General features: G+C 45.4%; 2 protein-coding genes and 1 non-coding gene across 8 annotated transcripts; all 3 read right to left on the minus strand.

Annotated features, from left to right (window-relative positions):
* Positions 1–12,541: 12,541 nt before the first annotated feature.
* Positions 12,542–19,454, minus strand: SLC25A3 (solute carrier family 25 member 3). Of its 3 annotated transcripts, none has more exons than XM_075274504.1 (8): positions 19,344–19,454; positions 17,610–17,768; positions 16,072–16,193; positions 14,688–14,867; positions 14,274–14,455; positions 13,689–13,861; positions 13,010–13,120; positions 12,542–12,897 (listed from the first exon to the last, which is right to left on the minus strand). In XM_075274504.1, the coding sequence occupies exons 2-8, from the start codon at positions 17,758–17,760 to the stop codon at positions 12,737–12,739; spliced, it is 1,080 nt and encodes a 359-aa protein (XP_075130605.1). In that variant the 5' UTR covers positions 17,761–17,768; positions 19,344–19,454; the 3' UTR covers positions 12,542–12,736. The 3 variants fall into 3 exon arrangements, with proteins under 3 accessions (XP_075130605.1, XP_075130604.1, XP_075130606.1); XM_075274503.1 differs by having other exon boundaries at positions 16,072–16,196; XM_075274505.1 differs by lacking the exon at positions 16,072–16,193 and adding an exon at positions 16,336–16,460 and having other exon boundaries at positions 19,344–19,439.
* Positions 13,960–14,203, minus strand: LOC142205432 (small nucleolar RNA SNORA53). Its single transcript, XR_012716425.1, has one exon. It is a non-coding gene; the product is annotated as a small nucleolar RNA SNORA53 (small nucleolar RNA).
* A 12,476-nt stretch (positions 19,455–31,930) lies between the features above and the next one.
* On the minus strand, positions 31,931–41,791 carry TMPO (thymopoietin). Of its 4 annotated transcripts, XM_075274509.1 has the most exons (10): positions 41,221–41,791; positions 39,243–39,369; positions 38,999–39,148; positions 37,907–38,004; positions 36,610–36,720; positions 36,287–36,406; positions 36,082–36,171; positions 35,831–35,941; positions 34,266–34,360; positions 31,931–33,584 (listed from the first exon to the last, which is right to left on the minus strand). In XM_075274509.1, exons 1-10 carry the CDS (start codon positions 41,443–41,445, stop codon positions 33,281–33,283), a joined length of 1,431 nt encoding a protein of 476 aa, XP_075130610.1. In that variant the 5' UTR covers positions 41,446–41,791; the 3' UTR covers positions 31,931–33,280. The 4 variants fall into 4 exon arrangements, with proteins under 4 accessions (XP_075130610.1, XP_075130608.1, XP_075130607.1 ...); XM_075274507.1 differs by lacking the exon at positions 36,610–36,720; XM_075274506.1 differs by lacking the exon at positions 36,610–36,720 and having other exon boundaries at positions 35,831–35,977.
* Positions 41,792–72,089: the final 30,298 nt, after the last annotated feature.

Genomic DNA, 72,089 nt, shown 5'->3' on the forward strand with positions numbered 1-72,089 from the left:
TTTAGCGGAGATTGCAGATCACTCAGTTGGTAGCACATTTCAGCCGCAGCCCTGAACCATCTTGCCAGTGGGGCTTTTACTTGTCCTTTGCCCCCTTATTTGGGCCATAATGTTGCCAGTAAAATTTTGGCTTTCCTGAAGCTGTAGGATCTCTGCAACCACACAGGAGTTCTCTTTAACATGTAAAGATGCCACTTTAGTTACTCCTCTCCCTAAGGTTTAGGGAAGACCCTGGCAAGGCAACTCCCGGGCTGATCTGCTTGAAAGAGGAACCTTAGGAAGGAACCCTGGGATGGCTCTCAAGAGAAGACAAACTCCTAGGAACTCCGATAGGACTCTTTGTAGTAGAGAGCCTGTAATACACTAATATGTCTGGTAGATATGATGGTGATTAAGAAGAAACTTTGAAGTTTAGCCATTTATTGAGACTTCTTGAAGTGGCTCAAATGGAGATTCAGCACATTAATGACCCTGCAGGGCCCTAAGAATAACTTTTTATTTTTTTTTTTGGTGACAAAAACGGACTTAACATTTGCAATGCTTTGAAGAAAGGTTCTTATGAGGTGGAGATTAACGAGTATATGAGCATATTCAAAATAGCATACAGTCCTATGAAAAAGTTTGGGCGCCCCTATTAATCTTAATCATTTTTAGTTCTAAATATTTTGGTGTTTGCAACAGCCATTTCAGTTTAATATATCTAATAACTGATGGACACAGTAATATTTCTGGATTGAAATGAGGTTTATTGTACTAACAGAAAATGTGCAATATGCATTAAACCAAAATTTGACCGGTGCAAAAATATGGGCACCTCAACAGAAAAGTGACATTAATATTTAGTACATCCTCCTTTTGCAAAGATAACAGCCTCTAGTCGCTTCCTGTAGCTTTTAATCAGTTCCTGGATCCTGGATGAAGGTATTTTGGACCATTCCTCTTTACAAAACAATTCAAGTTCAGTTAAGTTTGATGGTCGCCGAGCATGGACAGCCCACTCTCAAATGATCTGAAAACAAAGATTGTTCAACATCGTTGTTCAGGGGAAGGATACAAAAAGTTGTCTCAGAGATTTAACCTGTCAGTTTCCACTGTGAGGAACATAGTAAGGAAATGGAAGACCACAGGGACAGTTCTTGTTAAGCCCAGAAGTGGCAGGCCAAGAAAAATATCAGAAAGGCAGAGAAGAAGAATGGTGAGAACAGTCAAGGACAATCCACAGACCACCTCCAAAGAGCTGCAGCATCATCTTGCTGCAGATGGTGTCACTGTGCATCGGTCAACAATACAGCGCACTTTGCACAAGGAGAAGCTGTATGGGAGAGTGATGAGAAAGAAGCCGTTTCTGCAAGCACGCCACAAACAGAGTCGCCTGAGGTATGTAAAAGCACATTTGGACAAGCCAGCTTCATTTTGGAAGAAGGTCCTGTGGACTGATGAAACAAAGATTGAGTTGTTTGGTCATACAAAAAGGCATTATGCATGGCGTCCAAAAAATAACAGCATTCCAAGAAAAACACTTGCTAGCCACTGCAAAATTTGGTGGAGGTTCCATCATGCTTTGGGGCTATGTGGCCAATGCCGGCACCAGGAATCTTGTTAAAGTTGAGGGTCGCATGGATTCCACTCAGTATCAGCAGATTCTTGAGAATAATGTCCAAGTATCAGTGACAAAGTTGAAGTTACGCGGGGGATGGAGATTTCAGCATGACAATGATCCAAAACACCGCTCCAATTGACTCAGGCATTCATGCAGAGGAACAATTACAATGTTCTGGAATGGCCATCCCAGTCCCCAGACCTGAATATCATTGAACATCTGTGGGATGATTTGAAGCGGGTTGTCCATGCTTGGTGACCATCAAACTTAACTGAACTTGAATTGTTTTGAAAGAGGAATGGTCCAAAATCCCTTCATCCAGGATCCAGGAACTGATTAAAAGCTACAGGAAGCGACTAGAGGCTGTTATGTTTGCAAAAGGAGGATCTACTAAATATTAATGCCACTTTTCTGTTGAGGTGCCCATACTTTTGCACCGGTCAAATTTTGGTTTAATGCATATTGCACATTTTCTGTTAGTACAATAAACCTCATTTCAATCCTGAAATATTACTGTGTCCATCAGTAATTAGATATATCAAACTGAAATGGCTGCTGCAAACACCAAAATATTTAGAACTAAAAATGATTAAGATTAATAGGAGTGCCCAAACTTTTTCATAGGACTGTATATGAGTATACCAGACAATATGTAAGTATACCCACAATTGGATATATGAGAATATACAATGAAAAATGTCCGAGTATATATAATGGAAGATATGTGCATGTATCCACAATAGAATATATGTAAGTATATACAATGGGCGATATGCGAGTCCACACATCAGACTACATGTGAGTATAATTACCATATAGTATAGGACCATATCCACCAGAGTTCATGAGTATCTTTATAATCAAGTATATGAGAGTGCAACCATAAATAAAGCACATGTGAGTATGTATACAACGGAGTTTATGTGAGTGTAAACATGCTAGAGTGTATCCACAACAAAGTATTTGTGAGTATATACACAGCAGAGTATGTGAGTATACACACTGTAGAGTGTATGTGAGTATATACACAGTAGAGTATGTGAATGTATACACAGTGTATGTGAGTATATACACAACAGATTGTATGTGAGCATACACACAGTAGAGACTATGTGAATATATACACCATGGAGTGTATGTGAGCATACACACAGTAGAGTGTATGTGAGTATATACACAGTAGAGTGTATGTGAATATATACACAATAGAGTGTATGTGAATATATACACAATAAAGAACATGCGAATATATACACGGTAGAGTGTATGTGAGTATGCACACAATGAAGTGTATGTGAGAATATACACAGTAGAGTGTATGTGAATATATACACAATAGAGTGTATGTGAATATATACACGATAAAGAACATGTGAATATATACACGGTAGAGTGTATTGAGTATACACACAACAAAGTGTATGTGAGCATATACACAGTAGAGTATGTAAGTATATACCCAGAGTGTATGTGAGTATAAACACACTGGAGTGTATGTGAGCATATACACAGTGGAGTTTATGCGTATATAAACAATAGAGTGTGTGTGAGTATATAGACAGTGGAGTGTATATACACCACAGAAGATATATTCTAGGATCCTGTGGATACAGATCTTATTTTATACAAATGAGTATCACAGAGAAATCTGAAGGATTCTCCATCTGTGTCAGTGCCCGGAGGATTTTTGCCCTCAGACTCGTCTTCTAAATCTCTGGTGAGATGAGCGAGCCGTATACATAGTGACCTGGCAACTGGAATCACTTACAAAGATGTATTGTAAACTCCTATGGAGGATAGAAAGGTTTCTACAAGACAGAATCTGTTTTGTTGTTTTGCTTGCTTTTTTAGCCAATGGAGTTAGTGATTCCCAGTCAGTCTCCTCCGCTGGCACTTGCCAGGCCCGGAGCGGACAATGGTAGGCACTTCCAGTCCACAATGGTCACTGACATTTCAGTGACAGGAAGATCTAGCTTAGGAACCAATTCCTAATCATGAGTGGAGAAGATATCCCGGCTGTAGGTTGTTTACATCTAGATCCAGATACACAGGTTGTTTTTGTTTGTTTGTTTTTTGTTTTTGTTTTTTTTACTTTCTCGGAGTCTCCTGGTCACATTGTAGCCATTCCTGCAGGACTGGAGGACTCGGGTAAACCTTGCCCTTAGTTACATGACAATAATAGAGCTTCTTTCTCAGGCTCCATCCTACGCTGTTTTAACTCATTAGTGGGCCCAGTGCAAGCTGCTGCAGCACCTCATTAAATATAACATCAGTTTCAGCAGAATCTCCTGATAGACCTGTCCGCTTTATGCAGTGCGGTAGATTTATCCTTAGTCTGACACTTTCCATTTACACTATGGTGCGCAGCTTTACCACATAATCTATGCAACAGAAACGTATGTCGAGGACCCCAGCACAGATTTTCTCGCGCAAAGTATACAGCGCTTACAGTGGTGTAAGGAGGCGTTCACATGTAGGGATTTGTGCCCCTAAACAGCGACGGGCTTTGTCCAGACTCCGCCTCTATTGTTTCCAATGGAAGGTGCAGGAGAGAAAAAAGAACACAATTGGGCCAGCCTACTTCCTTACCTTTATAGGAGGGGTCCTTGTTAATTGTTTAATTGGTTATTCACGATTGCTAACTAACCTGTCTCTCTGCTTGTACCTAGGGGACGAAATCCCTTGTGTAATTGTGCTGCCGTAGGACGTACGGGAAATTGTATTATATTCATGATATTTGATGTACCCTCTTTACGCAGTTGGTTTTGGCCGTATTATACAAGCACCAACAGTGATCTACGCAAAAACTCAAATTGTCCTAATTTTTCCATTTCACAAAAAAATGAATCAACAAAAAAATATGAATATTAAGTATCATTGTGAATGTTGTAGCAGTAAAAATGTGCAAATCAACATTTTTCAGTGTCTTCTCCCTCGACTGGAATATAAAAAAGTTATGGGGTCAGAATATGTTGGTGCAAATAATTTTATTTTATTTTTTTACAAAAAGTTTTTAACTTATTTAAAGGTATTAATACAAAATCAATCTAAATTTCATATGACAATGATTTTTCTGACCTTCATAATTTTTTCCGTCTTCGCAGTACATTTTATGGAATAGTAAATAAACGTTTTTCCGCCTCCCCATTGAAACAAGTATACATTTGTCAGGAAACATAAATGCTTATGTCATATTTGTTCCTTCGGAAACGCTGAACTACTCTCTGTTTCTGTGAACCAGAAAACTCATACTGAAATTCTGTTGTAGTCAGAGCAAGGCTATGCCCTTGTTCCAACAGGAACAGGTCCCCTTAAAAATTTTACAGGGTGCTTCATTAAAGGGATTGTCCAAGATTTTTGTTTAATGGGATACCCTTAGGATAGACCATAAATATCTGCCTGGTGGGGGGGCCACATGGATCAGGTGAGTCTGGTCCCTATACTATACTTTGTACAGAGCCAGAAGTGTATACTAGCTCCATGTCCTGTATAGTGGCCAGGGGCCTTTATTTCAACTCTGCTCCCATTGACATCAATAAGAGCTGATCTGCGTATACGGTATATTAAAAAAAAAATCAATTTTATAAATCTACTAACATTATTACACATCCACCTTATGAGACTACAGTGTGACAGCACAGAAATGTGATGTTAATAATGCTCCATTTGGAGCTGGCACAATAGTGCTTTTTGACTAGTCCAGATGGCCCCTTTAGAGATGGATATTGATTGAGAGAAAATGGGAATTGATTACAGTCATTTAATAATAATTCTCTTTGGTGTCTGAGTACTCAGATCAGTTGTTCAGTTAGATTTAGTTAGATTTTTTGGATGAAGATCACACTGATCTTTTGCCATTGGCAAAGTATTTCTAATTAATTCTTATGATTAATGTTGTTTATCTCATAAATCAATTAAATCTCGTAGAATTACAAGCTTATAATGTGCAGATCAAATGCAAAAACATGCAATAAATAAAACCTTCAAAGAAAATTGTAACCAAATTGGGTATATGGGTACATATCACAAAACAAGGTGTCTAGATTTTACTGTCAGATATTAAATCAGTTAGGCTAAGTTTGCATCAATCTGTTATTGTAATTCATCATAGGATCAGAACAACAAACTAATTAGAATGGTATATGCAGATGAAAGACTTTCTTTCTGCAACCATCATTATCAACTGTAAGGTAAAAAAAAAAACAAAAAAAAACAAGACGCAAGCTCTTTTCTATTCTGCAGGACTTCATCTTCCAATTAAAAGAAAGTTACTTTCTACTGTGTAATGTAATATGCATTTACTGTGCATACTATTGGATCTGTATTATTATAGATTTCTAGTAAGAATAATAAATGAAATCTCATGGTAAAGGCAATGTCTATATCTACTGAGGTACTTTATAGTGTCCTATCCATCAAACATTCAACATCCGCTCACCACCTTATTTTTTTATTTTTTTTCCTTTCAGTATTAGAGATGAGCGAACACTGTTCGGATCAGCCAATCCGTACAGCATGCTCCCATAGAAATGAATGGAAGCACCTGTGACGCTGACTTTGCCGGCGGCCGGCGTCACAGGTGCTTCCATTCATTTCTATGGGAGCGTGCTGTTCGGATCAGCTGATCCGAACAGTGTTCACTCATCTTTAATCAGTATGTGTTTGTAGAATGGGAGGAAATCCATGCAAACATAGGGCGAACATACAAACTCCTTAAAGATGTTGTTCCTGGCGGGATTCGAACCCAGGACTACAGCGCTAACCACTGAACCACCATGCTGCCCCCTGCTCACCACCTTGTTGAATACAGGAAGTGAGGAGGAGACAACAAGCAAACTAGTGAGAGAAGGTGATGGGGAAATCCCTTTTACTCACTGATACTCTCGTGGGCCATCTCCCTATGGGGGTACATATGCGGTTTCCAGGGAGAGATGTGACTAATGCCTTAGGACTCATTATATAGATGTAATGTGGTTGCATTTTAATATTCCTATTATATCTGCAAATACGAAGCAAACTGAGGGTCTAATGACTGTAACCAAAACTATTCTAAATTTCCATGTTGCTATTTTTTGGGTCATTAGTCCGAGCATTGTGACAGCAAAATGAATGCTAAAATGCATCCGTATTACAGCAAACTGAATGGGGCATTAAACTGGCCGTACACTCTAGATTTTCACCAGCAAAGTGAATGAGATTTTAATTTAATACCATCCACAAAGTGCCAAAAAAAAGAAAGAAAAATACTGTAGAAAACACAGCATGTTAATATTTTTATGACTGACTTTATGGGCTGAAGTAAAACAAAGCAAAAAAACTATGTTTTTTAATGCTGTTATTTTAAGCCCCATTGCCCCAACATTCCCACCATAGTAAATGAGATTTAATCATCCACAAATTGTAAAAAAATAAAGACTGTTGTGGAAAACATGTCTTCGAAAACCGTCAATTTTTTTAAAAAAAATGCATAAAAAATGTTGCATTTTCCCTAGACATATATGGGGGAGGCAGAAATCAAACATGCAGTGGTAAAGACTGAAAAACATTGCATTTTATTATTATTTTTTTTTTAATACTTGTGGTCTTAGCCTAAGGCCGAGGGGACCCACGTCACAAATAAGCGATGCTTTGGCCGTGGCTGAAACACTGCAAAAAAAAAAAAAAAAAAAAAAAATCCAATAGCATATTACACTACCTGCATAGTAGATGAGATTAGCCAGAATTATATTACATTACAGAAAAAAATCTGCAGAGTAAATGTTGTGACTTAAAAAAAAAACAAAAAAAACAAGCAATTTTGCAAATCACTGCTTGTCAATTGCACCTACAGAAACGCTGACGTTTTCTGTATATGTACAATAGAGACAGAAAGTCCAGAGGAAAACTGCAGACTTAGGGTAAGTTCACACTGAGTAAACGCTAGCTTATTTTGTAGAGTAAAATTTTACTATCCCATTGACTTCAATGATATTTTTTACACGTGTAAAAATACGCCTGTAAAATGTCATTGAAGTCAATGGGAGCCTTATTTTTACACGTGTATTTTGCAAAAATACACGCACGTTTACTACTGATACGCTGCCTGATTTTGAACGTTAAAACACGTTCAGAATAAGCGGCGTATAAAGCAGTTCCCATTCATTTCTATGGAAGCCGGCAGACGAGCGCTCCCCATTGAAATGAATGGGCTGCTTTTTTCACTACGAGCACTCCCATTGAAGTGAATGGGAAGTGCTCACGTGTACGGCTCGGCATGAGCAGAACTAGCCGTACAAGCCAGCACATCCCATTCACTTCAATGGGAGCGCTCGAAGTGAAAAAAGCAGCCCATTCATTTCAATGGGGAGCGCTCGTATACCGGCTCCCATTGAAATGAATGGGAACTGCTTTATACGCGCTGATTCTGAACAAGTTTTAACGTTAAGAATCAGGCAGCGTATCAGTAGTGTGAATGCACCCTTTCTGTGCAAAGTGGTGCAGAAAAAAATGCAATGCGTTTCCGACGCAGTTTTTTTTCCCACGCTTTTTGGCTGTGGCTCGCTATGTGGAGCCTTAGCCTCAAGGAGTTTTCCAGAATTTGCTGACTCATATGTAAATTCATTTAACATCTGGTCTGTGCTCCAGAATGACCCATGTGGCAAATAAAATTATATATATATATATATATATATATATATATATATATATATATATACACACCGTATTTTTCGGACTATAAGACGCACTGGACTATAAGACGCACCCAGGTTTTAGAGGAGAAAAATAGGGAAAAAAAAATTTCAGGCAAAAAATGGTAAAATATTTAATATATGGGAGTTGTAGTTTTGGAACAGCTGCAAGGCCACATTGACAGGTGACCCTGCAGCTGTACGGGGATGTATAGGGCGGTTTTTTGTGGGGTCAGGTGTAGACCGGGCATTTTCAGACACAGGGATACCTAATGTGTATGTTTCACAGTAATGTTATACGTTTATATGTATTCTAGGGAAAGGAGGTGAACTTTTATTTATTTTATTTTTTATTATATTTTTTTTAAGTGGTTTTTTTTTTTTTTACTATTTTAATATCCCCCGCCTAGGGGGCTTGAACCTGCAATCATTTGATTGCAAGTCCCATAGACGGCAATACAAGTGTATTGCCGTCTATGGGAGATTCTATACATTACTATCGCGGAGGGTCATAGACCAGCCGCGATAGTAATATATATCTATGACAGGCCTGGGAGCCTTCATTAGGCTCCCGGCTGTCATCGGAACAGGCCGGCTCCTGCGGCCTCGCCGTGCAGGAGCCAGCCTGCATCACTAAAGGTATGAGGCCGGGGGGGGGGGGGGGGGCTAACTAACTGTCAGGACCTGCGGAGGAGCAGTGGGTTTGCAGCATGGCCGTGCTACTGCCACCGCTGGTTTTCTTCAGCGGCAGTAGCGCGGCAATCCGCAGGCCCCGGCAGCTAAGACAGTCCCCGGCATCTGCTGTAATAGACCGGCGGATGCCGGGGAGTGTCTTAGCTGCCGGGGCCTGCAGTATTGTCACACTCCTGCCGCTGAAGAAAACCAGCGGTGGCAGTAGCGCGGCAATCCGCAGGCCCCGGCAGCTAAGACACTCCCCGGCACTCCGAAAAATACATTATACAATATACAATATATTTTTGCACTGTACACTGCATGGACTGTTTTCGCAGAATGAAATCAAACGTCATAAGCAATATTAGATGTACCGAATGCTTGGTTATGAGATCAGATTTAACGTCCTGTACTAAATATTATGTTGGCTTGCTATTTATAGCTGTTTGGTGCCCTCTGCTGGGTGGTTAATATTACAACACTTACTGTATTTGCGGCCTGTGTTCATCGCTGCACTCAGAATTTCAGTTAGGTAGGAAAGGATGTGACTGTTAGCAGGGGGACCAATGATATACTGGCTTTAGGGGTATGAGCAGCCTCCAAGCCAAAGGAAGTGTTTCTTGTTCCCTGATACAGGAATTCATTTACTGTTAAAGACAAATATAGGGAAGAGAATATGGAACTATTCATATCCTATTCTGGTTTCTGCCCCTATGAGCACATCAACTCAAGTTTTAGTAATAGTTAGTTCATCACAGAGCCTGATGCTGGAAAAAAAATCTGGTAGAGCTTTAGTCTACTCTAAATTTATACCATGGTTTAATTTCTGACAGTATTTTATGCAACAATTGTAGCCCATTTTGGATGTATCCAAGTCATGCTTTTATTTTACTAAGAAGCCATACCCACATCTAGCAAGTCAGACAAAAAATTTGCTTCAGGTCGATGCCCTATGTTGCAAAAACACTAAGTTTTACAGTACCAGAAAATTAGGTCCACGCCATAGCAGAAACGCTGCATTTCCAAAATCACTGCATGTCAATTGTACGTGCGGAAATGCTGCAGTTCTCCATATACGGTAGGTATAATGGAGGCAGAAAGTTCACAGAGGAAAACTCTGTGAAATTGCAAAGAAAAACACTGCTGGAAAATAATGCAATGTGCTTGTGCCGTTTTTTTTTTTTTTTTTGTCTACAGCCATGTTGGGCCTTAGCCAGAAAAGGGAGTGTGTCAGCAATGAATTCACTATAAAACCTAATCACTTTACCATCTAGAAGATTCCATAGTTTCAAAATGTGTTATTCAGCTCTGGTGCCTCATTTTTATGTAAATTAACTATTTCAGTTCTTCTTTGGGGGTGTGCCTTAGCTTGCCTGGGCTTCAGGTTCAGAAAAGCACTCCGACCCCATTTATCTAATAAGTAACTTGACATGAAAATGGGGCTCCAAAGCTGAACAGAACACATCTGAAATCAGCAGAATCACCTCTCCAAAGTACTGGGGTTAGATTTATAATAAAGACGTCAGACAAAAGCAATATTCAACTCCACACATTGTGGTGTTTTTAACTGAGGTCTATTATTTATTTCCCCTTTTGCATTTCTTGCTTGTTAGGGACCGTTCACATTAGGGTCAGGTGTTAGTCAGGGGTACATGTCATTAGGGCGGTGGCCTCAAGTTAGGATTATAGGGTATGTCAGGTTGTCACATTTAATAGGATCTTGCTTAGGGACATTTTACAAATTTTTGATGTCAGACACCCTTGGAATATGGATTTTCAATTGCCTGCATCAACTATCCAGTGATCTGTTGTGTTTATTCGTCATTGTCACCTGAATCAATGTAAGTCCTGGTTTTGTTTTACTTTGCCAGGTTGCCGTGCGTAGATTGTGATTTATCTTTTTATGTATTAACATAACGGTGCAATACAGGTTGGATTCATGTACGTTTTTCTTGACATTGGGACTTTTACATACATGATTAAAGGTTAAAGTATTAATGTAGATTATATGGTCATATTGGAATTGTAACTAATCCAATCCACAAACTGCAGAGGAAAAAAACCCCAAAAACCCTATGTATTCAAAATGCAGCATATCAATTATACTTGCAGAAACACTGCTGCTTTTTGCATAGGTATAATAGTGGCAGAAAGTTTGCGGAGGAAACCTTCAGAATTTGTGAAAAATGCCACAATGCGTTTCTGCAGCGCTTTAATTTGCTGCACTTTGCAACAAGGGATTTAGCTCAGAAATGCTTAAATTCACTTAAGGCCACATCTGCAAAACTTTGTTCCTAAGCCTTAAAATGTATTGTCAATTATTAAACATAAGAAACTTTGTAATATGTTAAGAAATAAAGTTTTCTTCTGTTTATCAAGTTGAGCCTTTTTTTTTTTTTCTTTTAATATATTAGTCTATGTACTATGTTATTCTATAACCACAATTTCGCTTTCTACTGCCCTTGTAGACATTTAGCCAATTTGTTATCAATCCCGTTTGCCCTGGAGGCCTACAAAGCAAACCAACTCTATTACCAGTTCTCTCCATCTACATGTGAATCCAGAACGTTTCAAGGCCTGTGTGTATCTTGAATTACTGTATCTTAAAGAGGACCAGTAACTAAGTATATATTGTAAAAAAAAAAAAATTATATAAAACAAAAAAATATAAAAAAAAACCCACACCATTTGATAATTTGATTCTTGCTGCTGTTCCTCTGGACAATTTAGGGTTTATTTTTTAAACCCCCCCCCCTCCATTTAAAACATACGGCTCCTACAAGATCATATGTAAACTAGTTCTGATTCTCTATGAAAAAACAGGGACCCACCAACTTTGCGGAATCTGAATTAGTTTGAATGTAATCTTCAAGCAGGCCATACGTTGAAAAATCTATCCACCAATTCAAAAACAACAGCCAATTGATCAGGGGAATGACAAGAATTAATAGATATGTTTAGCTTCTATGTAGGTATGGCTATCTCCCAGTTATTGCAACCAGATCCAAATTATCCCTAGATGGCCATTTAGTTTGCAGTTTGTTTCTTCAGCTATACAGATTGTATGTTTTAGTTTTACACCCTGTATTATCCATAACATACCTGCATCTACTTGACAAACAAGAATATTTACATCATACTGCTAGTTTCTAACTAGCCAAGGTCAAGAACAAAAACTGTACTTGTGGCTCCCAGGTCCTCTGTTTCCAGTAGTGGCAAGTTCCGATTTCTGTTTTTCAGGTCCCTGGCTGATGTCAGTAACATTCTGTTTGTACTAGGTGGCCACTGCAGCTGAACACAGACCTTAGTGGTGACCTTATTCACTTACAAATGAATAAATAATTGTAACATTCCTCTGGACTGTAAGTGTAACTATACCAGTCCATTTCAAGATTTACATGAAGTTCAGATACAGAATGTTCATTAAGAATATTTGATTTGGGTTTTAATTTGCTGGAAATGAGTATTGTGGACTCAGGAATGTATGCCTTTCCTCATCCTAACCGCAAAACCGGTAAGAAGTAGACCAAACAAAACCCATGTCAAGACTTAAGCATATAGGCAACCCTGTAGCCATGTGTTAAACATACTTACTTAAAAATATTCTGGATCTTCTGTTTATTTCAACAGACAAGCACACTGGTAAAACCAATTGACAGTTGTAGGCTACCAAGCAGAGTGAACATACAACCAATAATTACATCAGGGAAATTGTAGATCCTACATGGTTGAGTTTTTTCTTTATAAAAACTTTAAAGTGTCATGTAAGTTTACATTATATTATTAGTCCATGTGTTTATTCGGTCAGGCCAAGCTTCTTCTTCAGAGACTCTGGCATCTCAGGTGGAGGAGGACGAGGAAGCCTGAAGTAGACCTTCACGGAGTCATAGATGAACCATTGCAGAGCAGTCAAGGTACCAATCATAATAATACGGGCAGTAAGCCCCTTCCAGACTCCTATAAAAGCGACAGTGAAAAAAAGTGCGTAAGAACACAATATTTTTAAAAAATTAAATTAAAAAAAAAAAAAAAAAAATCAAAGACTCTACAAATGGATGCAAAGTTATACCTTTTGGTCCAAGCCTCTTAAGAACTTCCACAGCAGTGCTTCCCTTTTCTTTGTTCAATACAGAGACCACAGAATCAGCAGGATGGGACACAATGGCGCAGAACACACCAGCTAAAAGGTAAACACACAAAAAACAAAGTGTGAACCACTGAAATACATACAGATAAAAGAATAAAGAAATAAGTACAGAAATATAGGCACCTCCCCATTTACTGCATGAAATCTCACTGTCCATTAAAACTAAATATTCCAGGAGTTATCATTAGCCAACATTTTATTTTTACAGTGTGAGGATGGGATCACAGTCACAGGATGAGCGCAATGTACATTTAATGACAGATGATGCCCCCTCAGTCTGCATTCACCTCAAAGTAAAGGCGTTCATATTTACATTAGCGTGAAGGGGTACAGACAGAGTGAGCTTCATCTGTTATTCTGATAGAGTTTATGTCCACCCTATGACAGATGATTGGAACGGACATGAACACACACTAGTGTGAACCCATCCTAAAGAGGGCGGGAGGAGAAAGTACTTTCCCTATTGTTATCTACAGTCAAAACATTTCTCAATGCACTTATTGTCAAATCTACAGGACGTATAAGTTTTTAAGACAGCAGACTGTGTAAAACTTTCTGCAGTCCCATACTGACTCGGTGTACAACATAATACTGTACTTACCAATGTAACCAGCAACAAAAGTGACAACCAATTGTTCAGACTTTGAGCATTCACTACGTGGTTTGGGTACAACATGTTTGTAGAGGGCTTCAACTGTACGCTCAAAGCAGGCAAACTTCATCATGGTGTATGGAATCTGTCTCATCCAGAGAGGAGCAACACCTTTGTAAAACCTGCCAAAATTAATAGTTCATTATGAACGTGCATAAAGATGCATTGTCTGAATCCCTTGTAAAAGATGGGCAAACTGCAATATTAGGGTCTATATATTACTGTCCACACATTAGCCATATCCTATTGGTAATAAACGGACACAGTAATACTGTAGCCGCTGCCAATAGAACATAAACGACCAATGTGAAGGTATATTAGTCTTACATGCCAATGACTCAAGCACCTTTGACTGTACAACCAAATAAGTTGCTGGTCGTCACTGAACTGGAACTGCTGGAAGTGAACCAGCAGAACTCAGAACAAGTAAAACAACCACAAAGGTGGATCTAAGGGAGCATGTGTCTGGTCCCTGGTTATTAAATGCAGCTACCTGAAACCAAAATCAAGCCAAGAGGAAAGACTAATACTTACGCCCAGAGTCCTTCTTCAGCATACATCTTGGGGGCGGCTTGCCGAAGAGTGTTTGCATAGCCTGGCTGTGTTTGGATACGCACTTTTGCGGCTTCCATTGGTGCCAAAGCAATATCGGCAAAGAACTCAGCACTGGCAGATGCAGCCAGGTATAGGGATGTGCGCCACAAATAGGCATTTTCCTGCAAAAGTTAAAAAAAAAAATATTATATATATATATAATATATATATATATATATATATATATATATATATATATATATATATATGTCTTAGGACACATTCTGCAACTATTACAAATAATACGCTATTGCTTTTATCAAATTATAATGCATTTTGAGTGAGCAATAAAGCCCAAATGGTCATCAGAAGCATATATTGGAGGCACCAGTATGCCAAAGAGTAAGATCTTACCTCACCAATGAGGTTGGCATACAAGATTTTGAAAACTTCATAGAATCCAAACTTGCACAACCCTTGCATTGAGTAACCAATGAACGTAGGGGCCCATCCCTTAGCGAGTCCTCGGACACCATCTTCCTTAAGCGTTACAGAAAAGCCATTGAAAATGCTCTTGTACTTCTGGGGATCCACCTACAGGAAGGAGAAAGTCAGTTAGTAAGTGACAGAAGGAGCAGAGAATATTACATGACCTAATGACGGAAGGCAGAGGAAAGCGGTCAACAAAAGCCAAAAACTGTATGATCTTTAGAAGAATGAGAGAGTGCAGGAACAATTCTCATGTGTCAATGACTTGTGATTGTAGTGTCAATAATGCTAAAGTTGCTGGGAGACCTGCAGGAGCTAGTCAGCAGATGTCAAAATACCGACAACTGTGAAGACAGACCAAAGGTCAGATGACAGTCAAAGATTTCCGCCCATTCAGCAACAAGCATGTGCAGAACTGCATTCTTTGTGTAAAACATATCCATCTATCCTATAGACTTCTCTATGTGTACCATGATAGAGATTATGTAAGCATTTCATGGTCTAGATTTAAATGATACCCAGCTAATGGACAAGGGGTGACCAGGAGTCTTTCATTCTCCCCCCCCCCCCCCCCAAAAAAAAAAAAAAATTAAAAAAAAAAAAAAAAAAAAAAAAAAATTCATCCATTAGTGCATGCTGGAAACCTAAGACTCCGTTATAGGCAACAGGATTTGCCATAAAATGGATTCAAGGTTTTCCAGATTTTCATTTTACTGCTCCTGACAAGACCAGAGTGGAAACACAAGCAGAGATGCCAGCAGAGTCTAAAATGATCTTTCCATTGCAGAGGCAATAGGGGAACGTTTCTGGCATTCTGTGGGTAAAAGAGGATACAAGGGCTGCACTATAAATGGGTTGCCTTCAAGATACAGATCATTTATTACTAGTAAAGGGAACTTATGAATCCATGCTAGAAAATAAGCTGCAACTAACACTAGTGCAGAGCAGATCAAGGCAAGCATACGAAATAGCCTGGATACATCTCTCTCAATACTATTTAACACTGCAGTAATACAACTTACCACAGATAGACAAGCAAATAGACTAGTAATTCCACCAGATCCACTACAACTCATTTATTCACCTTGTAACTCCCTGAAGTCTCCTCAGATTATAGACAAAGTATAGCATGAACAAATCGTGATGAACAATGAATAGTGGCACAACCCCTCTGATGTAGAGTACTCTCTTGTCTCTGTATAGTCCAACATATGGGCAAATAGGCACACAGGACATGCAAATGCATGAAGTAGGAAGAAGAAGAAAAAAAAAAGATTAGCAAGTGTTAATTTGGTAGTGAGATACCCACCTGAATGCGGCATTTCACCAGATCCAAAGGTACAACTGCAGTGTGAGTTATACCACAACTGAGGATGCCACCAAAGCCACACATTGCATAAAACTGTGTAGAGCCATATTCACAACTGTATTCTCCTGCGTGAATAAACCAGAACACACCATGCTTTTATATCAAACATGCATCACTCACAATGTTTAGGAACAAAACAAGTTAATTGAGGCAAAACAAGTTAGTTTACACTACAGCTTCACTCCATGATTCATGCAGACAAACCTGGATTCTGCATTTAACCAGATCTAACGGGACCACTGCAGTATGCGTTGTACCACAGCTTATGATGCCACCAAAGCCACACAGAGCAAAGAATTTCCCAGATCCATAAGCACAGCTATATTCCTCTGTTTAACCAAAAGTGATGTATCAATATAAACATTAAAATGAATATAAATTATTCTCATATATACAAATAGTGTGTGTGTGTGTAAATATATATATATATATATATATATATATATATATATATATATATATAAGGTTTATATTAACTGCTGGACACAACAGTCATAATAAAACAAAACACTCCTTAATTAAAACGCTCAGGTATCCTTTCTGAAGAACTTGCTTATACACATGTATATAGTCAGGCACAAGTTTTGTTTTTAATGGGATAGGAATGTAAACTGCTGTCAGACATCCATAGCAGTATCTTATCTCGAAAGATAAAAAGATCTTTTTATGGCCAATTCTTCCTTCCCTTCATCACCTCGGAGCCCACATTAAAAGAGTCAACCAATCCCACTAAAATTACCAGAATTGGCCAACTTGTCTGTTTTCGGGGGCTCTTATGGTGTGTCCACACATGGCAGATTCAGTTCCACACAGTTAAATGAGGTTGTTTAATCTTAGACAGCTCATCAAAAAAAAAAAATCTACTATGTGTGAACATACCCCAACAACAAATAATGGGGTATTTACAGCCAATGTAAGCTTTTTAGCCAATAATTAAATGTACCTACAAAGTGAAGTGTGTTACACAACAATATACCGGAACACTAGACTTCAACATCCAGTTTACTTGGGTAACTAGACCAATGCCCTTACCAATTTCATGGGGAGAGGGAGGCAGTACGTACTAAGTCAAATGATTCAATGTGACCTCGGGAAGGGCTGTTCTAGTTGACAAACTGTCAAGTAGGGAATATATGTATCCTCTCTGTGCATAGTCATGCCCCACAGAGAAACTAATCTACAGTCAGTCATTCTAACAAAAAGTAATATTTGCATTACGCAAGCATTCTGCCTCCTACTACTTCAGAAGACTTAACGGTAGGCAGTCACCTTAGATGTTAATGCAAAGTGGCATAGGGAGAAAGATATGACCTTGAAACAGGTGACCTATACGTCACCACGGGTACAAGAACATATCCTGATAACAATAGCTAGAACTTGCCAAATCCAGTATAGTGAGCTAGTGAGTGGAATGTCAAGGTAAAGTAGAACCTTGGTTTCTGTCTATAACCCTTACAGTCACTGCTATGGACACATACCCTCTGGTGCAGCAGCAGCAGCAGCAAGACGACGGACTGGCAGGGCCTGGGTAGTGCCGCTCTTCTGTAAATTCACATTTTCTTGTCCCAACTGGAAGTGGGGTGCATTGAACGGGTTTGCCCGGGCTAACTGTGCAACGGTGGAGTACATGGTGGCAGCTGTAGGTTTAAAGCAGGAGAGTCACTAATAAATACATACCTGACACACACTTCTCACCAAGGTTATAGCAACAATGTAGCAACATACAATTACTAGAAATATCCCAGTTGGGCAGCGACTGGTTACTAAATTAGTTAAGTCTACTAGTTACATAGGATCATGTCACCAGGTCTGAAAATCTCAATGACACTCATTAGCTGAGGTTGTTGGGACCCTAAGCTTTTGCTACTTTGTTTCGATACAAATTAGGGTATACTAGTGAATATGGTTTCTCTCCACATCATGCAACGTTACTGGCCACTAGTCTTGTAAACCCTTGTTTGCATCATCACTGAAAGGGCTCAAATTTTAGATATGGATTTGGATTAGCAAAATGCAAACACACTGAAGGATGTCTAACAGAGCTGGTGACAAGGCCTCTTTAACTTGAGAACTCAGAAGACACACAACCCCCTTAACTAACTTCCTTTTAGCCCTCCCCAGATCACATCTATAGTAATATAGGGGCCACAATTTGCAACGACACCATTTATAGCACCCTGGGTAGGTACATTGTAAGGGGAACCTGGACACTGTTCTATTAACACCCTGTACGTTTCATTGCCAACAATATGTCTGGCTATAAAAAGTAGCAGTTGCCCATAGCAACCACTCAGGATTATCTGAGGAAGCTGCTTGTAGGTCACTATGACAATATACAGCCATTCAGCCACCAGATCAGAGCTTATCCACACTAGCGTCTCTTAGCCAGGCAGCATCTGATCTCACAATAGGATCAGTCATGTGACTAAGAGCTTAGACTAGGTTTTTCCAGGAAGATATCACACTGATAAATCCTACAGCTAATTTGTCATCCCTGTAGAGACAGATCAGGATGAGGAATCTGACAGAGAATCAGCTTGAAGATTTTTCTTTTTTATAAATATTTTTATTACTATATTTAAATCTAATTCCCCTTTTGTCCTCCCCAGATCACATCTGAATACAGGGCAGACATTAAAAATATGTAAATATAGTCATATAGAGGCCACAATTTGTAACGACACCATTTATAGCACCCCCGGGCAAGTACATTGTAAGGGAAACCTGGGCACTCTGGTCTATTAATAGGACGCATAGGAGGGAACTGAACCTGCTGCAAGAGACTGCAGTGGAGGTGCGAGGGAGCCGCATGGGCCACAGGCATTCATTAGGGCAGCCCTCACAGGCTCGGGGTCCTCCTGATAGTGGAAGGATTCTAGGAGAACAGCAGGGGCCGCCCCCATTACTAGTGCGTTATCATTAGCGGAAGCGGCAACTAGCTATACTATAATACCCGCATGTGCACATATTGCGGTCTAAGAACCGCACGTTAACTGTGCGCCACTCCCATGGGAGACCAACCCGTGCCGTGCGAGCACGACCTCAAAGGGCCGACCGCCTCTATAACCTGCGTCCTTCAGCCTCACAGCCAGGCACCGGCGCCATTGAATAAAGATAGCGACCCTTCTCCACACCCGCAGAAGCCAAATAACTAGCAAGCCAGGTCCGGCCCAACGCCTAGCACACTGCGGCCTACTACCGCCACAACTCACCTAGAAGATGGCGCTCACTCGGCCGACCCCGGCTAACAGAGAACGAACGTCCTCCAGACCTAATGAATTTGTCCTTCCGTGACGTCAGCGCCCCGCCCCTGCACCCCGGCCTGCGACATCATTGGCCTGAGTGACGCACGTCATTAGAAGTCTTACAGTCTTACTGGCTGCTGCTCCAGGGAAGGGCGGCGTCGGTCACGTGACAGCTGTAAAGCGAGGCTTTACGTAAAGAGCGTGCGTCTCAGCTGATCGTTGTCCTGCTTGACTCCTTGCCTTAGTGTACATACAGCTGTAACGTATTCCAATGTCACTGGAAGAGGTCATCCCCGGCATGACCTTTACTTATACTGTACCGGGTATTCTGCTGACATTTAGCTGACCCTAACTCTCCTGGTTAATGGCTTAACAGGCAGAGTTTATAGAAATAGTGGAATATACTAAACTGTAGCCCAGGTGGTACTACAACTCCCAGCATGCATACTTGCTCTGCTTTTTTTATTGGAGCATGCTGGGAGTTGTAGTTCCACAGCAGCTGGAGTGGTGAAAGTTGCTGATCGCTGTCATCTCGCCAGTACAACCAGTTACAGAATCAGTATAACTGGCTTAACACTAGTTTCCGAAATAAAATGTCTTCCATTGATCTCAGTCCTCGGTGGACCAATTCAGACAGGCAAGTGCCAAATCCATGTAGACTGTTCTGGCAGAAACCCTGGTACTGTTTATTAACACTTTCCTGTGCGTGCGTGCTACAAGCCTGTGCAGTAGTTATGCATAGACTAGTTCACACTGCTATGGCGGATCAGTGTGCTGCTTCTGGTGGCCCAGACTCCTGGCCACAATGGCATAAACAGTTTTATGTCATTTGCCTAATAGAAGTGAAGAAGAATACAGGCGGCCTCATCGCTCGCTGCCTGTGCCTTATAGATTCCATCTGCAGACTGCTGTGGCTTACATTTTGTTTACATGGACATCACAGCTTAGGGGGATTTCACACTTGCGCTGGGTTTCTGTCTACAGCCCCGGCGAAACTGGACAGCGGATGGAAACCCGGCGGTCAGATTTAAAACCCATTCACTTGAATGGGTTTGTAAAGGTCTGTGTCCCCCTGCTGCCTGTCTGTGGGGAAACCGGTGTTTTTAGTCGGAGACAAAGACATGCAGGAATGCACAAAGCGGACACAAGTGTGAACCTTCATATCAATAACATATTTTTGTATTTATTTATGAAAAGAATAGGAAATTTGATGGAAATTTTGAAAGAAAAAAAAAATCACAATTTTCAAAATTTTTCAGACAGTCATACCACCCAAATATAGGAAGAATATGCAAATCTGTCTCCCAAGATGTAAACAGGGAGACAGTGCCTCTGTTTGCTGCCCTCTATAGCAAGCAACCCTGAACAACATGCCCGACTTCCCAGAAGCCTTTGCTGCATGATGCGAGGTTATAACCAAATCAGTTTCTCAGCTACGGACGGCACCGTTTCTGTCTCTTTGGACGTCATCAGCGCAGCATAGAGAGAACTGATTTGGTTTAAGTGAGAGGCTGTGAGACCAGATTGTGGGGATAATGTCACTCCTTAGGGAGAGACCACCTTCACATGCCCAGCCCCTCCCACAGACACGCCCCACCCCAGGCCCGCTCTGGCCCACAAGAAGTAGGTAGTAGATCTTTTGCCTTGGTCAGTTTATAAAGTAGCTCACATGCTGAAAAAGTGTGAGCACCCCTGGTCTAAATCCTAGTAGCTCCGCCCACACCAGAGTCCGATCACATGGTCATGACGTCCTCAGAGGTCCTTTAGCACACTAGGATTTAGCATCTACCCTGCAGATGAGTGGCCAGGATTCATTGTGTCTTATGGAAGATGTCTGTTGTGTGGAGGAGAGGAAGCTACAGTAACGTGACAGACACAGGGACCTTCCTTTAGTTACTCTGCCTATTAATATCAGGCATTTGGGGTTAGTAATTTAGTTTCAGTAACTCCATGTGCCTCACATTAATAACAGTTAACCCCATCATATCCCTGATGGGGTTAACTGCTATTACTATGAGGCACGTGGAGTTACTAAGCGGCAGTGCACATGACCAGACTTTTTATCTGCAATGGTGGATTTCCATCCCTCGGCTTATACTCGAGTCAATAAGTTTTCCCAGTTTTTGTGGTAAAATTAGGGGTCTCAGCTTATATTCGGGTTGGCTTATACTTGAGTATATAAGGTATATCAAACAGTGTATCGCATTTATTGTTTTGTTTTTCCAAAAAATATAGGTGATATTCAGTATTTCACATCAGAACACCATATTATTTGGTTAACATCTGTACAATATTTGATATGCAGATTATAAATTGTATATGAAACCTTTCCATCAGTCCATGACTTTCATTTGGCTTGATCTTTCTTGTAATAGTGAGGAGGCAAGGAAGGCAACTGAATATTACCTATATTCTTTGGAAAAAAGAAATATGTTACACTGCTACAAGCACCACCATCACCTGTACTATTGAGTCTGTGGGACTAGCGACAGGGCTGTAACTTGAGGGGGTGCAGAGGGTGCAGTCGCATTGGGGCCCAGGAGCCTTATGGGGCCTATAAGTACTGGTATCAGTATTGAGATTGCAGCTTCCATCTGGCCCATAAGCCAAACAGACCCACAGATTACCCTAACCACACTAAGGTGGAGTAAACTCCTTAGTACCCATAACCATCACTATTAAGAATTCACTGTATAGATGAGGTATGGGGCCCCAGACAAAAGATTGCACCGGGGCCCACAAGACTTTAGTTACATCACTGGCCAGTGATATATATCTATGATTGTTCTAAAGTCATAACACAGAAGCCCATCTGCTCCAAGTAGCAGTGTACCTCCTCAAGACATTAGCACTGCTGCTTCTCTATTATAGTGATCATAGAGTGAAAAAGCCCCATGGAAGGTATAGTTTTCAGGGCCTCCAGGAGTTCAGCTCTAATAAGTGGGTGAGTGTCGAACCCCAAAAATTCATAGGGGCCACTAAAGGACGTTATACTGTGTGATGGGGCCACTAATTGATACTATATTGTATGAAGGGGCCAACTGTGAGGCATTATACTGCGTGGAGGGGCCACTATGGGACATTATTATAAAAATGGTTTTCCAGTAATTGGTCAGGGAAGGTAAAAAATAATAATCATACTCGACCGATCCATGGTGCTCTGGTGTCTGCTGCATAAAAACAATGGGGGCAACCAGGAGGGGGATATTATACTATACAGGTAGGTGCACCAGGAAGGGACATTATACTGTAGGCACAACAGGAGAGGGGCTTTATAGTATAACGTTTGATATGTATAATGTGTGATGTCACTGCAGAGGCATTATGCTGTATGAGGGCCACTAAGAGACATTATACTATGTGGGGGCAACTGAGAAAGCACTAGAATTTGTGTGGGTCAGGTAGCTCTACGTGATGGTAATGGGGAGAGCTCACTTATGAAACCTTTGCACTGGTCCTACCAATGTGTTAAAATGGCCCTGGTGTAGTCAAAACCTCAGTAAGGCTGAGGCCCCACATTGCGGAAATGCAGCTTTTTTTTGTTTCCGATTGTGTTGCGTTTTTTTGAGCCAAAGCCAAGAATGGCTACAAAAGGAATGGGAAATAGCTAGGAAATACTTATGCGTCTACCTTTCCCTCTATCCACTCCTGGCTTTGGCTCAGAAAACCGCAACACAATCTACAACAAAAAAAGCTGCGTTTCCACAATGTAGGGACATAGTCTAATGGTTCTGCAGGATACAGAGCAATCCTAGTGGTAATCAGCCAAATACCCACACTAGAGATTTGCATCCATATGTAATCTGAACCAGGAACATAGAAACGGTAAGAGCCCATTTTGATTTCTGTTCATTACGACTGGTTCTCTAAGGGCCGGTTTGTGTAACCATTTTTATGATACTTTGTGCCACGTATTTATACTTCTAACCTTAAGATTATTTCTGATTATACTTTTATGATTTTAACTATTGTAGGTTAAGTTTCAGTTGGTTTACCCTTTAGATTGTGTGCAAAGATTCAGTATAACCTGTCCATTGAAATCTCTGCTTGTTCCCTGTCGTCCGTACCAGCGGCACAATGTGGGGTATTTCTGCCCCTGTGTGCTGGTAGGACAGGCGGATTTTTAATTAGCCAATCAAAATGCGTGGCTGGCCCTATAAGAGGGCACAAGAACCTCCCCTCTGCGTGTTTTTTTCTGTCCTGTGTGGTCAGAGGACAGGTGGGGAGGACTTGTGTCCTCTTATTTGGGCTCTATAGGGTTACTTACCTTTGGAGCATAATTCTTCTCTTTTCTTTCAACTTCAGACCTTCTTGATTGAAGGATCTCTTGCCCTGTTAGGGGAAAAAGTTTTTTTGTTAGCAGTGGGATTCCTGGGGGCCTCCCCCGAAGGTGGATCTAGCCGTGGCGAAGTTGTCTCGTAGAACCCTGGTGCCCCTTGAAGATGGATCAAATCTTCAGGATCCTCTGGATCGTAGGGCTGACGCCACATTAAAGAAGGTTTACTCTGCTTCCTCTGCCCAAGATCAGTAGCCATAGCCTCTACCACTGTGGGCGATTTTCTTCGTAACCGCCTAGCCACCTTGGAGCGGGATATTGATTCCGGCGTGGACAGGGATGACATCTTGGCTTCCATGAAGAATATTCATAGGGCTGCAGATTTTTTGGCAGAGTCTTCCCGCCATCAGTTAAGAATTTCAGCCAAATCGATGGCGTTGTCCACTGCGGCCCGTAGACCCCTGTGGCTAAAGCCTTGGCGTGCAGACTTCGCATCCAAAGCTGCTCTCTGCGCGCTCCCCTTTGAGCCAGGAAGAGTGTTTGGCCAAGGCTTGGATACCATCATAGAGGGATTAGCAGAAGGTAAGGGGAAGTCCTTACCTCAAGCATCCAGGGGCAGACGTGCCCCCTCTAGAGGCAGAGGTTCTGTCTCTAATTATAGACGCCCGGCTCAGCAAAGGCGTTCCAGATATCGTCCTAGGGGAACTGGACGAGGCGCTTCCAGGGAAGACACCAAGAGGAAGCCGGAGTTTTGACGCGGGGCAGCTCCCTGTGGCCCCCCTTCCTGTGGGAGGACGTCTTTCGGCTTTCTTCAGAACTTGGGTCACCCATATTCAAGATCCATGGGTGTTAAGAATTATACAGCACGGGTATCTTATCGATTTCCACCTTCCACCTCCAGATCGGTTTGTTGTCACCAGAACCCTTCCACCTTCTCAACAGGCCAGTCTAGAGGCCTTGGTCGCCGAGTATGTTATCAAAGGCGCCCTAGAGAAGGTCCCAGCCTCAGATCTCGGTCAGGGAGTTTACTCCCCCGTCTTTCTGGTCCCCAAAGTCACCGGGGGCTGGAGAATGATAATAGACCTGAGGTACCTCAATCGCTTTATCAGGAAGAGGTCATTCCGTATGGAAACCGTGGATTCCGTGACTGCTTTTCTCCAGCCAGGAGACGTGATGGTTACCCTCGACCTGAAGGACGCCTACCTTCATGTCCCTATTGCTCACTCCCACAGGAAATTCCTCAGGATTGCCGTTTCTATGGCCGGCCACAGGGAGCACTTTCAATTTACAGCTCTGCCGTTCGGCATCACATCCGCCCCCCTGGTATTTACCAAGGTGATCGCTCCGGTCGCTGCGGCCCTCAGACTGCAGGGTCTCTTCATCGTTCCTTACCTAGACGACTGGCTACTGAAAGCTCAGTCTCCTGCTGCTCTCCTCCAGCAGCTCAACCTTGCCATCAGCTTCCTACAAGAGTTAGGATGGATCATCAACTGGGAGAAGTCCGAAATCGTTCCATCCACACGGAGGAAATTCCTCGGGTTCATAGTGGATTCAGAAGCGATGCAGATCTTCCTCTCCAGCCCAAGGAAGGAAAGGATCCAGGCCGGTGCACGTTTTCTATTGCACACCCGGCGGGTAACTATCCGCACCGCCATGAGAGTCCTCGGCCTAATGTCATCCTCGGCCAGAGCAGTCCCTTGGGCTTTATGGCATTTGCGTCCCCTGCAGATGGAAGTGTTGACAACCTGGAACAGGTCTCCACGGGGACTGCACAAGAAGATCTGCCTTTCTCCCGCTACCCGTCTTTCCCTCAGATGGTGGATACACCTGAAAGACGGAAGGTCCACGGTCCCGACATTGTGGACCCTGTTGACAACAGATGCATCCCAGTGGGGATGGGGAGCCCATTGCCAGGACAAGACTGTACAAGGACGATGGAGATGTCCGGAGCTGGGATCTTCCAATCTCAAGGAACTCAGAGCTGTGTACTTGGCCCTAGTACACTTTGCCCCGGAGTTGAAAGGCAAGTCTGTCAAGATCAGGTCAGACAACATGACGGTGGTAGTCTACATAAACAAACAAGGGGGCACCAGGTCACCAACCTTACTGAGAGAGACGAATCTCATATTCACCTGGGCAGAGAAGAATCTAGCCCAGTTATCCGCTGTTCACATAAAGGGCTCCCTGAACATAGTAGCGGATCGTCTGAGTCGGGGTATTACCGTATCAGGAGAATGGTCTCTCAATCCAGACGTATTCCAACAGATCGTCCAGAGATGGGGTCTCCCGGAGGTCGATCTTATGGCTACCCGACTCAATGCCAAGGTAGGGACCTTCTGCTCTCTATACCAGGAGGACAATCCCTTGGCAGTGGATGCCCTGTCCATCCCATGGAGGTTCAGGCTGTTTTACATTTTCCCTCCAATTCCAATCATACCGAAGGTATTGATCAAAATAAGACAGGACCAAGCCTCGGGAATAGCCATAATCCCGTTCTGGCCAAAAAGGGCTTGGTTTGCTCAGCTCATACAAATGAGTCAGGGCATATATTGGAGGCTTCCCCCTCTCCCAGACCTGGTAACCCAAGGAGAGCTGAGATGCCAGGATCTGAGGAGGCTCAACCTGACAGCCTGGAGGTTGACCAGTCCCTATTGAGGAATAGAGGACTGTCACAAGCCGTCTTGAAGACCCTATCCAGCGCCAGAGCGGATTCGACTAACAGGAATTACCGTCGAATTGGTAACATCTTTAATGCCTGGTGTCTGCAGCATCAAGTGGACTCCACTGATCCCCCGACAGAGGCGATCCTGGACTTCCTTCAAGACGGACTAGACAGAGGTCTTGCTGCGGCCACACTCAAAGTACACGTAGCGGCCCTGTCCGCCTATCTGGGGAGGTGTTTGTCTCAGGATCCTTTAGTGAGCACCTTTATTAAAGGAGCAACTAGGCTGAGACCGATGGTGAACACCCCTGTCCACCAATGGGACCTTATTCCGGTCCTGAACGCTCTTTGTGACCAACCATTCGAACCCCTGGAGGAAGTCTCCCTTAAGTTACTGACCGGCAAAATGGCACTGCTATTGGCAGTTACGACTGCCAAAAGAGTTAGTGAACTACAGGCCTTATCTGCTGAAGAGCCATATACTATTTTTTTCTCGGATCATGTGCAGCTTAGGTTCCTCCCAGGGTTTCGTCCCAAGATTCCATCCGCTGCAAATAGGTACCAAACAATTTCCCTTTCAGTATTTTGTCCTTTCCCCTCTTCACCTGAAGAGGAAAGATGGCACAAGCTGGATGTAGTCAGATGCCTGCGAATTTACCTGCAGCGCACTCGCCCTTTTAGGCAGGCCGAAAACCTGTTAATCAGTTATACGGGGAAGAATAAGGGCACCAAAGCCGCCAAGGCTACGATATCCCGCTGGGTTTCCGAAACTATAAAGGTCGCCTACACCGCCCAAGGGCTTCCGGCCCCATCTTTTCTTCATGCCCACTCAACCAGGGCAGTGTCCACCTCTCGGGCAGAGAGGAGTGCGCTGTCCTTAGATCAAATATGTGCAGCTGCCTCCTGGGCATCTGAGTCCACGTTCATTCGGCATTACCGCCTGAAGGACCGGGTAGCTGATTCCTCTGCCTTTGCCCAGACCATTTTGAGCTCGGTCATGGAATAATCCCGCCCATCTTGGGGCCTACTTGCTATATCCCCACATTGTGCCGCTGGTACGGACGACAGGGAACAAGTGATTATGAAGATAATCTTGTTTCCCTTAGTCCTAACAGCGGCACAAGATTTCCCACCCTGGGAATCATATCTTATGTACAAAATTGTATGTAGTGTTATGGAGGTACTTTTGTATTTACACGCAGAGGGGAGGTTCTTGTGCCCTCTTATAGGGCCAGCCACGCATTTTGATTGGCTAATTAAAAATCCGCCTGTCCTACCAGCACACAGGGGCAGAAATACCCCACATTGTGCTGCTGTTAGGACTAAGGGAAACAAGATTATCTTCATAATCACTTGTTCTATGCTAAGTGAATGAGGGCGTTTCAATATGCTTTGCACACCAGTTTTCTGACTTAAGCAAAAAATTTTAACTTTTATATCTTTTAAACCACCCTCGCTATTTTCCTAAAAGGGAATGTGACATGTGTGGGGCCATTGGGATTTGTGATAATTTAGGCCGGGGCTAATAGTTCCTATCGTAAAGAAGGCTTGTTGTCTGTAGGGATTAAACCTTTTTATTTACTCTCTATACAGAGGGAGTGGAATTTTATATGGAATAGCTTTTCCCCATATTTTTTATATGGAACATTTATATAATTATAGTTCAGAAGTAAATTTTCAAGAAGATTTCAAACGTCTATCTTTTAGGAACCAATGTCATTCTGAAGTAACTTTGGGAGCTTTATATAAGTCAAAAACCTCAAAAAGGATTGCAATTTAGAGACTGCGTTTTGGAACTTTATTACCTTTTTAGGTATTCCATAGAAATTAAAGCAAATTTTCCTTTTTAAGGCCAGGCTTCATGTTGCAAAATATTTCTGCTTTTTACAATATCTTCAAAGTGGGTGGGATTCTGCCTAATCCCATCCCCATCATGCAGGTCAATTATACCTACAGAAACTCTGGCATTTTCTGTATAAGTATAATGGAGGCTGAAACTCTTCAGAGGAAAACTCTGCAGACTTTCTGTGAAAAACGCTGTGTTTGTTAGGTACAGCTCGCTATGTGGGGCCTTAGCCTAACCAATTTTTTGGTTGTGCTCCTTTCTTATTATATACTAGTCTCTGCCCGCTAATTGGTCTGCACGATGTTGGCATTGATGATCCGCCTATATTCAGCAAGTTGCTGCCGTTGATGGTTTGCCTGCTCTGGCATTTCAGCAGCTCTAAAGCTGTCCTGCTGCTGACCTTGTTCCTCACACCGTGCCTGTGATTGTTCCAGCATCTCACTGGGACGCCACATAATAAGCATGCTGATGATGATCCGCCTGCTCCAGCGTTTCGACAGCTGTCAAGGTGGCCTGCTGCTGAACTCGTTCCTCGCGCTGTGCCCGTGATTGTTGCGGTATCTCAGCAGCTCGCTGGTACGCCATATAATGAGCGTGTTGTTGGTGTTGATGATCCGCATACTCCGACGTTTTGGCAGCTCTCAAGCTGTCCTGCTGCTGAACTTGTTTCTTACACTGTGCCTGTTCTGGTATCTCAGCAGCTCGCTGGGACACCATATAATGAGCATGTTGTTGGAGTTGATGATCCCCCTCAGCTCCGATTGAGGAGAACTCTGTGACTTCTGGCTTCCTTCATAACTTTCGCTGTTTGCGACAAATTATATTTTCTTTTTCCAGGCATGTTGAAAATTGGCAAAATGACAATTTGGATCAAAGGTGTTTGCCCATGTCAGTTTTTCAGCAGTGCCTGGAGCAGATCAGATAATATGCAAATGCATGAACACTGAGGGTTAGCTGTGTTTAGAGATAACAGCCCTGGCTTTCTCAGAAGCATAGATAAGAGCAGTGTAATATAGTATGTGAACAAAAATTAATAACAGTCGTGAAGCCATGTCATTTACCGGGATAAAAAGTAGCCTATGTTTTAATCGAGGTTACACTCTGTGCCAAATTTCATCCAAATCCGTTCAGCCATTTTTGCGTGATTTAGGAACAAACACACAAACATCCAAACTTTCACATTTATAATATTAGTAGGATTTATAATATTAGTAGGATAGGATTGGATTGTTTATACATTGCTCAAAAAAATAAAGAGAACACTCAAATAGCACATCCTAGATCTGAATGAATGAAATATTCTCATTGAATATTTTGTTCTGTACAAAGTTGAATGTGATAACAAAATCACACAAAAATCATCAATGGAAATCAAATGTATTAACCAATGGAGGCCTGGATTTGGAGTCACCCCAAAATTAAAGTGGAAAAACACACTACAGGCTAATCCAACTTTGATGTAATGTCCTTAAAACATGTCAAAATGAGGCTCAGTAGTGTGTGTGGCCTCCACGTGCCTGTATGACCTCCCTACAATGCCTGGGCATGCTCCTGATGAGATTGCGGATGGTGTCCTGAGGGATCTCCTCCCAGACCTGGACTAAAGCATCTGCCAACTCCTGGACAGTCTGTGGTGCAACGTGATGTTGGTGGATGGAGCGCGACATGATGTCCCAGATGTGCTTAATCACATTCAGGTCTGGGGAACGGGCGGGCCAGTCCATAGCTTCAATGTCTTCATCTTGCAGGAACTGCTGACACACTCCAGCCACATGAGGTCTGGCATTGTCCTGCATTAGGAGGAACCCAGGGCCAACTGCACCAGCATATGGTCTTATAAGGGGTCTGAGGATCTCATCTCAGTACCTAATGGCAGTCAGGCTACCTCTGGCGACCACATGGAGGGCTATGCGGCCCTCCAAAGAAATGCCACCCCACACCATTACTGACCCACTGCCAAACCAGTCATGCTGAAGGATGTTGCAGGCAGCAGATCGCTCTCTCCGGCGTCTCCAGACTCTTGTCACATGTGCTCAGTGTGAACCTGCTCTCATCTGTGAAGAGCACAGGGCGCCAGTGTCAAAGTTGCCAATCCTGGTGTTCTGTGGCAAATGCCAAGCGTCCTGCACGGTTATGGGCTGATAGTACAACCCCCATCTGTGGACGTCAGGCCCTCATACCATCCTCATGGAGTCGGTTTCTAACCGTTTGTGTAGATACATGCCTGCTGGAGGTCATTTTGCAGGACTCTGGCAGTGCTCCTCCTGTTCTTCTTTGCACAAAGGCAGAGGTAGTGGTCCTGCTGCTGGGTTGTAGCCCTCCTAGTCTCCTGCTAACGCTTCCAGCCCCTGGACACTACGCTGACAGACACGGCAAACCTTCTTGGACACAGCCCATTGATGTCATCTTGGATGAGCTGCATTACCTGAGCCACTTGTGTGGGTTGTAGAGTCCATCTCATGCTACCATGAGTGTGAAAGCACAACCAACATTCAAAAGTTACCAAAACCCCAGCCAGAATGCATTGGTACTGTGTGTATGTATATAGTTACAATAAAACCATAATATACCGAGCAATCTAAATATGAAATTGCTTCATTTAAAAGCGATCGGAGAAATATAGGAGATTCACAGCAGCAGCGATTTGTATCCGAACCCCTTGGGGAACAATAGTATTGGAAGAAGACCGATGGATAGGAAGAACACTGCGCTACTCCACTGAAGTTAACATCACACGCACTTTATTTCGTTTCCTTAAAACACACAACGCTATGCACAGCGTTTCGGGGATTACCCCTTTTTCAAGTGTATAACTGAAATACACAATATACCCGTACAGGAGTCAGGAGCCTCTCAGTAAAGGTAAGTGTTGTTCAACACTTACCTTTACTGAGAGGCTCCTGCTCCTGACTCCTGTACGGGTATATTGTGTATTTCAGTTATACACTTGAAAAAGGGGTAATCCCCGAAACGCTGTGTATAGCGTTATGTATATAGTTAGTCCCACTGGAGCCGAGACTATTGCATTTGCAGAGCAGTTGGATGCCGAAGTTCTTGTGTTCAGCCTTCCCTGCTGCTTTGGCTATGACATTATAAACTCTATGCCTGTATATATATATATATATATATATATATATATATATATATACACACACACTTTCTATTTTCCCTGCATAGCAATGAAGTTTCTAGCTTACTAACCCCTTCTCCTTTTTGGTCAGTCCAGTGGAGGGCGCCTTTGAGTTAACTTTTCACGTTTCTTTTCTCATGTTCCAATGGTGACAACAATCAACCACTTGCCATGTGCCACAGTCTGTTACATCATCAGCAGAGATAACATGTACAAATGACATTTAAGGCCACTGTTTCAGTGAACCCATTAGCGATAGCAAGAGGAATTAACACCAATACTCATGCTTATTTCCCCCATCTTTTTTGAGGCTGTGGTCTATAAAATCTAATTTAAAAGATATTGGGGCAGATTTATGTTGCATTTTGTACAAAAGTGTTCCTGTATAAATCACACAGAGGGTGTACGTATCCTTAGTCAGATGACCCACCCTGTTGACATTCACAGAAAGGGGCAAGACAGGAATGCACCACATTATCTCCCATCTACACTAGAAAACTGGTGTTGACTAATCCCACCACCCCCCAAACATATTACACAAAATCACATACTGTAAGTGATTCCAGGATGCAGACATTGGCCACCACACGTCAAGAAAAGTAGCATAGAAATTTATTTTTTAATTTTCTGTACAGCCTGCCTTGGCTGGTGCTCTGGAATTCACGAAAGATTTGCCTTATAGTAGATCCATGAATACTCAATCACTGTAATTAAATACTTTTGTGCTTGTGTTTGAAAATATCAGGGTGCAGGAAGCTGGGCTACTTTTACCAGGGCTAATCCATGTGTGGCTAACCAATACAGTTTTCAATTTAGTGGCAGTGCTGCATAAACTACTTAATGGGTTTCCTGTTGGAAGTAAATCAGATATGCCCTTTAGGCAGTTTTCAGTGCAGGACATGACCATATCACGGGAAAACTTGTTTTGTAAATATGTCCTTACAAATAAGGAGACATTCGCACCTGCCTAGGTTGCGGACAAAAACATCCTGCAGACTCAACTTTCATCTAGGGCTTTCCTTTAAAAAGCAGCAGGCACCTGCATAGTCAAATTGACCAGAATAGTAGACACCCACTGCAGATTAACATAGCCAAACAGTACCGAGTCTGATATATTGGCTGACTGGTTAAATGAAGGGTCAGGGGATAATCGTACACATCAAGGAGAGTGTTTGCCTACATAGGCAGTACGGAGTTAAATGAAGGGGAGACTGTTACAGTAATGTTTTGATTTTTATCTATGAAGACTGACATGAATATCCATTAGATGGTTAGTGATAATATTCACAGTGCAACCAAAAAGACATACTGTTGCAGCAAGTAAGACATTTTCTGTAAATATTTGCTAGTTATGTGCTTAGAATTTCACAAGAGTATTATACCCTTGACCGTACATATAAAAAAAAAATTATTATTTAAATGCGTGATATTTTGAAAGATCATATGTCAAGTGGATTGGCAAGTGTAATATACAGTAGATAAACTTTTCTGCGGCAGAAATACTTCAGGAATTAATCAGAACACAGAATGCACAACATTATAAAAATATTGCAGTTATTTTATAAGCAGAATTGTAACAGGCTAAACTACGTAGCTAGATTAAAACGCTATTTGATGATTTTGCAATACATTAGCCGATTTCTAGTATTTCACACAAAGCTACTTAGAAGCACAATCTGTTGCTGAGTGAATTCAAGAAAATAATTCACATCGCCATATGATTTCCTCAGGTATTTACTGTGACTAAAGTATTCCTGTTAAAAAATATAGGAAACACTACAAAAGGCTTGAGCTCTAATAAAAAATAACATTACTCAGTATGGCACAGTCCTCTAACTGTCCACAGTAAATACATTGCAGATGTCCATGTGTACCATATTTATTAATGTACAGATGGGTTTGAGGTGTCGTCACATTATTTGCAGGTTCCTGACAAATGGCAGTTTTTGTACTTAGGACTGTCAAAAAAAAATATAGAGTCATTGAAAAATCAGTTTTCATCTTTGCTGACATTTGGGTTGCCCTGGAGCCATTTTGTAAAAGGGTTCCCTTCATTGGGTTCCATAGCTTGGTAAACCAAGAATGCAAGAACAGCCAAAATGAGAAGAACAAGTAGCTTTATCCAGATGGAAATGGATCGTCCACTTTTCCCTTTTGTAGTCTTCTCTTCTACCACTGGTTGGTACTTTGAGATATATTTAGACGAATAACTCTCCTCCAATTTGTAATCCTTGTAATCTTTGATATTAAAAGGTCGACCTGCAGCCCCTTTTATTGGCCTGCGACAACTTGCACTAAGACAATGCAAAAAAAAGATAAATTAGCTTGAGTACACACACAAAATTTGACAGATTCATGAATCTTGATGCGCCAGAACTTTAGTTTGGTTTCCACCAAAAATTCAACTACATGAGGTGCACATCATGTGTTAGGCTGGACGTTGAAGTGTTGGAACTTAATGGCAAAGGGATGTAGTTTAAACTGCAACAATACTGGCTCATATTTCCATCCCAAACTAAGCCAATATCAATATACCAATAGGTGACAAATTCAAGACTAACGGTGCACCAGATTTATTATCAGCTAGCATCAGTCAATGGGCTAAACGACTGCCTAACCTAAATTTCTAGTTTGTCGGCAGTAAATTGGTTATAAACCTAATCACAGTACCCTGGTTCAAAGGAGTCTGAATTTTCCAAATATTAAGCTTTTGAGCCCAATTTTCATGTAAAAATCAATATTTTAATCATATGCATTTCAAGAGAAAAGCACATGAATAAAATGCCAGTTTAACCGAGGCATCTAAAGGGTTAATGCCTGTGATCAGAGCAGGCTAATACAGCAAAGACCTAGTGATTGCTCATCCTCTGAGCAAAGTTTATAAATCAGGCATTAGAGAAAAAGGTAAGTATCTGAAGAATAGATGGTATTAGTAAAATCTGCAATAGTGGGGGGTAAGGGAGAAAGAAAGAAACCTTATTCCTGTAGGTGTTGAAGCTTCATATGGAAACATATCTTTCAAAAGATCTCTTTCTTCTCGTTTTTCTTCCAGTAATGATTTTTCTATAATCTAAAACAAAGAAAAAAAACCAAACACATTAAACCACACATGAACTGTAAAAATGGACTGCAGTCCTCAGGAAACCCAAATTAAGTTTGTGACTAAGCAAAACGATCACCACGTGTGCTAAAGTAAAGGTCTTCCCTGTTTTTTAATGGGAGTAACAAACTTTGTTATTTTCAGTTGCCTTGTCTTGTTTGGCATCTCCAGACGATGTTCACTGATGTTTCCAGTATCCTTGAATGTGAACAATACCATCATAACCTGGTACACTAATAAGGTCATAATATTTAAAGGAAAAACTGAACGATATTAAGTTGTCACCTCAATCACGGCTGTGTTCAGAAGATCACTTGGATCTACATGACCAACACTTTGAACGTCAATGACCTTATAAAAAAAACAACAAAAAATCTTTATGCATCTGTTGCACAAAGTGTAAACACTGTATTAACACAAACCAAATGGCCCCAATGTGAAAAGGTTTCAGTGTATTGATGGCCTATCCTTAGGACTAAAGTCAGTCTGTGGTCTATTCATTATTACACCAGTCTGTACACTTAGCGGCAGCAGTTCTGGATATTCCAGCAAAGTTATAAATGTTTTAAATCATAAAATTATCCCAAGTAGTCACACTAGTCCGGAGCGGCTTCAGCCTAGTCACGATGTCCGAGCTAATCACACCTCCTTAGCACCCTATTTTTCACACCCTTTATTACATTTTCTTAATCCAATATATAGAGTGAAAAGCATGACTGATCTTTCCCTCAAGAGTCCCCTCAGTGCCTGATGTCAAAAGGAAGAAGTCAGGCATACCCAGTAGGTGTGTTTAGCAACCAAAAAGCATGACTAGGCTGAAGCTGCTCCCCCCCCCTCCACCGTGACTAAAGATAATTTGCATATGAAAGCTTAAAAATCAGAAAAATTAGAAGGGAACCAATGGAAAGAAAATTACTTAGGCCCGGTTCACATCAGCGTTCGGGCCATTCCGTTCTATCTGCATGAAATATGCGGAGAGGATTGTCCTGCAAGCAACACTTTTCTCTCCATGATTAGTGCGGAAACCAAGCAGAAATCACATTATAGTCTAGGGGGTCCACAAGTTTCCTTAGGTAACCGCTTTTTTATGTGGACAGGTTTCTGTTTTAGGGGTTCCCAAGTGGACTCCTCGAACGGGAACTCGATCAAAGATGTGAACTGGGCCTTAATCCTGCACATGATGAGGGTTTTTTCTAGCATAAATTAGCCCCAACAGATTCTCTTAATATGGTATCATGGAAACTGAGAAAACATTTTGAAGTTATCCTATATTATCTGAAAGGAAAAAAAATTTCTAAGAGTGGATCAAGGTAACTAGCTTGTAAGCATCTTTAAAAGTAAACATTTATATATTTTTTTTTTTTTCAAAATTGTGAACTATAAACTGAGTGGGTCAGTATTTGAAGAAAAAAAAGTTAGGGTTCACTTGGTGGTATTTACTTTTTCACTGATCAGCTGTTTCTTTGGGGTCCTTCTTGACAAATCTGTGAACTCACTGACTGATCGCAACGCGTTTGCATGCTTGAAATTCTCAATCACCTGATAATCAACCTGGCGGGATTCATATTGAGAGAATCCTGCATTAGCCTATATAGAACATTGAAGTGGGGGAAAAAAAACAAAACAAAAATTAAAAATCAATAAGTAACTGAAAATGTAATACTATGACTTTAGAGGAGGCATACACATACTAGAGTTTGGTTGCTTGAAGCCAATACAGTTTCGGTTAGTGATGCAGCTTCTGTGATATCTGTATCATCACTAGGCTCTGCAGCTACCACCTATGTTATTTTTAAGGAAAAGTGAGAAAAAAAATAAATAAAAAAGACTAAGCATTGCAATATACTAACGCCCATTCCCAAAGCATTATGGTAAACAAAATATTTGTGCATTCACCCTCTTCCTTGGAGTTCTTCTTACTACTTTTGTTGACTCTTTAGAAACAGCCTGCAGCCGACCACCTTTTTCAGACTCCAACAGCTTTGGAAGCTCAGAAACCGCATCACCAGAAATAGTCTGAACAAGTGTTAAATATATATTTAAGTGAGCAGTTTTCCTAAAGTAAAACTACTAAGGAACAAAGCAGAAAAAAAAAACCCAACACCAAATCCCGAAAGAGCCAGTCAGTGAAATACAGATTAGTAAAGAGCAACCCAGATAAATAAAAGTGTGCAAATAGTTTAACAGTAGAAGTTCTTTACAACATGGTATATCTTTACAGTTAGATTGATGGATGATAATTCCTCAATCTCAGACAGAAAATCCTTTGGCGGCAGCCTGTTAATTCGTTTGACATTTAATTCTGAAAAAACTTCAGCATCTTCAGCTGTCTACATTTAAAAAAAGAAGAAAAGAAACGTCGAACACACAAAACACATTCTGTATGCACATAAAGGGGTTGTGTGACACTCAACTTATCCCCTGTTATTTCCTCATGTCTTTTAAATGGAGTAGTGGTCATATCTTTTAGAACCCCAATTTTGTGCTTGCTGGGAAATCAAGCAGGTGGACTACCACAAATCAGACACTAGACCTCTATCCACATGATAAGGGATATGTTTAAAGGGGCTCTATCATTGGGAAAAGTCATTTTTAACTAATCACATCCTTGCATGGCCTTTAGAAAGGCTATTCCACACCTGCCTTTAGTATGTAAATTGCCTCAGTGGTTTCTGAATAAGTCCGTTTTTATTCCTATGCCAATTAGACTGGTGCACGATACATCGTGCACCCCCTTTGCTATTGTTTCCTATGCACAGGCTGCTGCTGACTCAGCTTCCTGTTTGCACAAACACATAGGAGATAATAGAAGAGATAAGTGCTGCTGGGAACTTCCTGTGCTGGCTGGAAGCTCATTAGCATATGAATAAAAACGGACTTATTCAGATACCACTGAGGCAATCTACATACTAAAGGTAGGTGTGGAATAGCCTGTCTAAAGGCTATGCAACGATGTGATTAGTTAAAAATGACTTTTCCCAGTGATAGAGCCCCTTTAATATGTGGCACAACCTCTTAAAAATGCACTGAATCTCCACTGTATAGAATATTATTTCACACACATTATCTGTAATGTAACAGTAGCCTTATAATCGTGTTGCTCATTCCATTCATATAATACAGGCACCATAAATGGATGGCTCCAGTGACCCACCATGGAGGGAGTGATCTCTCCACATCTGCTTTTAGGCAACATAAGATTATGAAATCTTATTCACACTCCTACATAAGAATGGGATTTTAACATCTTATATTCAAAGAGTTTTCTCTTGAAAGCAAATTATCCCTATCTATAGGATGCTGTTTTTCAGCCATCTCTGGCACTCCCATTGAAATGAATGGAGCAGTGTTCAAGCTGCCATGATCATTGCTCCATTTAGAACAGGGAAAATCTGACACTCACTGTTCAGCAAGTTATCCCTTATCCTATGAATAGGGGATAATGTTATTTACTGCTGATTGCATCACTACAAACACAGCTTTAAGGTTAATGCTCTGAAGAAACCCTACACTTACCTCATTTTGTTCCAGTCTTTTAGATCGAGAGGTTACTTGAGCCTTTGGTTTACCCCTCAATGGCTCTCTGGGCTCAAATGTCAGATCTGTCCTGGGCTCTAGATGCATAAAGCAAAACATTACATAAAGTATTTACAAATCATCATCCTTAACCAATCAACAAAAATTAAAAGTTTTTCCAACAATTTTGACACATCAAAAGTGCTGAAAGCACTAGGTAGGAGAGAATACAGTACAGAGCAAGGAACTCCGGAGACTTGTGAGGCAACACTCGGACATTTGCAATCATAGCAGAATGCAGATTTAGCGCCGGAGGGCACTCTGATGTTATGAGTAGGATCATACAAGCAGATGGGATTCATCTCAAGCAGTTAAAGTCTGCTCTCCAACAAAAATGGTGCACAGAGAATTCCTGATCTCAGGATTGGTAGGCATTCAAGAGGCCAGGGTCCCATTATACACCTACATCAATAAATATTATTGTTTCATAACAGTAAATAATTAGGGACTCCTAGTTTGCTACAATGCTGGGAGGCCCATTCAGATAAGCTGTGGTCAGGCCAGGAAATGTGGCCAACACATAGACCATACTCCTCAGCCAGATCACAGTCAAGTGACTGTCACCAAAAAGATGGATAAAGAAAACCTTTAAAACTCTTAATGTATCTTTACAAAAAATGTTTAACTTTTAATGGTTTACAGATTTAAGTATGGTCATGTTTGTGGGAAAACCTCTTTAAGAGAAGGGATTTTTGCTTTATATAACATTCTTCTTAATGTGCAGAAAGCCAGAGAGCCACCAACAAGGGGAAAACGAAAAGCCCCAAGATTGTGGCAGCCAAATATGTGCAGCACATGGACACAGTACAACATCCTCATGTAACCAACTGTGTGATCATCTGGACTTTGAAGAAAACTAATACATTTACTATCAGTGATCGCAAAAGCACTTTTTGCATTTTTCTAGAATTAAATAAAATGTTCATTTCAAATGAACAAATGATGTTTAATGTGACTGCCCCAGAGCATATTGGCACACAAATGACCCAATTTAGACAAAAACAGAAGTATTCACTGCAAAACAAGCTTTACTGTCATTGTCACTGTATTGTCCAGAATCTGTATTTCCATTTTGCTTATTATCTGCAGTTGACAAGACTGCTACTGGGGGTGTAACAGGCGGCACATCCTGCTGCTCCTTCAGTTTTAAAAGCTTTAGCTCATAAACCCTCCTTGTACTGCCTGTAAGTCAGAAAAAAACAACATTGCAATACCTTAGTATAACTTTCTTGTGCGGCATAAAATGGTGGCAAAATATTTTACTCAGAAAACATACCTTGAATAGGACCTGGTTTCATGCCATATTTAAGCAGTTCTTCCCTGAGCGCATCATTACTAAGAGAGGGTATGTCTTGCTCATTCTTCCCTTCTGCAGCGGGTTTATCCGTCTTTTTTGTCGCTTTCTTAAAAAGAAGGAATATCTAGTACCGATTGTCACCTGGTTTATTAATCACATGTTAAAATGATTTGCTGTTATACATAGTGCAGGGCCTGAGTAGGTGATACAATGCATTGGGACAGAGCAGAGTATATCAGCCATGATCTGTCACATGGAAAATGCAGGGCAAGCTGTAGGCAGCAGGAGAAGTTTTATTGGAAAACGATGCAGTATAATCTGTCATTTAGTTATAGAGGTTTCTGATCTTTCAATACTAAGAAGTCAAGGAGGTGGATCCATCAGTGACTGACAGCTACTCAGTATGCAGTGAGAGGGGAGGCTGTCAATGCCGGGATAGGACAGTCATCTTGGCGAAAAACTAGAGATTTCAATTAAAAAAAACCTGACCTGTTTTAATGAATCTTTTCCCAAGAAAATTTACATCAATATGCTCAGCACCGTCTGCTCTATAACATGCACCCTGCAGATTGCACTACATTTTCTTAGTAACAGGTTCCCTTTAAGCAATTTCAAGCAGACTCTGTAGTTTTGCTAATACAAGTACCAGCCACCCAATGCATCTCCCACTCCCCAACAATGCCAACCTGATTGTTGTACATGGCACTGAAGACCATGCAGTTGTGCACTTCTACATCCATCTCACAGATGCTATCATTTACTGTGTTACTAAAAGTTGGTGCTTCCAGTTAAGGGGTTTCCCCATGAAAGCAAGCTGGGGGGACAGTACAGTACTACAGATCAGTGGGGGTACAGTACTCGGAAACAATCAGCCCCCCATCCTGAATACAGTGGAGGTCTCTATCTTAACAAAAGTTAAGTTAAAGGGAACCTTTCACCACCTGTTTACATTACTAGTCACTGCTCCACTGATTCCAGTTAGAATTATTTCTCTAGCCTGTCCTGCTACTTAGGCTCTGTACTGTCAGGGGTCCGATGTCAGTCAGGGCTGTGATTCTGAGCTCTGATATTGGCTGCCTCTGAATCACACCCTCTTGTCTGACATTACAGAACTGACCTAGCACATCAGGCTCACTCACATAACAGCAATCAGTTCAAACACTGCATCAAAACCAGGACCTTGGAGGACCGCATGTTTAATTTTCTAGGAAATCAATTACTACGTTTAAATAGAGATTCCCTTGAAGGAACAGAAAGCCATACAACTTCTCAGGACATCACCATGAAGTCACATGTCCGAAATGAGAAGGATTCCATTCGTTTTCAGATACAAAGAAACCAAATAACATAATTGACTTCTACATATTGAGTGACCTATAAACACAATTGAAGCAGGTGTAAGTTTATTCCTGGAGTGCTCCTTTATAGTCAGGCTATTGCTAGGTAGGGGGTGAACTATAGGGATTACTGACAAGGCATCCTGATTCCCTCTGTAAAGGTCTGTCCAGTCACCAGCAGCCCCTGACCCTCTCTTTGGGGTGCACATACATCTGAAATCCATGACAGACTACAAGAAAGCAAAGCCAACCACAGCATCAAGATAATAACTGATCCAAAACCAAGAAAAAAGGCGGGAAGCTGCCTCTCGGCTCCTCCAGGGGGCGCTCTAGAAAAATAAGTAGTAGAAACAGGACCCTGAAATCCCTGAGGTAATGTAGACTAAGCTGCAATGTTATCCATCTGGCATGTCCACTTTCTGAACCGTTACCCAACACCACATCGCCCTATGTGCCCCGACAACACCTCGCTCCGCAGACTGGAGTGGTATCGCCCGGGCACTGCTGCCATCCGAGGGCCTCATTCATTCGGCAATACTTGCGGCAGGTCACTCCAGAGCCACGCAGTGAGAAAACTAAGCGCAGCGCTCCCCGCACCTCACAGCCCTCCTAATGCTCACCCGTCCCGGCGGCCGTCCTCTGCCCCGCACCGGTGTGGACTCCTTCTCCTCGTCACTGGAGAAGTCCGGAGTGGCGCGGTTACGGGCAGTCAGGTGCTGGCGGTACAGCTGCACATACACGTCCTTGCGCTGGTCACCGCTCGGCAGCTCTATCTTGTTTGCTATCAGTTCGTTCTTCAGTTTCTCTTTGGTGAGAACTGAGGGGTCTTCCAAGTACTCAGACATGGTGCGCGCATGCAGCCTACCACCGTCTAACCGTAATCACCCGCCCTGCACGACAAGCCGCAAATCCCCGCCCTGACAAAAGGATGTCAATTGTTCAGAGCTGGGAACGGAAACAGGTTGCAGGCTAGTAACGGCCGCAGTGAGCACGACGGAGAAGCGGGAGGCCAAACAATAACACGCGCTGTGATTGGCTGCCGGGCAAAGCAAGGCCACTGCGGATTGGCGGTTGGCGTCCTTTAAAAAAAATAATCGACATCACAACGCGGCCTTTCATAGATTAGAGTCGCTGGGTCGGAGCACTGTGGAGGGGTTGAGCTTCCTTTGTGTCGCCAGGCCCACTGACAGAAGGCGGTGCTGGATGTAGCCGATATGTACAGGCGGAATAAACCTTATCTGACTGGAATGAGAGTGTGTGAATTGTACAGCACGGCACAGGCGGCCAGTACTAGACTGCTGGGAGCTGACATAGTATAAGACGAGGGATCCTCACCTGTCGTACAATGAAAGGTGTCACCTCAGCGGCCCTTCAATAGCTAATATGGTCTGGAAGCATGTCATTAGTATAGGACGCATGTGACCAGCACACATACTGAAACAGACTGAACCATGATACAGCGGCTACAGAAAGTATTCACACCCCTTTACACTTTTCACTCTGTTTCATTGCAGCCATTTGCTAGAATCAAAAAAGTTCATTTTATTTCTCATTAATGTACACTCAGCACTGTCTTGACAGAAAAAAACCCCAAAACAAATGTAGATATTTTTTCAAATTTATTAAAAAATAAAAACTGAACTATCACATGGTCATAAGTATTCGGACCCTTTGCTCAGTATTGAGTATTTGCTCCTTTTGAGCTAGTACAGCCATGAGTTCTTGGGAATGATACAAGAAGTTTTTCACATCAGGATTTGGGGATCCTCTGCCATTCTACCTTGCAGATCGTCTCTGGTTCTGTCAGGTTGGATGGTGAACGTTGGTGGACAGCCATTTTCTGGTCTTTCCAGAGATGCTCAATTGGGTTTAGGTCGGGGCTCTGGCTGGGCCAGACAAGAATGGCCACAAAGTTGTTATGAAGCCGCTCCTTTGTTATTTTAGCTGTGCGCTTAGGGTCATTGTCTTGTTGGAAGTTGAACCTTCGGCCCAGTCTGAGGTCCAGAGCACTCTGCAGGAGGTTTTCTTCCCGAATCTCTCTGTACTTGTCACATTCATCTTTCCTTCAATTGCAAACAGTCTTCTTGTCCCTGTATCTGAAAGACACCCCCATAGCATTATGCTGCCACCACTATGTTTCACTGTTGGGATTGTATTAGGCAGGTGATGAGCAGTGCCTGGTTTTCTCCACACATACTCCTTAGAATTAACGCCAAAAAGTTCAATCTTCGTCTCATCAGACTAGAAAATCTTATTTCTCATAGTCTGGGAGTCTTTTGTGTGTTTTTTGGCAAACTCTATGCAGGCTTTCATATGTCTTGCACTGAGGAAAGGCTTCTTCAGACCACTCTGCCTTAAAGCTCCGACTGGTGGAGGGCTGCAGTGATAGTTGACTTTGTGGAACTTTCTCCCATCTTCCTACTGCATCTCTGGAGCTTAGTCACAGTGATTTTTGGGCTCTTCTTTACCTCCCTCACCAAGGCTCTTCTCCCACGATTGCTCAGTTTGGCTGGACAGCCAGGTCTAGGAAGAGTCCTGGTCGTCCCAAACTTCTTCCATTTAAGGAGTATGGAGGCCACTGCGCTCTTAGGAACCTTGAGTGCTGCAGAAATTCTTTTGTAACCTTGGCCAGATCTGTGCCTTTCTACAATTCTGTCTCTGAGCTTCTTGGGCAGTTCCTTTGACCTCATGATTCTCATTTTCTCTGTCATGCACTGTGAGGTCTTATATAGACAAGTGTGTGTCTTTCCTAATCAAGTCCAATCAGTTTAATTAAACACAACTGGACTCCAATGAAGGAGCAGAACCATCAGGATCAGAAGAAAATGGACAGAATGTGAGTTAAATATGAGTGTCACAGAAAAGGCTCTGAATCAGTGGCATAACTACCACCATAGCAGCAGAGGCAGCTGCCACAGGGCCCGGGACATTAGGGGCACGGTGACAGCTACCCCCGCTCTTATCACAGACAAACTGTTGTAACTGCGATAAGAGCAGGAGAAAGCTTGTAGGACCTTGTGTGACGTCAGCCGTCACATGACTAGGTGGGCGTGTCTTTATAGCCCGTGTAGTCAGTACTGGAAGAGAAGGAGATATGTGCTGCTAGGTAACGAAGGGGAGGGATTAATGTGAGATGCAGAATGGAGAATGTGTGTGTGAGTGTGTATGTATGTGTGGTGTGGCGGAGGGGTAGGTCACTGTCCTGATATCTGTGTATTAGGAGGAGGGGGAGGTCAGTGTCAGTAGATGGATCAGTACTCTACACGTTGTTTGTATTCAGACTTGCCTGCAATTGCTGTGTCATGTGACATCCGTGCGTTATTAACCGGTTAAGGACCGCTGGCCGTAAATTTACGGCCAGCAGTCCTGGTCTCTAAGACCAGCCGATTGTAAATTTACGGCCGGTCTTCAGAGACTCACTAGGCAGGGGGTGGGGCGGGGGGAGGGCAGGGGTTAGGTGTTACTGACACCTAACCACCCCCTCAACAACATTCAGTCGGACTCAGTTCCGACTGAACGTTTTAACCCTTTCGATCGCGCCGTGAAACATCATGGCGCGATCGAAAGGGATCCGCCGCATATTGAAGCTGATCGGCACCCCCCGCGGCGAGATCGGGGGGTGCCGATGTCAGTAAAAGGTAGTCTGGGGTCTGGCCAGTGACCCCAGACTACCGGAGCCCCCACATACCTGGTTGATCCTGCCGACCGATGGAGGAAGTGAGCGATGTGTCTCACTTCCTCTGCTGCTTGCAGGACACGAGCAGGCTCATGTCCTGCTCGTGTCCTGCAAGCTACTATACAAAATCAGTTGATGCTTTCATGAAAGCATCAACTGATTCAAGTGTCCTAAAGGGACACATGAAAAAGTTAAAAAAAAAAAAGTAAAGTGTATGAAAAAAGTAATAAAGTTATAAAGCCCAAAAATCCCTTTTTCTCTATACAAAATGAACTATATAAAAAAGTACTAAAAATTAATAAAAACAATGCATATTTGGTATCGCCGCGTCCGTAACAACCTGTACAATAAAACTGAAATAATATTTAATGTATACGGTGTACATCTGAAAAAAAAAACGGAAAAAACCCGCCAGAAGTAGTGATTTTTCACCATATCACCTTACAAAATATGCTATAAAAAGTGATCAAAAAATCATATGCACCCCACAACAGTACCAATAAAAAGCGCAGGTTGTCCCGCAAAAAATAAGCCCTCAACCAACACTGTCAACCGAAAAATAAAAATGTTACGCCTCTCATAAGATGGCGATGCAAAAATCACTGATTTATGTCCCCAAATGTGTTTTTGTTCTGCAGAATTAGTATCGCATAAAAAAATAGTATAAATGAGGTATCGCCGTAACCGTACCGACCCGCAGAATAAAGGGAACATGTTACTTTTACTGTGCGCTGCATGGCGAAAAATTTAAAGGGTACAACTCAATGCCAGGATTTTATTTTTTTTTTAATCCAGCAAGAAAGAGTTAATAAAATGTATTCAGTATGTTGTAGGCACCCAAAAATGGTGTCATTACAAAATATATCACATCCCGCAAACAACAAGCCCTTATATGGCCGCGTCACCAAAAGAATAAAGAAAATATAGCATCTACCAATGTGAAGACAAAAAAAACCAAAATCGCCAAATTATTAGAATACAACTGGCGGCGTCAGGAAGGGAATGTATAAGCTGTGTCAGTGTACTTCAGGAGACACCCCAGATTTACAGTTTACAAGGGAAAGACACCAGAAGTGACCCCCAAAATGAGCCCCAGAGTGACTCCCCCAATCATAGGAGCTACTGGGACATAGTAGGGAATTTGGTGTCTGCAATGTACTCCGCACCGCTTACACATTCCCTCTTCGCCATCCGCTGTGCAGTCATGTCCGGGATACTAATACTCACTACACCCCCTGAGAAATTCTTTGAGGGGTGCAGTTTTCAAAATGGGGTCACTCCTTTGGGGAATCCACTTTTCTGGTACCTTACAGGCTCTACAAACATGGCATGGCGTCCAGATACCAAACATCTGAATCTGTACTCCAAAAGCCTCATCGCGCTCCTTCCCTTCTGCGCCCTGCTGTGCGCCCAAACTGCAGTTTATGCCACATGTATGACACATGTATGACACTGGTGTACCCGGGATAACGGACGTAATGTCATATGTGGGTATAAACTGATATTAGGGCACAGCCGGACACAGAAGGGAAGAAGGGTTATTGGGTTTTTGGAGCGCAGACGGTTTGGTTTTTGGATGCCATGACACTTTTGCAGAGACCCTAAACTTGCCCCTACAAAATGGGGTTTACAGTTACCTCCAGGTCTCTCCAAAAGGAACATGGCCCCCAGAAAGTCCCTCTAAATCTGTACCCCAAAAGCTAAAAAGCGCAGTGCTCCTTCCCTTCTGAGCCCTCCTGTGTGCCCAAGCAGCAGTTTACACCCACATATATATATTTTTTGCCCCTCGGGATGGCCCCTTAATAGTTTTAGGAGTGCAGGTCTCTGACAACACAAAGTGGGTGCAATGTATGGGGCACCGAAATGGCATATTTCTTTCAAAATTTAAATTTTCATTTTGGACATTCATTTTTTGGAAGCATTTTAGGCACAAAATGATAATACCCCTTGATTCATTCCTTGACAGGTGTAGTTTCTAAAATGGGGTCACAATGGGGGGTTTCCATTGTATTGATACTTTAGGGGCTCAGCAAATGCGACATGGCACCTCAAAACTATTCCAGCCACATCTGCCCTCCAAAATCCAAATAGCTCTCTTTCCATTCTGAGCCCCACCATGTACCCATACAGCAGATTATGGCCACATATGGGGTATTGCCGTGTTCAGGAGAAATTTTGTAACAAACTGTGGGGGGCTTTTAATTCTTTAACTACTTGCAAAATTAAAAATATGGCGCTAAATGGACGATTCATTGGGAAAAAAAGTAATTTTTCATTTTTACATCCCAATGTTAATAAAATCTGTGAAACAGCTGTGAGGCCAAAATGCTCAGTATACCCCTAGATAAATTCTATGAGTGGTGTAGTTTCCAAAATGGGGTCACTTTTAGGGGGTTTCCACTGTATTGGTACTTTAGGGGCTCTGCAAATGCGACATGGGACTTGAAAAATATTCCAGCAAAATCTGTCCTTCAAAAGCCAAATAGCTCTCTTTCCATTCTGAGCCCCACCATGTTCCCATACAGCAGATTATTACCACATATGGGGCATTTCTGTGTTCAGGAGAAATTGTTTAACAAACTTTATGGAGCTTTTTCCCCTTTATCCTCTTGTGAAAATGAAAAATTTGGGGCTAAATTGACAGTTTATTGGAAAAAAAGTAATTTTTCATTTTCATGCCCCAATGTTAATAAAATCTGTGAAACAGCTGTAGGGTCAAAATGCTCACTCTACCCTTTAATATGTTCTGTGGGGGGTGTAGTTTCCAAAATGGGGTCACTTTTAGGGGGTTTCCACTGTATTGGTACTCTAGGGGCTCTGCAAATGAGACATGGCACCTAAAATTATTCCAGCAAAATCTGCCATCCAAAAGCCAAATAGCGCTCTTTCCATTCCAAGCCCCGCCATGTACCCATACAGCAGAATATGGCCACACATGGGGTATTGCCGTGTTCAGGAGAAATTGTGTAACAAACTGTGGGGGGCTTTTAGTCCTTTATCCCCTTGTGAAAATTAAAACTTTGGGGATAAAGTGACATTTTAGTAATTTTTCATTTACACATCCCAATGTTAGTAAAATCTGTGAAACAACTGTAGGGTCAAAATGCTGACTATACCCCTTGATGAATTCTGTGAGGGGTGTAGATTCTAAAATGGGGTCACTTTTGGGGGGTTTCCATTGTTTTGGTACTCTAGGGGCTCTGCAAATGAGGCATGGTGCCTGAAAATTATTCCAGCAAAATCTGCTGTTCACACACCCAGTGTCGCTCCTTCCCTTCCATGCACTGCTGTGTACCCAAAAATCAGTTTACGCCCACATGTGGGGTATTTCTGTGCACGGGAGAAATTGCATAACAAAATGTGAGATGCATTTTCTCCTTTAACCCTTTGTGAATGTGTAAATTTTAGGTCTAAATGAATGTATTAATGAAAAAAAATAAAATGTCTAAATTTCACTGCCATATTATTTTTATTCTTATGAAAAACTTAAAGGGTTAACAAACATCCCAAATGCTGTTTTGAATAATTTGAGGGGTGTAGTTTTGAAAATGGGGTGATTTATGGGGGTTTCTATTATACAGGCCTTTATAATTCCTTACAGAACTGAAGCGGTCCCTAAAAAATTGGTTTGGGGAATTTTCTTGCAAATCTAGAAAATCGCTGTTACACTTGTAAGCCTTGTAACGTCCAAAATAAATTAAAAGACAATCAAAAGATGATGCCGATATAAAGCAGAGATATGGGAGATAATATTTATTTATGTATTTGGGTGGTATGACTGCCTGAAAAGCAGAGAATTTCACATTTTGAAAATTGCAATTTTTTCCAAATTTCCATCAAATTTCCTAGTTTTTTTATAAATAAATACACAAATATTGATTAATATTTACCACTAACATGAAGTATAATGTGTTACGAAAAAAACAGTCTCAAAACCACTTGTGTAAGTTAAACCGTCTCAAAGTTATTGCCATTTAAAGTGACACATGTCAGTTTTGAAAAAAAAGGCCTGGTCTTTAACATACTTTTGGGCCTGGTCCTTAACCGGTTAAAGATGGCCAACACCACCAAAGACTGCAGCGGAGGCGGAGACAGGTAAGTAACTTTTTTTTTTTATGTCTGTTTCTCCCCTCGGTCTCCGATTATTATACTCTGGGTTCTGAAAATACCCCAGAGTATAATAATTGTTCGTAGGTGTTCATTATGGGGCCTAATCCTGACCCCCCCCCCCACTCCTGCGCGCTCTATTATGTCCGTCAGTGGCCCCTGCACCCAGTATTACATCCCATTGTGGCCCCTGCACACGGGATTAGGCCCCATAATGAACACCGACGAACAATTATTATACTCTGGGGTATTTTCAGACCCCAGACAGCGCCGCACCTCCCATGAGGCGACCTGAAGCCACCGCTTCAGGCGGCGCTATGTCAGGGCCCCAGGGAGGGCGGCATTTTTGCTTTCCTAAGCCAGTCCAGGACAAGCTGTCCTGGATTGGCTTAGCACCGAGCGGTGGATTGGGGAGGCCACTGGAGCAGAGCTGCTCCAGCAGCCTCCCCTCACGCTCAGGCAGAGAGCAGGTCCTCTCCATGCCTGCGAATGGCGCTAAGCCCCGCCCCCTCGCTTCACCACGCCCCCTCCGCCCCGCCCCCTCCTCCCAGGAGGGGGGGGGGCGGCTTTCTGTCGTTCGCCTCGGGCGGCGAAAGGGGTAGGTTCACCCCTGACCCCAGAGTATAATAATCGGAGACCGAGGGGAGAAACAGACATAAAAAAAAGTAAGGACCTTTATAATAACTGGGCTCCGGCTTCAGTAATGTATGTAAATCTCACAATAAAGGGACAAGATTAAATTGTAAAAATTTTAAGATGATAATTATGATAAGAAACATATTATCTTTATTTATTCTAACAATTGTTTGAAATCAATAAAAGATGGAAAAAAACATTTTCAGCAAAAAGTGTGACTGAGTTTTCCTTTTCTATGTATCCTATACTTAAAGGTTTCATACCGGTGAGGTCCTTTCCAGTGATAGTATTTAGCCGTCTCACACTGAACGGGCTATTTACTATACTCCGTAAGGACCTTTTCCAGGTATCCTATACTTACAAGGTTTCATACCGGTGAGGTCCTTTCCAGTGATAGTATTTAGCCGTCTCAGACAGAACTGGCTATTTACTATACTCCGTAAGGACTAGAGATGAGCGAACACTAAAATGTTCGAGGTTCGAAATTCGATTCGAACAGCCGCTCAATGTTCGTGTGTTCGAATGGGTTTCGAACCCCATTATAGTCTATGGGGAACAGATACTCGTTAAGGGGGAAACCCAAATCCGTGTCTGGAGGGTCACCAAGTCCACTATGACACCCCAGGAAATGATGCCAACACCTCTGGAATGACACTGGGACAGCAGGGGAAGCATGTCTGGGGGCATCTAACACACCAAAGACCCTCTATTACCCCAACATCACAGCCTAACAACTACACACTTTACACACTCAATACCACCTCTCTGACAGTAGGAAAACACCTTGAAACATGTGTATTTGGCACTTGCAGTGAGGAGAGCTTGTCACCAGCAGTGAATTTGGCCCTTGTAGTAAGTTGAGGTTGGCACCAACATTTGTTTTGAAAATCAGGGTGGATTGAGCCTCTAACCAGCAGAGTTTGGGCAAATTCATGGTGGAGGGAGCCTCTAAACACCCCAGTTTGGGCAAATTCATGGTGGAGGGAGCCTCTAAAAACCCCAGTTTGGACCAATTCATGGTGGAGGGAGCCTCTAACCAGCCCAGTGTGGGCAAATTCATGGTGGAGGGAGCCTCTAAAAAACCCAGTTTGGACCAATTCATGGTGGAGGGAGCCTCTAACCAGCCCAGTTTGGGCAAATTCATGGTGGAGGGAGCCTCTAAAAAACCCAGTTTGGACCAATTCATGGTGGAGGGAGCCTCTAACCAGCCCAGTTTGGGCAAATTCATGGTGGAGGGAGCCTCTAAAAAACCCAGTTTGGACCAATTCATGGTGGAGGGAGCCTCTAACCAGCCCAGTTTGGGCAAATTCATGGTGGAGGGAGCCTCTAAAAAACCCAGTTTGGACCAATTCATGGTGGAGGGAGCCTCTAACCAGCCCAGTTTGGGCAAATTCATGGTGGAGGGAGCCTCTAAACAGCCCAGTTTGGGCAAATTCATGGTGGAGGGAGCCTCTAACCAGCCCAGTTTGGACCAATTAATGGTGGAGGGAGCCTCTAACCAGCCCAGTTTGGACCAATTAATGGTGGAGGGAGCCTCTAACCAGCCCAGTTTGGACCAATTAATGGTGGAGGGAGCCTCTAACCAGCCCAGTTTGGACCAATTAATGGTGGAGGGAGCCTCTAACCACCCCAGTTTGGACCAATTCATGGTGGAGGGAGCCTCTAAACAGCCAAGTTTGGACCAATTCATGGTGGAGGGAGCCTCTAAAAACCCCAGTTTGGACCAATTCATGGTGGAGGGAGCCTCTAACCAGCCCAGTTTGGGCAAATTCATGGTGGAGGGAGCCTCTAAACAGCCCAGTTTGGGCAAATTCATGGTGGAGGGAGCCTCTAACCAGCCCAGTTTGGACCAATTAATGGTGGAGGGAGCCGCTAAACAGCCCAGTTTGGACCAATTCATGGTGGAGGGAGCCTCTAAAAACCCCAGTTTGGACCAATTCATGGTGGAGGGAGCCTCTAAAAAACCCAGTTTGGACCAATTCATGGTGGAGGGAGCCTCTAACCAGCCCAGTTTGGACCAATTAATGGTGGAGGGAGCCTCTAAACAGCCAAGTTTGGACCAATTCATGGTGGAGGGAGCCTCTAAAAACCCCAGTTTGGACCAATTCATGGTGGAGGGAGCCTCTAACCAGCCCAGTTTGGGCAAATTCATGGTGGAGGGAGCCTCTAAACAGCCCAGTTTGGGCAAATTCATGGTGGAGGGAGCCTCTAAACAGCCCAGTTTGGGCAAATTCATGGTGGAGGGAGCCTCTAAAAACCCCAGTTTGGACCAATTCATGGTGGAGGGAGCCTCTAAAAACCCCAGTTTGGACCAATTCATGGTGGAGGGAGCCTCTAAAAAACCCAGTTTGGACCAATTCATGGTGGAGGGAGCCTCTAAACAGCCCAGTTTGGGCAAATTCATGGTGGAGGGAGCCTCTAAAAACCCCAGTTTGGACCAATTCATGGTGGAGGGAGCCTCTAAAAACCCCAGTTTGGACCAATTCATGGTGGAGGGAGCCTCTAAAAACCCCAGTTTGGACCAATTCATGGTGGAGGGAGCCTCTAAAAAACCCAGTTTGGACCAATTCATGGTGGAGGGAGCCTCTAACCAGCCCAGTTTGGACCAATTCATGGTGGAGGGAGCCTCTAAAAACCCCAGTTTGGACCAATTCATGGTGGAGGGAGCCTCTAAACAGCCCAGTTTGGACCAATTCATGGTGGAGGGAGCCTCTAAAAACCCCAATTTGGACCGATTCATGGTGGAGGGAGCCTCTAACCAGCCCAGTTTGGACCAATTCATGGTGGAGGGAGCCTCTAACCAGCCCAGTTTGGGCAAATTCATGGTGGAGGGAGCCTCTAAAAACCCCAATTTGGACCAATTCATGGTGGAGGGAGCCTCTAAACAGCCCAGTTTTGGCAAATTCATGGTGGAGGGAGCCTCTAAAAACCCCAGTTTGGACCAATTCATGGTGGAGGGAGCCTCTAACCAGCCCAGTTTGGGCAAATTCATGGTGGAGGGAGCCTCTAACCAGCAGAGTTGTGGGAAAGCAGGGTGGAGGGAGCCTCTAACCAGCAGAGTTGGTGGAAATCAGGGTGGAGGGAGCCTCTTACCAGCAGAGTTGGGGGAAATCATGTTGGAGGGAGCCTAGTATTAGCAGAATTGTGCAACGCTTATGGTGGATGAGTATGAGGATGCGGAGGAATTGGAGAGGTTGAGTACAGACATGGAGTTTCATGTTGGGGTGCTTTACACAGGTGGGCACAAAAATGAAGGCTCTATCCAGTGGTGGTTCATTTTTATCAAAGTGAGCCGGTCGGCACTCTCAGCTGACAGACGGGTGCGCTTGTCAGTGATGATGCCACCGGCTGCACTGAACACCCTCTCAGATAGGACGCTGGCGGCAGGACAGGACAGCACCTCCAAGGCATATAGGGCAAGTTCAAGCCACAGGTCCAACTTCGACACCCAATACGTGTAGGGCGCAGAGGGGTCGGAGAGGACAGGGCTGTGGTCGGAAAGGTATTCCCGCAACATGCGCCTATACTTCTCACGCCTGGTGACACTAGGACCCTCCGTGGCGGCACTTTGGCGAGGGGGTGCCATCAAGGTGTCCCAGACCTTAGACAGTGTGCCCCTCGTTTGTGTGGACCGGTGAGAACTTGGTTGCCTACTGGAGGAACTGCCCTCCCTGCCGCCAACGTCACATGCTGGAAACATCTCCATCATATTCTGCACCAATTGCCTGTGGCAAGCATTGATGCGATTGGCCCTCCCCTCTACCGGAATAAAAGACGAGATGTTGTTTTTATACCGGGGGTCAAGGATAGCAAAGATCCAGTACTGGTTGTCCTCCATGATTTTGACAATACGCTTGTCGGTTGTAAAGCACCCCAACATGAACTCAGCCATGTCTGCCACAGTGTTAGTTGGCATGACTCCTCTGGCCCCACCGGAAAGTTCAATCTCCATTTCCTCCTCATCCTCCATGTCTACCCATCCGCGCTGCAACAATGGGACGATTCGAAGTTGCCCGGAAGCCTCCTGTATCACCATCACATCATCGGACAACTCTTCTTCCTCCTCCTCCTCCTCCTCCATTAAACGCAGTGAAGCGGACAGATGTGTGGACCTACTCTCCAGCTGTGACGGATCGGATGCTATCCCTAACTCCTCTGTGTGATCTGAGTTATCCCTGATGTCAATCAGGGATTCTCTCAGAACACACAAGAGCGGGATTGTAAGGCTCACCATCGCATCCTCAGAGCTCACCCTCCTTGTGGACTCCTCAAAGACCCGTAGGATGTCACAAAGGTCTCTCATCCATGGCCACTCATGGATGTGAAACTGAGGCAGCTGACTTTGTGGCACCCTAGGGTTTTGTAGCTGGTATTCCATCAAAGGTCTCTGCTGCTCAACCACTCTATTCAACATCTGAAACGTTGAGTTCCAGCGTGTGGGGACGTCGCACAAAAGCCGGTGTTGTGGCACATGCAGGCGTTGCTGGAGAGATTTTAAGCTAGCAGCGGCTACTGTCGACTTGCGAAAGTGGGCGCACATGCGCCGCACTTTCACCAGTAGCTCTGGAACATTGGGGTAGCTCTTTAGGAAACGTTGCACCACTAGGTTGAAGACGTGGGCCAGGCATGGAACATGTTGGAGTCCGGCAAGCTCCAGAGCTGCTACCAGGTTCCGGCCGTTATCACAAACGACCATGCCTGGGCCCAGGTGCAGCGGCTCAAACCATATTGCCGTCTCATCGAGGAGGGCATCCCTCACCTCGGAGGCAGTGTGCTGTCTGTCCCCCAAGCTGATCAGCTTCAGCACAGCCTGCTGACGTCTACCAACGCCAGTGCTGCAACGTTTCCAACTCGTAGCTGGGGTCAATCTAACAGCGGAGGAGGAGGCGGTGGCGGAGGAGGAGGCGGTGGCGGAGGAGGAGGCGGTAGAGGAGGAGGAGGAGGGGGGTGTTCTTCTCATGTCCCTGCCAGGAATGTTAGGCGGGGAGACGAGGTACACCGGGCCAGTTTGGGAAGCAGTCCCAGCTTCAACTACATTCACCCAGTGTGCCGTCAGTGAAATGTAGCGTCCCTGTCCGCATGCACTTGTCCACGCGTCGGTGGTCAAGTGGACCTTTGTGCAAAGCGCGGAACTAAGGGCCCGCCTGATGTTGAGTGACACGTGCTGGTGCAAGGCGGGGACGGCACACCGGGAGAAGTAGTGACGGCTAGGGACGGCATAGCGAGGTGCCGCAGTTGCCATCAGGTCCAGGAAGGCGGGAGTTTCAACAAGCCGGAACGCCAACATCTCCTGGGCCAGCAGTTTAGCGATGTTGGCGTTCAAGGCTTGCGCGTGTGGGTGGTTAGCAGTGTATTTCTGCCGCCGCTCCAATGTCTGAGAGATGGTGGGTTGTTGTAAAGAAACGCCTGATGGTGCCTTTGATGGTGCAGGAGAAGGAGATAAGACAGGACCAGGGGAGGATGAGGTAGAAGTCAACAAAGTGGCAGAGGCAGATGAAGTGGTGTCCTGGCTCGTCCTCTGGAGTGCATCGCCAGCACAGTCAGCAGTGGCAGTGGCAGAGGCAGAGGCAGTGGCAGAGGCAGTGGCAGTGGCGTGAACGGCAGGCGGCCTTTGTCCTGCCGTTGCTGCCTGCCACTGATTCCAGTGCTTGGATTCCAAATGACGGCGCATTGAAGTGGTGGACAGGTTGCTCTTCTCAGAGCCCCTAATCAATTTCGAGAGGCAAATTGTGCAGACAACACTATATCTGTCCTCGGCGCATTCCTTGAAAAAACTCCACACCTTCGAGAAACGTGCCCTCGAGGTGGGAGTTTTTCGGGGCTGGGTACGAACTGGAACATCTTGGGAGATTCCGGGTGTGGCCTGGCTTCGCCTAAGCTGCTGACCTCTGCCTCTGCCTCTAGCTACCCTTTTTGGTGCTGCACCTGCCTCAACATCCACACTACTTTCCCCGCTTGACATCCCCCCTGTCCAGGTCGGGTCAGTGTCCTCATCATCCACCACTTCCTCTTCCAACTCCTGTCTCATCTCCTCCTCCCGCACAATGCGCCGGTCAACTGGATGCCCTGACGGCAACTGCGTCACATCATCGTCGATGAGGGTGGGTTGCTGGTCATCCACCACCAAATCGAACGGAGATGGAGGAGACTCTAGTGTTTGAGCATCTGGACACAGATGCTCCTCTGTTAGGTTCGTGGAATCGTGACGTGGAGAGGCAGGTTGAGGGACAATGAAAGGAGCGGAGAACAGCTCTGGGGAGCAGGGACAGTTTGGGTTATTGTTCTGTAAAGCTTCGGAATTTTGGGAGGAAGGAAGACAAGACTGTTGGGTAATAGGAGGAGAGGAGGCAGAGTCTGACTGGCTGCTGGACAATGTGCTGTAAGCGTTCTCTGACAGCCATTGCAAGACCTGTTCCTGGTTCTCGGGCCTACTAAGGTTTGTACCCTGCAGTTTAGTTAATGTGGCAAGCAACCCTGGCACTGTGGAGTGGCGCAATGCTTGCTGCCCCACAGGAGTAGGCACGGGACGCCCTGTGGCTTCACTGCTACCTTGCTCCCCAGAACCATTCCCCCGACCTCGCCCACGGCCTCGTCCACGTCCCTTTCCGGGAGCCTTGCGCATTTTGAATTCCTAGTTAGAAATTGGCACTGTATACCAGTAGTAAAAATTGTGGGTGCACGTAACCCCAATATATTCTTTGAATTACCAGTCAGAAACTGGCACTATATGGCAGTAGCAAGAAATGAGGGTATTTGTATTCCCAATATATTCTTTGAATTCCCAGTCAGACAATGGCACTGTATACCAGTAGTAAAAATTGTGGGTGCACGTAACCCCAATATATTCTTTGAATTCCCAGTCAGACACTGGCACTATATGGCAGTAGCAAGAAATGAGGGTATTTGTATTCCCAATATATTCTTTGAATTCCCAGTCAGACAATGGCACTGTATACCAGTAGTAAAAATTGTGGGTGCACGTAACCCCAATATATTCTTTGAATTCCCAGTCAGACACTGGCACTATATGGCAGTAGCAAGAAATGAGGGTATTTATAACCCCAATATATTCTTTGAATTCCCAGTCAGACAATGGCACTGTATACCAGTAGTAAAAATTGTGGGTGCACGTAACCCCAATATATTCTTTGAATTCCCAGTCAGACACTGGCACTATATGGCAGTAGCAAGAAATGAGGGTATTTGTATTCCCAATATATTCTTTGAATTCCCAGTCAGACAATGGCACTGTATACCAGTAGTAAAAATTGTGGGTGCACGTAACCCCAATATATTCTTTGAATTCCCAGTCAGACACTGGCACTATATGGCAGTAGCAAGAAATGAGGGTATTTGTATTCCCAATATATTCTTTGAATTCCCAGTCAGACAATGGCACTGTATACCAGTAGTAAAAATTGTGGGTGCACGTAACCCCAATATATTCTTTGAATTACCAGTCAGAAACTGGCACTATATGGCAGTAGCAAGAAATGAGGGTATTTATAACCCCAATATATTCTTTGAATTCCCAGTCAGACAATGGCACTGTATACCAGTAGTAAAAATTGTGGGTGCACGTAACCCCAATATATTCTTTGAATTCCCAGTCAGACACTGGCACTATATGGCAGTAGCAAGAAATGAGGGTATTTGTATTCCCAATATATTCTTTGAATTCCCAGTCAGACAATGGCACTGTATACCAGTAGTAAAAATTGTGGGTGCACGTAACCCCAATATATTCTTTGAATTACCAGTCAGACACTGGCACTATATGGCAGTAGCAAGAAATGAGGGTATTTGTATTCCCAATATATTCTTTGAATTCCCAGTCAGACAATGGCACTGTATACCAGTAGTAAAAATTGTGGGTGCACGTAACCCCAATATATTCTTTGAATTACCAGTCAGACACTGGCACTATATGGCAGTAGCAAGAAATGAGGGTATTTATAACCCCAATATATTCTTTGAATTCCCAGTCAGACACTGGCACTATATGGCAGTAGCAAGAAATGAGGGTATTTGTATTCCCAATATATTCTTTGAATTCCCAGTCAGACAATGGCACTGTATACCAGTAGTAAAAATTGTGGGTGCACGTAACCCCAATATATTCTTTGAATTACCAGTCAGAAACTGGCACTATATGGCAGTAGCAAGAAATGAGGGTATTTGTATTCCCAATATATTCTTTGAATTCCCAGTCAGACAATGGCACTGTATACCAGTAGTAAAAATTGTGGGTGCACATAACCCCAATATATTCTTTGAATTCCCAGTCAGACACTGGCACTATATGGCAGTAGCAAGAAATGAGGGTATTTATAACCCCAATATATTCTTTGAATTCCCAGTCAGACAATGGCACTGTATACCAGTAGTAAAAATTGTGGGTGCACGTAACCCCAATATATTCTTTGAATTACCAGTCAGAAACTGGCACTATATGGCAGTAGCAAGAAATGAGGGTATTTGTATTCCCAATATATTCTTTGAATTCCCAGTCAGACAATGGCACTGTATACCAGTAGTAAAAATTGTGGGTGCACGTAACCCCAATATATTCTTTGAATTCCCAGTCAGACACTGGCACTATATGGCAGTAGCAAGAAATGAGGGTATTTGTATTCCCAATATATTCTTTGAATTCCCAGTCAGACAATGGCACTGTATACCAGTAGTAAAAATTGTGGGTGCACGTAACCCCAATATATTCTTTGAATTCCCAGTCAGACACTGGCACTATATGGCAGTAGCAAGAAATGAGGGTATTTGTATTCCCAATATATTCTTTGAATTCCCAGTCAGACAATGGCACTGTATACCAGTAGTAAAAATTGTGGGTGCACGTAACCCCAATATATTCTTTGAATTCCCAGTCAGACACTGGCACTATATGGCAGTAGCAAGAAATGAGGGTATTTGTATTCCCAATATATTCTTTGAATTCCCAGTCAGACAATGGCACTGTATACCAGTAGTAAAAATTGTGGGTGCACGTAACCCCAATATATTCTTTGAATTCCCAGTCAGACACTGGCACTATATGGCAGTAGCAAGAAATGAGGGTATTTGTATTCCCAATATATTCTTTGAATTCCCAGTCAGACAATGGCACTGTATACCAGTAGTAAAAATTGTGGGTGCACGTAACCCCAATATATTCTTTGAATTACCAGTCAGAAACTGGCACTATATGGCAGTAGCAAGAAATGAGGGTATTTATAACCCCAATATATTCTTTGAATTCCCAGTCAGACAATGGCACTGTATACCAGTAGTAAAAATTGTGGGTGCACGTAACCCCAATATATTCTTTGAATTCCCAGTCAGACACTGGCACTATATGGCAGTAGCAAGAAATGAGGGTATTTGTATTCCCAATATATTCTTTGAATTCCCAGTCAGACAATGGCACTGTATACCAGTAGTAAAAATTGTGGGTGCACGTAACCCCAATATATTCTTTGAATTCCCAGTCAGACACTGGCACTATATGGCAGTAGCAAGAAATGAGGGTATTTGTATTCCCAATATATTCTTTGAATTCCCAGTCAGACAATGGCACTGTATACCAGTAGTAAAAATTGTGGGTGCACGTAACCCCAATATATTCTTTGAATTCCCAGTCAGACACTGGCACTATATGGCAGTAGCAAGAAATGAGGGTATTTGTATTCCCAATATATTCTTTGAATTCCCAGTCAGACAATGGCACTGTATACCAGTAGTAAAAATTGTGGGTGCACGTAACCCCAATATATTCTTTGAATTCCCAGTCAGACACTGGCACTATATGGCAGTAGCAAGAAATGAGGGTATTTGTATTCCCAATATATTCTTTGAATTCCCAGTCAGACAATGGCACTGTATACCAGTAGTAAAAATTGTGGGTGCACGTAACCACAATATATTCTTTGAATTACCAGTCAGAAACTGGCACTATATGGCAGTAGCAAGAAATGAGGGTATTTGTATTCCCAATATATTCTTTGAATTCCCAGTCAGACAATGGCACTGTATACCAGTAGTAAAAATTGTGGGTGTATATAGCCCCAATTCTATTGCTAGGGGACTTGCAGGGTATTTCTGGGTTGAAGGTGGGGGGGCACACCGTTGGAACGGGTATCGGGGTATATATCGGGTATACGGGAATACACTGACAGTGTATTCCATTCAGGATCCTGGGAAAGCTGGGTTGCGGCGATTGAGTCCGTCAGTGCCACGTTACACTGACAAGCTTCTCCCTGGAATTTAGCTCTTACAAGAGCTGTTGGTTGTCTTCTCCTTCCTATCCTAGCCTGTCCCTGCCTACCCAGAATCTAAGCCCTAGCTAGCTGGACGGAAACCTCCGTCCTCGGTGAATTGCAAGCTCAGAATGACGCGAACCTGGGCGGCGCTGTTCTTTTAAATTAGAGGTCACATGTTTTCGGCAGCCAATGGGTTTTGCCTACTTTTCTCAACGTCACCGGTGTCGTAGTTCCTGTCCCACCTACCCTGCGCTGTTATTGGAGCAAAAAAGGCGCCAGGGAAGGTGGGAGGGGAATCGAGTAATGGCGCACTTTACCACGCGGTGTTCGATTCGATTCGAACATGCCGAACAGCCTAATATCCGATCGAACATGAGTTCGATAGAACACTGTTCGCTCATCTCTAGTAAGGACCTTTTCCATCTTTCCTATACTTACAAGGTTTCATACCGGTGAGGTCCTTTCCAGTGATAGTATTTAGCCGTCTCACACTGTACTGGCTATTTACTATACTCCATAAGGACCTTTTCTATCTTTCATGTACTTACAAGGTTTCATACCGGTGAGGTCCTTTCCAGTGATAGTATTTAGCCGTCTCACACTGAACTGGCTATTTACTATACTCCGTAAGGACCTTTTCCATGTATCCTATACTTACAAGGTTTCATCCTGGTGAGGTCCTTTCCAGTGATAGTATTTAGCCGTCTCAGACAGAACTGGCTATTTACTATACTCCGTAAGGACCTTTTCCATCTTTCCTATACTTACAAGGTTTCATACCGGTGAGGTCCTTTCCAGTGATAGTATTTAGCCGTCTCACACTGTACTGGCTATTTACTATACTCCATAAGGACCTTTTCTATCTTTCATGTACTTACAAGGTTTCATACCGGTGAGGTCCTTTCCAGTGATAGTATTTAGCCATCTCACACTGAACTGGCTATTTACTATACTCCATAAGGACCTTTTCCTCCTTTCATATACTTACAAGGTTTCATACCGGTGAGGTCCTTTCCAGTGATAGTATTTAGCCGTCTCACACTGAACTGGCTATTTACTATACTCCGTAAGGACCTTTTCCATCTTTCCTATACTTACAAGGTTTCATACCGGTGAGGTCCTTTCCAGTGATAGTATTTAGCCGTCTCACACTGAACTGGCTATTTACTATACTCCGTAAGGACCTTTTCCATCTTTCCTATACTTACAAGGTTTCATACCGGTGAGGTCCTCTCCAGTGATAGTATTTAGCTGTCTCACACTGTATCCATGTATCATATACTGCTCTTAGGAGGTGTCAGATGGTATAAGATAGTATATAGTCAGTGTATGAAGAGATCTGTGAGGAAAGAGAACATGTTGTATTGTTTGACAGTCCGTGACCCGGATATGTGAATCCCATCATTGAATGTAATGTGATGACATGGCCATTATTCAGTGTGGTGTGAATGTAGGCTTATAATATGAGTACTGTATACTGCTTATATATAGTAGATAACTGCTGTATTACCCAGAAGCCGCACGGCTTGTAACATTGGCAGCAGTTTTGTGAGTGAAGCCGCTGTTTTCCGGTAATATCCAGTATTCACTATACAATTGTATAGTAAACTGTGCTGAATGTATCTTAGTGCGGGTTCACACCTGCGTCCGGTCTCCGCTTTGCAGGTTTCCGTCCTCTGCCCGAGAAACTGGACAGGAGACGAAAACTGGCAGTCACTTTTCATTTTAATGGGTTTGCAAAGTGTCCGCCCGTGTGCGTCTTCTGGTCTCCGCGGTGAAACCATTTTTTTTTTAACTGGAGACAAAGTTGGACATGTGGGACTTTTTGTCTGGTTACGTTTTCATCGCGGAAATCAGAAGACGCTCACCAGCGGACACTGAATTCTGGGTTTCCATCAGGGTTTCTTGGGCACAAGACGGAAACTCACAAAGCAGAGACCGGGCGCAAGTGTGGAGCCGCCCTTAGATCAGTCCTATTTTGTGTGGCCTCAGCCTAGAGTTACATGAAGGTATTAATTAAAGGGATTATTGGGACTATGATATTGATTGCTGCGGTCTCTTCTCTACTTACCAAGCACAGCGCCATACACTGTACAGAGGCCATGCTTAGTATTACAGCTCATCCCCATTCATTTCAATTAGATTGAACTGCAGCATGGCCGTGTGACAGATTCTACCTGAGTAGAAGTGGAGCTCAGCAGCATATTCCTAGAATGCTCCTTTAGGCTAAGGCCCCACGTTGAAACACAGCTTTTATTTGTTGCAGTTTTTTGAGCCAAAGCCAGAAGTGGATTGTGCAAAAGGTAGAAGTATAACAACTTCCTATATATTTCCCATTCCTCTTGTAGCCATTCTTGACTTTGGCTCAAAAAACTGCAACAAAAAAAAGCTGCGTTTCCGCAACGTGGGGCCTCAGCCTTAAGGATCTCCATAGTGGAGTTACTTAATTACAGCCTCCAGGCACCTCACATATTAGTAATCCTTAGGCCGGCTTCACATGGACATTACAGTATGGGACGCTAAAGCTGCGAGGAAGCAGAGACTCCTAGCATCATAAACAACTATACTGCTGACAACCAAATGTGTCCATGTGAAGCCGGCCTTAGGGTGCCATTACACATGTGGTCTTTATTCACATTAGCGCATGTGCTGTTGTTTCTACTCTGATCAAAAACACACCTGTGTAATAGCAGCCCTGGGGGGGGGGGGGGGTTCAGGCTACCCTGGCTAATGGCCATTGATGGATGACAGCAACGAACATTAACTGCAGCAGAGAAATGGACAGGAACAGTCAGTGACCATTCCCATTAACACTAATGTAAACAACATGATGGACGCTGTCTCCCGTCTGTCCTCCGTCTCCCGTCATTTAGGTTTAGTTTTCTGAATGAAGAATAAGTTGTGCGCACCAGACATTTTCCTTCCTTTACAAAAATAACAGAAGAAACACAAGAGACAGAAAAAGGGAGACAGAAGACGGCGTCCTTAATGGGGTTTATTTTTAACATTCTAGTCAATGGGAACAGACGCAGGAGGATGAGGAGGCTCCATCTATGTCTGTTGCTCTCATCCTATGACAGATGACAGTAACAGACATGTATAACAGTAGTGTGAACGTAACCTTACTCCATCATGTTCTAGGTCTTCCACCACTGTATGCAGAGATCTTGTTGTGCCTTGATGGGTCAGAGTTGCTTTGGTGACACAAGGGGGGGGCTGGGGTAAGTTATGGCTAATTGGTGGATTTCTTACTATTAAAGTTATGACACTCAGAAAACACTATTTACACTTATTTTTATAAAATTTTATTTTGGGGGCAAAAAAATAAAAATATACATAAAGTAAAAACAACAATATAACAGCAAAACATGAACAAAATCAGAGGTCACTTTTTAAAGGGATCCTATCATTCAAATGCATTTTTTATGACTAACATGTCGGAATAGCCTTAAGAAAAGCTATTCTTCTACGTTTCCTTGTCTTCTCCGCGCCGCCATTCGCCTGAAATCCCGTTTTTTGTCTGTATGCAAATTAGTTATCTCGCAGCACTGGGGGCAGGCCCCAACGCTCAAACAGTACTGGGGGCGTCCCCAATGCTGCGAGAGAACTCTCTCCAGCGTCGCCTCCATCTTCGTCAGCAACGGCCTCTTCATCTTCTTCTTCTGGTACGCGGTGGGTCAAAATTCAACGCATGCGCAAGTCGGCTTTGCCAGCGGGCCTCAGCCATGTTTTTGTGGCCGCTTATGCGAGCAGGTGCAGTACACTCCTGTAGTTCTATGGAGTTCTTACTGCACCTGCTCGTGTAAGCGGCCACAAAAAAATGGCCACCCGCATGTGAAGTTAGCTCTGCCCGAGGCCCGCTGGCAGAGCCGACTTGTGCATGCGTTGAATTTTGACCCAACGCGCGCCGAAAGAAGAAGATGAAAAGGCCGTTGCTGACGAAGATGGAGGTGGCGCTGCAGAGAGTTCTTTCGGAGCATTAGGCCCGCCCCCAGTGCTGCAAGAGAACTCATTTACATACCGAAAAAAAACAGGATTTCAGGCGAACGGCTGCGCAGATAAGACAACGAAACGTAGGAGACGAATAGCCTTTCTTAAAGGGATCCTATCATTTAAACACTTTTTTTCTAGTTGACACGTCGGAATAGCCTTAAGAAAGGCTATTCGTCTCCTACCTTTATCAGTTGTCTCCGGCCCGCAGTTCGGTAGAAATACCAGGTTTTTACTGGTATGCAAATGAGTTCTTTTGCAGCACTGGGGGCGTCCCCAATGTTGCCAGAGAACTCTCTCTAGCGACACCTCCATCTTCAACAGCAACGACCTCTTCTATGTCTTCTTCCGGCTGGGGTCAAACTCCGGCACCTGCGCAGTCTGCTCTGCCATTGGGACGCAGGCAAGAGCCGAGTGCACAGGCTGGCCGGCGGCCATTATTTTGGAGGCCACTACGTGCACATGCACAGTACGCCCCTGTAGTTGTATGGAGTACAGGAGCTTACTGTGCATGCACGCGTAGTGGCCTCCAAAAAAAATAGCCGCCGGCCTGTACACTTGGCTCTTGCCTGCGTCCCGAAGGCAGAACCGACTGCGCAGGCGCCGGAGTGTGACCCCCAGAGAAGACGCAGAAGAGGCGGTTGCTGTTGAAGATGGAGGCATTGCTGGAGAGAGTTCTCTGGCAGCATTGGGGACACCCCGAGTGCTGACTGAGCGCTGCTGCGAAAGAACTCATTTGCATACCGGTAAAAAACGGTATTTCTACCGAATGGCGGGCCGGAAACGACGGATAAAGGTAGGAGACGAATAGCCTTTCTTAAGGCTATTCCGACGTGTCAACTAGAAAAAAAAAGTGTTTAAATGATAAGATCCCTTTAAGGCTATTCCGAAGTGTTAGTCATAAAAAAAATGCGTTTGAATGATAGGATCCCTTTAAATAATTTTACCCCTTCCCAATATCCGTAATAGTACATGCCTGACCTTTAAAGATGGCGGCCATCATAGCCACTGGGTCTTCACAGTATTGTATAATGGAGACCCGATACTAATGACTGCAGCTATAACTACATCCAGGTATATCCCACTATCACCCATGTCCCTCCAGTTTCCCCCCACATTACTAACAATCATCCTACTATCCCCCCCAGGTCTCTCCAGTGTACCCCACATTACTAACAATCATCCTACTATCCCCCATGCCCCTCCAGTGTACCCCACATTACTAACAAGCACCACACTATCCCCCATGTCCCTCCAGTTTCCCCCCACATTACTAACAATCATCCTACTATCCCCCCCAGGTCTCTCCAGTGTACCCCACATTACTAACAAGCACCACACTATCCCCCATGCCCCTCCAGTGTACCCCACATTACTAACAAGCACCGCACTATTCCCCATGCCCCTCCAGTGTACCCCACATTACTAACAAGCACCACACTATCCCCCTAAGTCCCTCCAGTGTCCCCCCACATTCCTAACAATCATCCTACTATCTCCCCCCCCCCCAAGTCCCTCCAGTGTATCCCACATTCCTAACAAGCATCGCACTGTCCTCCATGTCCCTCCAGTGTACCCCACATTACCAACAAGCACCGCACTATCCCCCATGTCCCTCCAGTGTACCCCACATTACCAACAAGCACCGCACTATCCCCCATGTCCCTCCAGTGTACCCCATATTACCAACAAGCACCCCACTATCCTCCATGCCCCTCCAGTGTACCCCACATTACTAACAAGCACCCCACTATCCTCCATGCGCCTCCAGTGTATCCCACATTACTAACAAGCACCGCACTATCCCCATGTCCCTCCAGTGTATCCCACATTCCTAACAAGCATCGCACTGTCCTCCACGTCCCTCCAGTGTACCCCACATTAGTAACAAGCACCGCACTAACCCCCATGTCCCTCCAGTGTACCCCACATTACCAACAAGCACCGCACTATCCCCCATGTCCCTCCAGTGTACCCCATATTACCAACAAGCACCCCACTATCCTCCATGCCCCTCCAGTGTACACCACATTACTAACAAGCACCGCACTATCCCCCATGTCCCTCCAGTGTACCCCACATTACTAACAAGCACCCCACTATCCTCCATGCGCCTCCAGTGTACCCCACATTACTAACAAGCACCGCACTATCCCCATGTCCCTCCAGTGTATCCCACATTACTAACAAGCACCGCACTATCTCCCATGTCCCTCCAGTGTACCCCACATTACTAACAAGCACCGCACTGTCCGCAATGTCCCTCCAGTGTACCCCACATTACTAACAAGCACCGCACTGTCCTCCATGTCCCTCCAGTGTACCCCACATTACTAACAAGCACCGCACTGTCCCCCATGTCCCTCCAGTGTACCCCACATTACTAACAAGCACCCCACTATCCTCCATGCGCCTCCAGTGTACCCCACATTCCTAACAAGCACCGCACTATCCCCATGTCCCTCCAGTGTATCCCACATTACTAACAAGCACCGCACTATCTCCCATGTCCCTCCAGTGTACCCCACATTACTAACAAGCACCGCACTGTCCGCAATGTCCCTCCAGTGTACCCCACATTACTAACAAGCACCGCACTGTCCTCCATGTCCCTCCAGTGTACCCCACATTACTAACAAGCACCGCACTATCCCCCATGTCCCTCCAGTGTACCCCACATTACTAACAAGCACCCCACTATCCTCCATGCGCCTCCAGTGTACCCCACATTACTAACAAGCACCGCACTATCCCCATGTCCCTCCAGTGTACCCCACATTACTAACAAGCACCGCACTATCTCCCATGTCCCTCCAGTGTACCCCACATTACTAACAAGCACCGCACTGTCCGCAATGTCCCTCCAGTGTACCCCACATTACTAACAAGCACCGCACTGTCCTCCATGTACCTCCAGTGTACCCCACATTACTAACAAGCACCGCACTGTCCGCAATGTCCCTCCAGTGTACCCCACATTACTAACAAGCACCGCACTGTCCTCCATGTCCCTCCAGTGTACCCCACATTACTAACAAGCACCGCACTATCCCCCATGCTCCTCCAGTGTACTCCACATTACTAACAAGCACCGCACTATTCCCCATGCCCCTCCAGTGTACCCCAAATTACTAACAAGCACCGCACTATCCCCCATGCCCCTCCAGTGTACCCCACATTACTAACAAGCACCGCACTGTCCTCAATGTCCCTCCAGTGTACCCCACATTACTAACAAGCACCGCACTGTCCGCAATGTCCCTCCAGTGTACCCCACATTACTAACAAGCACCGCACTGTCCTCCATGTCCCTCCAGTGTACCCCACATTACTAACAAGCACCGCACTGTCCTCAATGTCCCTCCAGTGTACCCCACATTACCAACAAGCACCACACTATCCCCCCAAGTCCCTCCAGTGTACCCCACATTACTAACAAGCACCGCACTATCCCCCCCAAGTCCCTCCAGTGTACCCCACATTACCAACAAGCACCACACTATCCCCCCAAGTCCCTCCAGTGTACCCCACATTACTAACAAGCACCACACTATCCCCCCAAGTCCCTCCAGTGTATCCCACATTACTAACAAGGACCGCACTGTCCTCCATGTCCCTCCAGTGTACCCCCACACTGTTACTATCCCCCCTGAACCTTAAAGAGCAGCCATTCCATTAAGAGTGGTGTGCAAAACACCCAAACTCTTATCACCCCTGTGCATGATGCCCACGGGGAGGGGTAACCTTGTGGTGACCAGATAGCTCCTATAAGACTACCCCCGCAATGCTAGCATTTCACCAATATCCATATATTTCCTGAGCACCCCCTCACAAGCATTCTACATTTCTCTAGTGCACCCCCATAGGGTTAATAACTCCACAGCTCAGAGCCCCCCAAACAAGTTTCCCACAGCTCCCCATGTGTCTATTAAGGTTGAAGCAAAAACCGCAGCGTTTACAGTCCCTGCAATGTGGATAGGAGTCTAGCGAATCCCATCCACAAATATCAGAAAATACCTGGGGAGTTTATGGACATTGCAGCACATGGAAACTATATCTATGGAAATGCTGGCAGACTCCCTATAAGTATATCGAAAGTGGAAAGTCTGCAGAGCCCTTATGTGGGGCTTTAATCTAAAAGTACATTGTCAATCACCTATGCACTTCTTCGTGCCTCTTATGCAAACCTTAGGCCGGGTTCACATGGGGTATTTTGGACCGGAACCTGAGGTGGAGGCTGTCTCAGGTTGCGGTCCAAAATACAGGTGTCTGCGACTGGATGTCGGTGCAGCGCACTCCGCTCCGTATCAGGTCCAAATGAATGGGCCTAGTCAGGAGGAGGGAGTGTTTTCAGGCAGACGTCGTGAGGTGACTCCGCCTGAAGAATGAGCATGTCCGTTTTTTTTTCCGGGAGCCAGAACAAACGGCTCCCACAAAAGAGAACAGACCGGCTCCAATTTGTTTCAATGTGAGCGGTCTCTATGGTCAGGAGGCGGATACGGCCTCAAAATCCTGACCAAAAAAACCCGTGTGAACTTAACCTAAATCCACTAAGAATCAACCATAGCTTGCCATCCCTAAAGTAACACAGCTCTAAATCCCCCCCCCCAATTCACCATGCATGCCACATCTCTCCCCCACAGTCAATCGTGTACCCCACATCTAGCCCCCATAGTACACCCCCGCATCTCTCCCCCCCACACTACACCCTTCACCCCCGCATCTCTCCCCCCCACACCCCCGCATCTCTCCCCCCCACACTACACCCTTCACCCCCGCATCTCTCCCCCCCACACCTCTCCCCCCCACACCCCCGCATCTCTCCCCCCCACACCTCTCCCCCCCACACCCCCGCATCTCTCCCCCCCACACCCCCGCATCTCTCCCCCCCACACCCCCGCATCTCTCCCCCCCACACCCCCGCATCTCTCCCCCCCACACCCCCGCATCTCTCCCCCCCACACTACACCCTTCACCCCCGCATCTCTCCCACCCACACCCCCGCATCTCTCCCCCCCACACTACACCCTTCACCCCCGCATCTCTCCCCCCCACACCTCTCCCCCCCACACCCCCGCATCTCTCCCCCCCACACCTCTCCCCCCCACACCCCCGCATCTCTCCCCCCCACACCCCCGCATCTCTCCCCCCCACACCCCCGCATCTCTCCCCCCCACACCTCTCCCCCCCACACCCCCGCATCTCTCCCCCCCACACCTCTCCCCCCCACACCCCCGCATCTCTCCCCCCCACACCCCCGCATCTCTCCCCCCCACACCTCTCCCCCCCACACCCCCGCATCTCTCCCCCCCCCACCCCCGCATCTCTCCCCCCCACACCTCTCCCCCCCACACCCCCGCATCTCTCCCCCCCACACCTCTCCCCCCCACACCCCCGCATCTCTCCCCCCCACACCTCTCCCCCCCACACCCCCGCATCTCTCCCCCCCACACCCCCGCATCTCTCCCCCCCACACCTCTCCCCCCCACACCCCCGCATCTCTCCCCCCCACACCTCTCCCCCCACACCCCCGCATCTCTCCCCCCCACACCTCTCCCCCCCACACCCCCGCATCTCTCCCCCCCACACCTCTCCCCCCCACACCTCTCCCCCCCACACCTCTCCCCCCCACACCCCCGCATCTCCCCCCCCACACCTCTCCCCCCCACACCCCCGCATCTCTCCCCCCCACACCTCTCCCCCCCACACCCCCGCATCTCTCCCCCCCACACCCCCGCATCTCTCCCCCCCACACCCCCGCATCTCTCCCCCCACACCCCCGCATCTCTCCCCCCCACACCCCCGCATCTCTCCCCCCCACACCTCTCCCCCCCACACCTCTCCCCCCCACACCCCCGCATCTCTCCCCCCCACACCTCTCCCCCCCACACCCCCGCATCTCTCCCCCCCACACCTCTCCCCCCCACACCCCCGCATCTCTCCCCCCCACACCCCCGCATCTCTCCCCCCCACCCCCGCATCTCTCCCCCCCACACCTCTCCCCCCCACACCCCCGCATCTCTCCCCCCCACACCTCTCCCCCCCACACCCCCGCATCTCTCCCCCCCACACCCCCGCATCTCTCCCCCCCACACCTCTCCCCCCCACACCCCCGCATCTCTCCCCCCCACACCTCTCCCCCCCACACCCCCGCATCTCTCCCCCCCACACCTCTCCCCCCCACACCCCCGCATCTCTCCCCCCCACACCCCCGCATCTCTCCCCCCCACCCCCCCGCATCTCTCCCCCCCACACCCCCGCATCTCTCCCCCCCACACCTCTCCCCCCCACACCCCCGCATCTCTCCCCCCCACACCTCTCCCCCCCACACCCCCGCATCTCTCCCCCCCACACCCCCGCATCTCTCCCCCCCACACCTCTCCCCCCCACACCCCCGCATCTCTCCCCCCCACACCCCCGCATCTCTCCCCCCCACACCTCTCCCCCCCGCACCTCTCCCCCCCACACCCCCGCATCTCTCCCCCCCACACCTCTCCCCCCCACACCCCCGCATCTCTCCCCCCCACACCTCCGCATCTCTCCCCCCCACACCTCTCCCCCCCACACCCCCGCATCTCTCCCCCCCACACCTCTCCCCCCCGCACCTCTCCCCCCCACACCCCCGCATCTCTCCCCCCCACACCTCTCCCCCCCACACCCCCGCATCTCTCCCCCCCACACCCCTCCCCCCCACACCCCCGCATCTCTCCCCCCCACACCCCCGCATCTCTCCCCCCCACACCCCTCCCCCCCACATCTCTCCCCCCCACACCTCTCCCCCCCACACCCCCGCATCTCTCCCCCCCACACCCCCGCATCTCTCCCCCCCACACCTCTCCCCCCCACACCCCCGCATCTCTCCCCCCCACACCTCTCCCCCCCACACCCCCGCATCTCTCCCCCCCACACCTCTCCCCCCCACACCCCCGCATCTCTCCCCCCCACACCCCCGCATCTCTCCCCCCCACACCTCTCCCCCCCACACCCCCGCATCTCTCCCCCCCACACCCCCGCATCTCTCCCCCCCACACCTCTCCCCCCCACACCCCCGCATCTCTCCCCCCCACACCTCTCCCCCCCACACCCCCGCATCTCTCCCCCCCACACCTCTCCCCCCCACACCCCCGCATCTCTCCCCCCCACACCCCCGCATCTCTCCCCCCCACACCTCTCCCCCCCACACCCCCGCATCTCTCCCCCCCACACCTCTCCCCCCCACACCCCCGCATCTCTCCCCCCCACACCCCCGCACCTCTCCCCCCCACACCCCCGCATCTCTCCCCCCCACACCTCTCCCCCCCACACCCCCGCATCTCTCCCCCCCACACCTCTCCCCCCCACACCCCCGCATCTCTCCCCCCCACACCTCTCCCCCCCACACCCCCGCATCTCTCCCCCCCACACCTCTCCCCCCCACACCCCCGCATCTCTCCCCCCCACACCTCTCCCCCCCACACCCCCGCATCTCTCCCCCCCACACCCCCGCATCTCTCCCCCCCACACCTCTCCCCCCACACCCCCGCATCTCTCCCCCCCACACCTCTCCCCCCACACCCCCGCATCTCTCCCCCCCACACCTCTCCCCCCACACCCCCGCATCTCTCCCCCCCACACCTCTCCCCCCACACCCCCGCATCTCTCCCCCCCACACCCCCGCATCTCTCCCCCCCACACCTCTCCCCCCCACACCCCCGCATCTCTCCCCCCCACACCTCTCCCCCCCACACCCCCGCATCTCTCCCCCCCACACCCCCGCACCTCTCCCCCCCACACCCCCGCACCTCTCCCCCCCACACCCCCGCATCTCTCCCCCCCGCACCTCTCCCCCCCACACCCCCGCATCTCTCCCCCCCGCACCTCTCCCCCCCACACCCCCGCATCTCTCCCCCCCGCACCTCTCCCCCCCACACCCCCGCATCTCTCCCCCCCGCACCTCTCCCCCCCACACCCCCGCATCTCTCCCCCCCGCACCTCTCCCCCCCACACCCCCGCATCTCTCCCCCCCGCACCTCTCCCCCCCACACCCCCGCATCTCTCCCCCCCCGCACCTCTCCCCCCCACACCCCCGCATCTCTCCCCCCCGCACCTCTCCCCCCCACACCCCCGCATCTCTCCCCCCCGCACCTCTCCCCCCCACACCCCCGCATCTCTCCCCCCCGCACCTCTCCCCCCCACACCCCCGCATCTCTCCCCCCCACACTACACCCTTCACCCCCGCATCTCTCCCCCCCACACTACACCCTTCACCCCCGCATCTCTCCCCCCCACACTACACCCTTCACCCCCGCATCTCTCCCCCCCACACTACACCCTTCACCCCCGCATCTCTCCCCCCCACACTACACCCTTCACCCCCGCATCTCTCCCCCCCACACTACACCCTTCACCCCCGCATCTCTCCCCCCCACACTACACCCTTCACCCCCGCATCTCTCCCCCCCACACTACACCCTTCACCCCCGCATCTCTCCCCCCCACACTACACCCTTCACCCCCGCATCTCTCCCCCCCACACTACACCCTTCACCCCCGCATCTCTCCCCCCCACACTACACCCTTCACCCCCGCATCTCTCCCCCCCACACTACACCCTTCACCCCCGCATCTCTCCCCCCCACACTACACCCTTCACCCCCGCATCTCTCCCCCCCACACTACACCCTTCACCCCCGCATCTCTCCCCCCCACACTACACCCTTCACCCCCGCATCTCTCCCCCCCACACTACACCCTTCACCCCCGCATCTCTCCCCCCCACACTACACCCTTCACCCCCGCATCTCTCCCCCCCACACTACACCCTTCACCCCCGCATCTCTCCCCC

The sequence above is a fragment of the Leptodactylus fuscus genome, chromosome 5 (genome assembly GCF_031893055.1).
Source record: "Leptodactylus fuscus isolate aLepFus1 chromosome 5, aLepFus1.hap2, whole genome shotgun sequence".
Classification (NCBI taxonomy): Eukaryota; Metazoa; Chordata; class Amphibia; order Anura; family Leptodactylidae; genus Leptodactylus; species Leptodactylus fuscus.

Coding starts and splice junctions, on each gene's coding strand:
- SLC25A3 (XM_075274503.1), bottom strand. CDS start 17,760: ATGTACTCCACCGTTGCACAGTTAGCCCGGGCAAACCCGTTCAATGCA. Junction 13,862..14,273: donor GCTGAAGAAGGACTCTGGGC/GTAAGTATTAGT, acceptor TAATTTTGGCAG/GTTTTACAAAGGTGTTGCTC. Junction 12,898..13,009: donor TAAGAGGCTTGGACCAAAAG/GTATAACTTTGC, acceptor TCGCTTTTATAG/GAGTCTGGAAGGGGCTTACT.
- TMPO (XM_075274509.1), bottom strand. CDS start 41,445: ATGTCTGAGTACTTGGAAGACCCCTCAGTTCTCACCAAAGAGAAACTG. Junction 38,005..38,998: donor ACAATACAGTGACAATGACA/GTAAAGCTTGTT, acceptor TTATGCATCTAG/AGCCCAGGACAGATCTGACA. Junction 33,585..34,265: donor TCAACACCTACAGGAATAAG/GTTTCTTTCTTT, acceptor GCATTGTCTTAG/TGCAAGTTGTCGCAGGCCAA.